Source organism: Ornithodoros turicata, chromosome 9, assembly GCF_037126465.1.
Source record: "Ornithodoros turicata isolate Travis chromosome 9, ASM3712646v1, whole genome shotgun sequence".
Classification (NCBI taxonomy): domain Eukaryota; kingdom Metazoa; phylum Arthropoda; class Arachnida; order Ixodida; family Argasidae; genus Ornithodoros; species Ornithodoros turicata.
This window is the reverse complement of record NC_088209.1, coordinates 44,572,745-44,644,833: the sequence shown is the minus strand read 5'-3', so window position 1 is coordinate 44,644,833 and position 72,089 is coordinate 44,572,745. Positions and strand designations below refer to the sequence as shown.

Here is a 72,089-nt window from a genome sequence, read left to right as displayed (position 1 = left end):
CCTCATTATAAAATATTTCCTCGTTCCCTTTCCACTGCCATCGAATGGAGCGCCGTTTTGACATATCCAAAACAAGTTTTCCCCTGATAGACTTCCATAATCAACGTTGCCTAAATCTCCTTTTACAAGAGAGAAACTGATGTTCTGAGGCTGGCATAGAAGGGACAGATTGAATTGATCTTTCATCGTTGACTCCTTTTACAGGCGACTCAATTTTCTTTTTTCTCTCGCGGTAGTCAGGCCATCCACAGACCATAAGAAACGAGGCCTTCCACTGTTCTTAGTCCCTATAGGGAACAACTCCCATACACAAACCAGGTGACATTAAGATTTCCCACTTTCTATTTCAATAAGTTATAAGGCTACGCAAATAAGCTCCATCCATCACTGCTGTATTGAAACAATAACAGGTGACTATTTGTACTAAGTGTACAACTGTATTTGTATTTTGTGCGGGGACTGAAACCGAAACGAATATCGGTTCAGTTTCAGTACAGTGTCACAACTCTGAAAGCGGTTTCGGGATTCGCCATTTTAATGTTTACGGTTCGCAGTAACCAAACTGTTGAATCGTTCTTTCTCTCTTTCCTAGGATGTATCTGCAAGGATGAGTGGCTGACGCGAAATGAGCTACAAAGTGCATAGGGGTCAAAATGCGCATATTTATCTGTTGCGCTCCGAAACGATGGTGCAGTGCCATCTGCCAAGTTGAAGAAGGAGCATCGCTGTCTGAGAAAGAGTACTGATGTTTTCTTAGACGCCCCCAACTTAGCCCCTTGACGGTTCATTTTTCATTCATTTCATTTATTCATACTACTGGCTTACAAGTAAGCCTAAGTAGGGTGGGATACATAACACTTAAGGTAAATACATAAGGTAAACAAAAAGTTATAACAGAAGACAAAAATTCTCAACCGTAGGACTATTCATTATCGCCTGTGGTAGCTCATTCCATTCCAGGACAGTCCGCGGGAAGAAAGAAAATTTAAAACAATCATTTTTCGCGCTGAAGGGTTTGAAACGTAAACTGCGTAACTGCTTAGTTTCTCGGCCAGAGAAAGGCTGCAGGTAAAGTGCGCTGTCGATTTTTAACTTGTTGTGAATCATATGGTAAAGGAACCTGAGCCGCTGCATTTTCCTGCGGGAACTAAGCAACTCAAGCCCTGCCCCATCGTAAAGCTTAAAGACTGAATCCAGCTTTCTGTATTTGTTAAAAATGAAGCGCAAGGTTAGCGACATTCCCCGTTAAATAATTTGTTGCGATGTCTATTATCTGCGTGCGTTTAACGGTTGAGCAAATACATGTGGAAACAAACAGCGTGTCTTAATTTCTTAAATGATCACAATAATACAGTTCATAACTCACGGACGGACGCAATAAATGTCATACGATGTGTATATTGTGGGTCCAAGCGCATAAGATGGAATGTTTGTTGTCTACACAACTTCTGAATGAAAAAGACACGACGAAGATATCTAATTTAACAAAAACACGTACTACACCACTAAATAGAGTTGTAAAGCGACACAAATATCGCATCCAAAGCTGTTCGCGGTCACGCTTGAACCGATTCATATGAATCACAGTTTTAGAGTCAAAAGGAGCTCCAAGGAACAAGCTCCTAGTCAGATTTGGCAAAGTTGAGCCATTCATTCAATCCAATGACGGAACATATTTATACAAGTAATTGACGACGCAATATAACCAATAAAATGACAACAGTTGAGTAATACGGCTGGTTAGCATTTGTTCGCCCTCGGAACCTTTGGGAGGATTAGCAAATGTCTGGGATGCCGATGTCGTCCAGCCGTTTCTCGGCGATAAAAGGCTATCTGTAGTTCCGTAGACGAGCTTCTAATAATTAGTCTGTTCAACAGTGAAATAATATATGCACGTGAATGTGGGTGATATACCGAACCAAAAGACTGTATGGTCCTTTGTTCTTTTTCGTGTCTATTCGTATGACTACATATGAAGCAATTCCGCAGCAGTAGACACAGGCCTTGCCAGGCCTAACGGGCTTACAAGTCTTGTGAAAGGCAGAGAAGCGTTTGATTATATTATATTAGGTACATTAGGTTAGGTTGGCGAATCTCAGTAAGTTTATGGGGAGATTACTCTCTGTGTCCTGCGTAAACACGGCGAAGAAACCGGCTATAAAATTTAAATCTACACGGTTCACAAGACATTCGGCGTATATTCTTGTTTAATCGTATTTTCTCTTCTTTCTGTTTGTCAGAAAAAAGCTCGTTCGGCTCCAGAGTGTGGTAGCGAGGATTTCGCCAGGCATTGCCCTCAAACAGACAGGTCGATCAGAACACGGACACGGGTGATTCTACTCTTGTAGAACATGCTAGAAAACGTGCCAAACTCTAGCCGAACTGAGCAGATTGAGCACATTACATTCCATTGTTATATCCCACGACAACAAAAAGTCTATTCAGGTTTTGTTGATTGTAACCATGCCGTTGTCATGCTCACGTGACTTGGTTGCACAGTGTTTACGGGTTTCCGAATGCCACTGTCGAGAAAATTGATTCAACTAATTTTCACGGTAATTACATATTGACCACACTCCAAAACTCAGAAAGCAATTCGCTGTTACAAATATGTTATTTGAAATATGGAATGTTATGAAGCGACGGAACTTTAGCAGAACAAGGGGATCACACTACCTGTGGTCACCACATTAGGAAATGCGTGACAAATGGTATATATCATTCGACTGTGTTGGGATTTGAATGTGCAACTTGATATTTCATGTTGGACACAGACTAAAATGCTGCCACTCGCATATTCAGGCATGATTTTGCCGCGCGTTTCTCTTTCTGTAGTTCTTTAGTGCAATGATTTTCTGCAATACAAGAAATACCGAGGTCCTTCCAACTCATCCTATGAAAAGCTTATTTGTTGGACTTAATCCGTTTGTGTTGGTCAATGTTACGCCCTCGTTTTGCTTTGTTTCATTACTTTGGTTTATTCGTGATAACCTTTTATTGTCGTAAATAAGCGCATGCAGTTATGCGCTCCATTCCATATTGCAAAAGCTACGGGAAAACAATGACTGGACGATTGAAAGCAGCAAAATTCAATAAGAAAAGAAGGCACAACTAAAACAAATACGCTTCATTCTACACCTTCAATGAGAGCAACCTATTTTTGGTGGCTTCATTGCCATTATGTAGCCAGTTGGTAGCACAAAAAAAAAAAAAAGAAAATCACGTGCAGGCCCTGAACGCGATTCTGAATACAAATGTGGCAACGAAGGCGTTCTTCCAAATCACACTTTTATGATCCGTTGTTACTGCATTGTCGATCGGGAAACAGGGATACGTATGTAAGGCAAGTCGGCAAATACGGGGACCTACAACTTGGCTACAACTATTTAGCTACAGGGAGATAATGCACATATGTGTGCATTTCGGCGAAAGTATTTTGTTCTTTTGTGTGTGTGAGTAATGTTGAACCTGCCTGAGACTAAAACCCATTCGGTGTCTGTCTTCTATGGTGTTATGAACGCCTCACTCTGTGTTCCGTCCGTCCAGTGAGACAAAGTCCACAATGTAGTTGAGACCTTCCTTAGAACTGGCTCCACCAAAAGGCACCGGCGAAGCACGAGCATGCTTCGATGATCACATAGTAAAAGATTTAACCCACAGTAGGAGAGGGGCTTGTTATACACTTTCCTCTGACTTGAATTCACCGAAGCAAGATGCTCATATGGTGCATAATACCAAGTCTCAAAACTTATTAAACGGTTCAGCTAGTTGCACTTAAATACTGCAAATACTAAGAAAAATATTGAGAGCGCCGACTTGAACGACAGCGAAGCTCAACGCATGCTGTTCTGAGACAAAACAGATTCTGCCCTTTGGACGTAAGAAGAATGGCTCACCAGCAACGAGTACCAAGAATGATATTAGCAGAATCCACGTTGAAGCCATGTGTTGAACGAAAGTGTCACACGCAGTCATTCAACGGCATCCCGAGAAGCGTTAATCCAAGGCGGCTTCGAGCGGACCACGGGCCCAAGCCCCCTCGTAGGGCGAACAGACGACATCTGGCGGCGCACAAAGAGCGACACCTCGCGGCGAGAAGTTAAAGGGTTTCTGCCGGGAGCGTCTTTTGAAAACCCACCTTGGGATTTTTCCTTGAGTTGAGTTGGCTCTTGAGGAATTTTGGGTTAACGATGGGCAAGAAAAACATTAGCGTACATTTATATAAGAAACAATGCGGAAGAAAAGAACCCGTAAGCTTTCTCCGAAATATATCACGTGGACCAAAGGAGAGAAATAGAGATGTGTATAAAAACTACAAAATGCAACAAGTAGTGTGCGGCGGACTAAATCACATTATGCAAAATTACACAAGATGCAATTGGTGTAAGAAAGAGGAACCGTGTGTAAAGCGTGTGACGTCACAATGCCAGTGTGGGCAAAAGAAATTATCACAGAGTACGGGACAATGAGAATAATGTGACACAGTTTGCCAGATATTACCATTCGACAGCACCTAAAGCAATCTGCAATTACATACGCCAATCGCGCGTTCGTGTGGTTGCCCACACAATAATGGCGTTTTTTTGTTTGTAAACGGAAAGAGGCCTTAGCGGTATTTGAAAGCTTATTCAGAAAGAAACTCACACTGCAAATTTTATGTGCGACAGCTAGAAAACTCTAAATATTTTTTAATCACAACTGAAGTTGCAGTCAAAAGACGACGCTTGAGGTGGCATTCAATGTATCGTTACATATACATATACATGTACATTACATATTGTTACAGAAAGCAATGCATTCTGGACAGGTCCTGGTCACAGCAACATTAAAGATGGCCCCGCCCGTGATCGGTGACAAACTCATTTGTAAACAAAGCGTTTCTGTGTACCGTTTCGGGCATCTTTCGACCTCACTAATTATTTAATCCGATAATCTAGCATTAAACGCGCAATTTTGTACATGAGGCCTCGTACTGTTGACCACTTCCAAAGATGCGATGACGACTCTGCACTATGACACACGAGCACTAAACAGCTCGACGAACATTCTCCAATTATTATGCTCATTGAAAGCAGGGCTCGGAACCGTTAGTTTTTGGGGTTCGGTTCAAGTTCCGATTCAAGGTTATCGGTTCGGTTTGGGTTCAGCGCAACCAAAATAACGGTCTTAACCGATATTAATCGATTCGAACCGGTTTACGTGTGTCAGCGTACCACATGTGGGAGGTTTGACGATGGCTCCTTCCTTCCTCTTACTCCCTCGCCTCTACACTTGATAGGTACAAAGAACCATCCTGAAGCGAAAAGTGCTAGGAAATGGCATAACTCCATTGCAAAAGGCTATCGCCAATTTCTAAAGGAAAAAAGAGAAAGAAAGCGGCACTGTGCTCCCCGTTGAAAAGAAGGGGAGAGGCCGTTTTCTTACTCCATGCTCTGGACCATACGCCAACGTCTGTCCCGTGGTCGGTCTGCGTTGCTTGTGGATGTCACTGTCAACTATTAAAATTTACGTCGCCTTCACAATGCGACGCTGAATGAAAGGAAGCAGCCGAGGGCGCAAAGTCATCTTTTTTTCTTTCTTTCTTTTTTACACCTCGTAGGTGTGAACCTCTCGAACCTTCACAGATGTCGTGAACCTTTTGTAGGTGAGGCTGTAGGAGATGCATGGACTCACCACTTTTTGGTTTATTAATTTGTCCGCTCTGTGAATTCGGCAAGATTCCTAGCGATGCACGGAGCTGATACGCGGCAGTCAAGTGGGAAGGTATAGGCGTTTTTACCGTCTGGCGAACCGGTTACCGCATCATATTTTTGCGGTTCAGTTCCGGTTCGTTCAAGGGGAAAGGAAAAATGTTTACGGTTCGGTTCAGGTTCGGTTCGGCAGAAAATAACGGTTTTTTGCGGTTTTCGGTTACGGTTCAGTTCCGGTTTCGACCCCTGATTGAAAGGTGCTCACGTGAAATGGGACAGTGTGGCCTTTTGGTAACGTTTCATCTGGCTACCTTGGGATTTACAAGTGGGAACATGTTTAGGATTGACGTCACTTCCTGATATTGCAACAAAATCAATGTATAACCGTCTCGCATTTTGAATGGTTGATGGTGCGCGACGCCAAAATCGCAGAAAGATAAGTATAAAGTATGAAGGCGTGACCGCGAAAGAATATTTCGTCCGTTTACAGTGATTATTTACTTTTTTACGACAACAACTTTTGGAAAACATTTACTGGAGGCAACGAATCACAGTGCATTAGCAAAAAATGCACCTTGTATACCTGTTTATCGCCCCTTTAAATTGAGGAGAAATGGGCGTCGTGGAAGAAGCGCAATATAGTTTACGCTGGAGTACATCTCTTGGCTTTATGTCGGCGGTTTATCTCTGCAAGCGCTAGCACGACATGTATACACAGTCATAACGTGCTGGCTTGCTGAGCTCAAGATCGCGGGTTCGATCCCGGCCGAGGTAAACATTGCTTCCAGCATCGCGTGTGGCGGAGAAAAGAACCCCACGTGGTCCAAATTATCCGCAGTCCCCACGTGCACCACATGCGCAGGCAAACCACATTACTATTATACAGTCACGTGACTTGAGAATAACATTTCCTATGACGTGTGACCAGAACAACCTGGCAGTTTTGCGAAAAGCACCCTCTTGAGGATAGTTATAAAAATGGCGTCCCTGCCCCCCACTGACCTCGAAGTATAAAGGCTGGATCGCGGATCATATAGGAGAGGTAACCGGCCGCCATGTTAGAGGGCCCTATGGAGACGCCGCCACGCAGCCCGGCAATTTTTGCTCGCCGCCGCTGTCGGTGAACGAAATTTTAATCTTTTTTTTTTTTCCTACAGATTTAACAGGGTGAAAACATGAGTGCCTGGGAATAATACTACGACAGTCTCATAGACCGTCCAGTTATATATTTAGAACTGGAGCTTCAGTTCTCAGCAGCAGTGAAATAATAATGGTACTGGCACCGCCAGCAAAACATGATTGAAACTTCGAGGAGTGCATTGACAAGCACGGAGTAAAACGTGGGAGAAAGAATAAAACCATGTCAGTGTCAAATCTCCCTCACAAATGCCCATAGCACGTTCGCGATTTCTGGTGGTAGTAGGATGGGTTGGGTAAGGTAATGTTAGCCAAACCAAATCTGAAGATGAGCTCACAGAGATTCCAACGTTGTCGGAAAAAAAAAAGAACGCACTTAACATCGAGAGGCAACTCTATCATACAATGAACATCGCTATCATCGTATTCGTACAAAAAGCTTCGCACCGTCTGAGGCCGTCACGGGGTGCAGAGAGAGAAACGTGAATTCCAGGAATATATCGCATTTCATAAGATGTTATAAGAAAATGTATTTTCAAATTTAGATAGCCTAATAAAAAGTACATATTTAAGAAGAGACAGTTCGCGGACGTGTGTCAGGAACAAGAACTTAAAACTACTATACAGAGAAATAACGCTACACCACGTTCATTTTATTTTTGAATTGGTTCATACACGAATCAGGCGTGGACCTAAGGAGGAGGAGGGCATGCTGTGGTCCCCCTCAATTTCTATCGACATATAGCGCTTCAATTGGCCTTAAGTAGCGTGCGTATAGCATGTTCAATGTCGGAGCCGATCTGAAGGGGCCCGGACCCCTCCTCAATTCCAGACTGGAACATAGGGTTCAGTGGACCAATCCTAGCATGCACGGACCCCCCTCGGGAAAATCCGAGAGACGCCCCTGCCTACCATACACGATACACGTAGAGGACAAACCAAGACAAAATATCGGTTCATTCACTCAATAAAGCGAACCCTGAATCGCACGGCGACGATAAGAATAGAGCCCGGCGCAGGTGTCAACGTACCGGTGTGTGTGGGAATGACGCTTCTTTTATGTTCACTCGCATATCTCCCATAACCTTCATCTTGACTAACAACAGAGTAGTTGGCGGGGGCTGACGATCACAATATCCCACACAGTCTACGCCTATGGGTTCGGTTATCTTTTGTGCAAGCGATTTACCCTCAATTTGAAACGTTTCGTGCCTCGGTAATAAACCCTGCTGTGTCAATCGGAAGAGAGGCGGATGGCGTGGATAGAGTGGAGAGGAGGACGAAGACAGCGTACGTATATCGAGGGTGTAATGAGAAAATGCCACTTCCTATTAAGATAACCTAATAAAGATTGTATATTTAAGAAGCAAATATTTAGCGGACTATTTCAGAGTTTGATTTTAACGATGGCGGTAGTGGTTAGACATTGACAGTTTTGCCTGCCCCCTTTTTTTTTAATCTGCCGGCTTTTCTACCGATCAGACATCATAATAACGCATTCCTGCGACTCCGTATTAGTATGTGACGGTGAAACCATACAATTAGCGGAACTACAGAACTCGATATAAAAGCGATTTAAATCTCATGACAAACAGCGCCATTTGCAACATGCATGAACCTGGAAAGCTCGAAAGAAATACATACACGGATACATGTATCATATATGAGGAAATCGAAGCTTTACTACAACATTGGCGCATTTCCTTAAAAAGATAGTCCTCTTTACTACAATGTTGTAACATACAGGGTGTCCCAGCTAACAGTGAACATATGTTTTGTAAATATATATATATTTTCCGAGATGAAATCAATTGCAATTAGCATATGCTGGAGGACACTCCTTAGGAGGGCATTAGCAGACTCCTAAGACAATGTCTTTCTTAGTAACTTTTTAATTATAAAAACTAGGAAGTTGTCCCAATGAGAACATCCGTTCCTTTCACCTGTATAAACGCTTGGACATCATTTTATTGGACTGCCTGTTGACTGCCTTTGTTGAAGACAAGACAGGACAGCGAGAGGGGATGGGCAGTTTACTGATGAAGAGAAAAGATGGGAATGAACGGAGAATATGAGATCGCGTGAGAGGCGACTGAAACATCGTCGTCTTCGTCAACGCGGAGCGTGGAAATGTTCAACAGCCTTCACTGTGTATTCACTGAACAATACTGCATTAACCCAGGACAAAAAACAAAACACAAAAAGAAGAAGAAAAATGCCGCTGAGTATACCTAACCTCAAAGAGAAGACGAATTCAACTCTCGAACGTGATAAATTTTGCTGAAAACGCAGGTATGTCTCATTTGTTGATCCTTGTCGGTAAACAGCATGCACTTTCAAAATTTTTCCAGAGCAAACACTTGGTGACATTTTGATATGTGACCATTTGCTTGACATCGTAGTAACTCTTTTCAAAAACCACCGACATTTTCTGACGAAAAAGAAACTCCGAGGAAAACGTGCTCCCAGTAACCATGCTGGCAATCAGCGGCTACGTTACATTTGTGGTAAGATTCTGTCAACAATTCGATACAATCTTAGCTCTCAATTATTTAAAACATATTTCACTGCAAAGTGTGCAAGCCTCCTTGTAAATTTTACAATTTGCTCGCAAAAGACCGTCCGCGAATCGGTAACATCCGTTGTGTATGACGTCACGGGCAGTTCGCCCCGTAGGCTGGTCATATGGCAGCCGCTGTGGGTAATATAGAATATTTTCAACTTGACAGGGTGAATGCTTTAGTACAGAGCGTTGGCTTGTCAAATATGTTCCCTTTAATAGGGAGACGATAAATTTATCCACGGGTCGACTCTCTATCAAACTTTTATTGTGTATGATCGCTCTACGTTCCCTGGCCTCATGGTTTCTCGTACTGAATTCTTCCACCCATGTTTTCTCGTCATTCTTTCGTTAAAAATGTCTGCGGTATTTTTGTAATTTGCTGATATACAATCAGAAAAAATATTTCTTGCAATGTAGGCTTTTATTTCGAGACACTTTGGTCTATTAATTTCTACGTGCTGCTTTTTAAATCAGATAACTTATTGCGGCTCCTATTGATCTACAAATACATGCAGAAGTCGTAAGCTCCGCGTCACAATCGTGAGAGGTCCTATCACGTTGTGGCTGGATGATTTCAAGAACTTCTCGTGAACACAACGTCCCACGAACAACAGAATCGGTGCGTTGGTTGATTGTGTGTTATTACAGAGCGTTCTGCCTGGCGGTGCGGCGTAAGGCATTGAGAGGACCGGACTTGATAGAGTACCTTACTTTTATCTGCAGAGGATCCAGGGAAAACAGTCAGTCAGCGCAGCCGGGTCACCTCCCAGTTTCAATGTGGAAGGCGAGGTTGTAAGTCGATGGTCCATCCTTCAATCCATTCGACGAGTTGGGAAGACACGCATCTAAGCAATCCACCAACTTGGAACATGAGGGGGCTTCCAGAAGACACTTGCTCCATATGCTCCTCAGATCTAGGGATATACCGTGTTCGTGGCCACTTGATCGCATTTTCGATATGTCAGCTCGAAGGCAACTATTTTTGCAATAATCATACGGTATGAACGAGGGCTGACCACTAAACTTGCACAATCGCAACACTCCCACTTGGCAATAATTCAGTTCCCATAGCAACACGTATTGGCAGCAATGCCCATGCTGGCCGCGATGGGTGGTGCTGGTGAAAAGGCTCGCCATGGCTCGCCATGGCCAGCCCACTGAGCCACGGGAGGTCGATGGCGGTTTCTGGCTGCTGCTGCGCCATCCAATAGATGTGCGCGGATTAGCCTACGCCGTGACCCATCATCGCTCCCCCCATCTAGCCGGAATGAAAGGCGAGGGTCGAAATGTGAGATTCCGCGCAGAGCGACTGATTTTCGGCTGTGTAATTTTAATTTAAATTTTGCATCATCTCCAGATACAATAACGCTAAAGAGATCTTGAAAGAATAAAATATATACGAGTTGTTACCTCGACTACTGCCATGGGCACGACAGTTGTGAAATGGTCGGTGCGTAAACACTACACTTTTTGGACAATGTAGAACTTGAGTGTGCGACTCGTGGGAGCATATCGGCTGCAGTCATTGGCGATGAAACACCTTCATGATTATCGGGAAATAAGTTGGTCGGTGCGTTTGACGGTCACGAAAAAGAGTGTAAATCATTTATACCCATTCAGTTTCATCGAAACTAGAACAAAATAAATAAAGTATTTTCGCTCATGTTGTACACACCTCATCCAAGGGCCGAACGCGCGTCATGAGTGTTATTCGCCATCGATGGTATTGGAAGCATAGAAATCACGAGAAATGAAACATCTGGTCCCTAGTGAAGAGTTCTTTCACGTGTTTGCACAGTTAGCGATGCAATAGTTCCAGTGTGTCAAAAAACGAAAAACCGCTCGCACTTGACATGTAAGCAATGCTGGCTACCCGGCGGCTATCACGCAATGTACTTTCTACGGACGGAGGTCGCATCGCGGCGCCACCAGTTTGTCGCACAGTCCCTATATGTTCGTGGGTGTGAAATCCTTATAGGATGTTACCCGTTCCAATGGGGAGCTATTCACTGAGGGTTAGTCAGGACCTTTCCGTGCGACACGTAAGTGCTCGCACGGTGTCGTATTAACTAGTCGTCTGCAAATAGGCATAAACTGGAACGAACATGATAAAGAAGATAATCGATAAAAGAGATAGGGCGCAGACTAACTGGTGCATGATGATGAAGGACCGAATAACCGAGAGACACGGGACACGAAGACAAGCACAAGAGTGTGTGCAAACTCTTGTGCTTGTCTTTGTGTCCCGTGTCTCTCGGTTATTCGTTCCTTCATCATAAAGATAATTGACTGTTAGCCAAAGTAGCCGAGCAATCATATAATTGTTGCAGTTAACTTTTACTATGTCTCTGTTGACAGCCACGTGGAGAGTAACTTCGAGGAAAGACTTTGCTGGGTGTGCCTCGAAATAAAGTGATCGAAATCCCCGTTGCAAAATAAACCACCATAAATAGATGTTATCTAACTATAAAATGCACAGCCGGAAAACTGCCGACAGCGAACTTAGACTAACCTGGACATGCAAATGCAAACACAAAGCTTGAATTAACCTAATAATAAAATAACCAACATGCTGTTCCATCCTTACACCCACGGGACCGTCACAGACTAAAATGTAGCCGCAAAAACAACTTTATTGCGGGATGATGGCTGGGGAGTTTCATCGCCGAGGGCGATACTCTACCTAATTTCTGGTGGTGATGCGGAGAATGAAATAATGGAGTCCCTTCACCATAAGGATCCAAGTCCTGCAAGAAAGCCCTGAGGGTAGGGCTTTGGTGTACTTGATGGGGCCAGGGACCAAGCAATGTTGCGAGAGAGAGGGGGGGCTGGAGTCTAGCTCCTTCAGGGATCCGAACCATGGAGTACAGTTCCGGAAGGTTGGTAGTGTGGACAATGGAGAAGAATGTGCTCTAGATCTTCAACAGCGCCGCAGTGGGGAGAGTCAACTTGTCTCAAGCGGTAGCACCACCGTGCTGTGAATGGCACCGTTACAGAACAAGTCAGAGGGAATCAAACTGAAGACTCTATCAACAGCTGGGGGAGTGATATCGGTTCTAGCCTTCGCTAATGATATCGTCATACTGGCTGAGAGCGAAGAAGGTCTGCAACATATGTGGAGGAGAGGTCCATAAAGACGGTTTCAAATTTAATAGCTCAATATCCCTATGGATGTTATTCAACGGAAACGCCGTCTTCTGAACTATAAGGGTAAAAAAATTGGCTATATACCAGCGAATATAAATACCTTGGGATAACACTCACCAACGACAACTATCTATCGAAACACGAGCCAAGCATTGTAAAAAAAATCGAACAAACTCAAGGGCTACGTGTGAAACTTGGCTAGGCATTCGTATAATCAGTACGCGGTCGGAAGGATCCTGTGGAAGACGAACGCAGTGCCCGCCCTAACATACGCCAATGACGCCATCGTACTCTCACCCACCACGATAACAGTCCTCGACCAACATCAACGTGAGCTGGGCAAATGGTCACTCGGAGGAAATATCGCAACTGCCAATACTGCCATCCAGGGCGGGCTTGACCACTTTTGCCAAACGAGACGCTAAATCAAAAACACACCATCTTGGAAGGCTAATTCACCAAAAAGAAACGTCGCTCGCGAAGCATCAGATTCTGTGGCCTGAAATCAGGCTTTGGTAAGAAAATTGTCCAGTATGACAAAGTACAGCACAGGAACGAAAAGGCAAACTGCGGCCAACGAAAGGAAATGGACAATAATGACATACTCACTTTATATAAGAGATAAACTGATGTTCTGAGGCTGGAACAACATAGAGGGGACAGTATCTTTCATCGTCACTTTATATGACCGTTTTTCCTGGGAACCGTTCCGCCGCCATGTAAATCCATCTCGTTAGTATGACAATCCGCTTACCCAACTATGACTGAAATTTTTGTCACAAGTAGGGTCAAATACAGGTATTATCTTCTCGTTATTATGTGAGTCTACATGAGGCTACACACATGCCTCAGGCAGAGGGTGACACGCGTTGAAGTAGGGAGGCAATGTTTGGGATGACTCTTGATGTTGTTGACCTCGGAATTACTCACTACACTTTTCGGACTGCCAAAGTACTGTAGTGCTTAAAACGGCAGTGACCACGAGACCAGGTCACACTATGCTGCTGCTGTTGTGCACCTAAGGTTGGCCGGAACAAAGCGGTCTCTGATGTCAGAAGATTGTGCGTTTCTCGTTAGTATGACAATTCGCTTTATGACCAAAATCTGCGGGAACGGTGGTGGTCATATTGACGAGGGTTCACTGTATAGCCGGTGTTCCACATCAAGTCTCCGTGGACTTCTTTTGCAATGTGCCGGCGTAGCGTCGAATCAGCAACCGTTGTCTGGGTGGCACACGATTCTCCCCGATTTAGACTCACACGGCACGAAACAACCGACACATCTCCGCCGAGTTTGCAGGAAGGAATGCACCTCCTCCCGATTGGATACCATACGTGACGTCATGCTCCAACCCCGATGAGCAAATCTGGCAAGCCACTCACACTCATTCCAATGCTGGGATCGTGGAAAGACCAACTATGTCAGAAGACAAGAGCTAGACGACGTCAACGACATACCGGCAAGTTATTTGCGGGACCATCAACGATACGAAGGCATATAGCAAATGTGTATAATATCAGCGCAGATGTCCGTCCCCCTTTCAAATGCAGCGACTGCTCGTCTGAGTTCACAAGTTGCACGTTCTCATGCCGCTCGAGTACAGGGTGGGGCAAGACGCGACATTTTTTGCTCGACGCCGCCTGTCTCAGAGACGCGTTGCTTCCGCTTGAAACTTTACTCATACAGGGTGCCCCCGACAAGATCTTCGGACACATTTCGAAAACTCCTTAAAAATCGTATGCATGTCTAATAACAACGAAATGTCACCACCTTAGTTTTGTGAGAAGTTTTCAGAAAGTGCAAACTTTAATTTATACGGCAACCGCGTTCCGAGAAACGAGTCGAAGAATATCGGAGACCGTGCATTCTGAATGCCGTATACCGCTGTCGCTAGGCTTAGCGCGGAAGCAGATCTCCGTTCCACGCCGTTCCAGGTGCTATGCGCAAAAACGAAACTTACCTTGGGCCACAGGCAGAGCGACGAACAAGCGAGCTGATGGTGAGGATAATCCCCTAGTGATACCCTGATATTGTGGGGAGCGGGAAAGTTAACAGAGCACAACACAATCTCACGCAGTCCACCACATGCACGTGGGTTAGATAGTTGTATTTCAACGATTTCAACACTGTACGAGCGTAGCGGTTACGCTGAAGGTGATGAGCTGACCACCACGCTGACCTCATGATGCTTCCCTCCAGTTTCATATTGCACAATACAATAATAATTATATGAGAAACAAGAAGAGCAGCTGGTCGGAAGCCCGATATATCAGAGCAGAAGAAGCGAGCCGACGAAGCAGACGACAGTGTCGTCTGCTTCGTAGGCTAGATTCATCTGCTCGAGCAACGAGGAGCGAACGATATCCGAAATTTTCGACAGTCTGCTTCATTGCGCTGGGGCCGTGATGATGCTTTTCATGTCACTTGACGACACCTGCAACTTCAGTTTCGTTTTCGGGCACAGCGCCAAAACACCCGGTACGGCATGGAACGGAGAGAACTGCTCCTGCGCTAAGCCTAGCGGCAGCAGTATATGGCATTCAAAATGCATGGGCTCCGGTATTCTTCCGCTCGTATCTCGGAACATGTTGGCTGCATAAATGAAAGCTTGAGTATTTTCAAAACTTCTGACAAACTACGATAGTTTACCAAATTTCGTTATTAGACACGCATACGATTTTTAACGCCTTTTCAAAATGTGTCCGAAGATATTACCGCACCCTGTAAGAGGCTCAATAGTGAGTGACAACGTCATACACTTGACCCCGCCCCCACACAAGAATCGCTCCGCGCGCGCGAATATAGTGCAGCGCCGCCAAGTGGGGACTGAGGGGAGAGAGCGCCGGCACAACATCGCAAAGCGGGGCTCGTACAAAGGCTGGTAGCCAATCGCAGGAGCTTTCCACGGATGAGTGGGCAGTCCCAATTGTAGTTGTCATTGACCATACATGTGCGCTTTCTTGCACGTGATAATTACACGTACTGGTGCATGCGATTAAGGGAGAGAGACAGGGAAAAAATCTGTTACTTGTATACCGACCGCTGTAAAAACCAGTAAAAAAAAGCTCGATTTGCTGTAGTCATTTTCTTGTAATCTGTGCAGTAGCGTTTCGCAGGCATTTTCTGTGAATGTAAGTTCACACCCAATTTCTTTATTCATTCATCTAGATATATGCAAAATATGGACCCTCTTGGTTATTCGGTGTTGAACAGAGCAATTAAAGTAGCACAGAAGTCAGTTTTAACCCCGTTTTCTTCCTATAAAACTGTTACGTATGCCAGTAAGGCACATTATGCAAAGTAATTCACACCACAGAGTCATAATTATCGCAGAAATTGTATGTAAAATACGCCGCAAAAAGCGACCGTGCACAACGGCGATGGAGAGCAGTACCACCCTGCGATCTGCCTGTGACCTTGCGCTGACGCTACAAGGACCACGCTCGCTGATTGGTTGCTGTCATTTGCTATTCGCTTTGCCCCTGGCTCGGTCATGATTCGGCCCCTCCTTCTATCCCTAGTTCTCTGGGAGAACTGGCAAAACTGGTTTACGGCGACAAAGGGACAGGGCGCTGACCCTCACTGACCGACGAACCAGAACGAGATCTCTCTGTAACGTTATCGATGACGTGGCATCATACCTCCTCCTTCTCCTCCTTGTCATTCCCAGAGTCCGAGCCATGATCTTTTTTTGGAAAACAAATTGCACGCCTCAAAACCTTTCGCACTATTCGGTAAAATGACACACACACTTTCACTGGATGTCTTCATCTGATTTTTTTCGCTCTGTACTCCTTTAAAGGGACGGTCTCGTACAGCCGGGGTGATTCCGAAACTTAGCCAAAGCTATCTTCACGAGTACTGTACACATACACCCGCCAAAGTTTCATTCAGAATGACCAAGTCGTTTGAGGAATTTGTTGAAATGTGCCGTAATAGCAGACGACGAAACCTGCGCTGCTTTCTAGCATACGTCACACAATGACATGTGCTAGAAAGAAGGAATGCATCGCCTGTGGGTACGTCGTCATTCTCATGGTAATTGTAACTTGTAGAAGTACGATGCATAATGTAAACCCAGAGACTAGGGAACACGAAGTCTCAAAAAGGGAAGAAGCACCTTGGGTTGAGTCATCCCCTTTGCTCTCGAAATGGGGACACTGAGGCAAATATCTCTGCCAGTGGAGATTGATTCTTTAATGATACGTATATCCTTTCTGAGGGTGAAATTCGACGACTCGTGGCATGCTCAGCAGGACTTAGAGACGCGGATGACTTTGGGGCGGCTGATCTGGGGGTAAACATCTGTCTTCTCTGTGTTTCTCAAGAGTAGAGTACAACTCATGTTTTCTCTGCACTTTCATTAGTCTTACTCGTCAAGAAACTGCAGAGTGCTACTCACTTACTTAGAGGATAAGTAGCGACGTACCGTGTCACGTTACAGAATCATTTGGGTAGACTTGACTCTACCTCGACTAAGAAAGCTCAAGAGAGAAACTGATGTTCTGAGGCTGGAACAACATAGAAGGGACAGATACAAACAAAGCCTCAAATTGCCTAAGAAATCATAAAAAAGCTCCCTCCACGTATTTCACAAGGTGTAATTGCTAAAATCCTCGTTTCTAAGCACTGGAAGTGCAAAGGAAAGAAAAAAAATGGCCTCCATATACATTTTGTTGATAATGGGAGAGGTCTATCGTGCCGGTCGGATATGGTGACACCAATATTCCCTTTGCAGTCATAGCACTTGCAACGCGATGGTGTGACTTCACTCACAGATGCTTATTTTCCCCATATTTCCCAGGTGGAATCACTTGCTTGCTTGGTTTATGGAAAAACAGCCAGGTTCCACTTCAGAAGCACACTTGGCCTGAAACTACTGTACACTACTGTAAACTGTACTGTACTGTACTGTAAACTGTACTGTACACTACTGTACCTGTAAACTACTGTACTAAAAACAACATTTCCCAGTGCATAAAGGAGATTACTGAGATTTGCAAATGAACAGCAAAATTATTTGTCATAAAATAACCGAATAAAGTATTTAAGTAAAATTTTTGTTCAACAGTCATCTTTGTGTACGGGAGCCACTTCAGACTTGAAATCCTGCAATGAAAGGTGGCAAAAATTAAAATCTCATTTAAGGGAACTGTCGCTATAAAAATGATCACTTTGATTGTCTTGCACGGTCTAAGTTGAAATAATCTGAAATCTGGAAAGCACAACAAGCAAGTGGCCACGTGAAAATAACATGATAAAATCATTTAATTGTAAGCGCGGGTATACCCCGGCTACAGTTTTGCGATTTGTGGGTAAAATGCAAGTTGCAATGGGTAAATCCGCACAATGTCCGCACCACCCTTTGCCACCCTAACGTGCTCATTATTTGACTTTTTAATTATTGACCTTACAGAGCACATTGGAATTGCAATATTATAGCCTGATCACCACAAGATCCACTCAAACAACTGATGAAGCACTAAAGTAGTTTCACCTCGGCCATCCACTGGAAATAGCGAACAACGCAAAAGAGCGACGGTGATGTCCATATCTCTGCCCCCACTTAACATCACAGAAAAATGTCATATGATCTCTGTTTTGTTTTTCTTTTTCTTTACTTTTGTTCCTTCATGCATTCGTAGTCGCTAGGTCTTGTGCTAATTAGGTCTGTGGCGCGCGCTGCGATTACTTTCGAGCTTCGTCAGTGGCATGAGCACATATTGAAAAGATCAGGCATTACTATTACAATTGCAATGTGCTCCCTAAAGTCAATATTTAAAAAGTTGATGAGTATCTCTATTTAGTACAGGTTGGGATAAAAGCTTACGGAACACGCGAGTGAAGTACTTTTTCGTCTGTGCTTCACCCTAGCAGCTGCCGGAAGTGAGTGAGTTGACTGTTTCGGAGGGATGGAAGGGTGCGCTGCTCACGGCCCCTCCGGGACAGTCAACTCACTCTCTTCCAGCATCCAGTAGGGTGTCGCATGTTCCATAAACTTTTGTCCCAACCTGTACATAACTGAGAATAAATACGGCTTCTTCGTAGCAGCCTCATTGAGTAATCCAATGGCGCAAGTAAAGGCATCCTAAGGCAACTCCCATTTTCATGAAAGAAACACTCTGTAGATTGTTGCATCAAAAAGGCTCAGCCAAGTGTTCTGGCCATGGCTCATGCGAAGACAGTAGATATGCTACACAATTTGTGATGCACACCAGCGAAGGATAAGAGTTTCCATTTCTAGCCTCGAATGTTTCCCTGCGTTGATCAAAAACAAGTCCATGTCCTTTGCTGGAGCGAAATGTGCATTTTCCTGGATCGTCTAAGCAAGGCAACTGAATGGCCTGTCGCTACTCTTCGCGCAGCAGGCCCGCACATACAGTATCCTAAAGGGTAGTTGTCTGTATATAGTACCAACTCAGGCATTCGTCCTCGCTCTGTGCGGCAACAGAGCTGAGTGCGAGACTGTCTCAGACAACATGTACAAATGAAAAATGACCCCCACCTTACCCCATTCGTACACAAAGGGACAAAAATTCACCTAGCCTTTGTAATTTGTCCATAAAGCAGTTCCATTCCTGCTGGGCCTGTTGTCTCTGTTCTTGTGACTCAAAGAGCCTAAGAACCCTCTCTTGCGCACGTAACTGCATCTGGCCAACAGTGTACCTGAAATGGAAACAGTTCCTCACTGTCGGCAGTGTTGAAGGAATTCTTTGGCACAAATAACGGCCCTTTGTTGTTGCACAATGAATTAAGCCTTGGCTGCCTATTTAAAGACGGAGGTGGCTTTCAGCACAGTGGCCAGAAGTGTATATCACCGTGTAGCTAAAATCTCACTCGCAGTTCTACTTGGTTCTCTATTGAACAGGAATTGGGTCAGGTAAAGGCGCGCAGCCAGCCAGGGCAACCTGTTTTGTCTGGGAATTTCATTATCTGAGATGTCGATGAAAGGTGTCGTGCGAAATGCAAAATGTCTGGAAGGGTCATCATTCTTCTTCATGAAAACGCCCAGCCTTCAATTTGGTGGTAGCAACCCTGGCAAATGTGCGGTTTTTCCCCATGATCCTTACAGCCCAGATTTAATCCCAAGTGCCAATTTGCGTGGGCCCCATATTAAAGAGCATTTTAGAGCACACAGATGTCCAGAAAGATGTCCTGCGGTGGCTACGACAGCAGGGGTGGATATTTTGAAAAACTGATGTAGTATGGTGCTTCTCCAATTTTCCATCATATTTAAAGGTCTCTGTTAACCTCGAACGTCCCTCGTGAAACTCAACATTTCTCGCACCATATCATTAGTTAGACCTCACCTTGAACCTCATCTGTGGTGTAGCATCCCCATCCTTCTACACTCACTAATGCGTGCAACACGTGTTGTTCTGAGTACAGCATTATTGTGCCACCAGGATTTTTTCCAAGAGGGGGGCAGGGCAGAATTTTTGCACCCACAACTACATCGTCTTGGTTCAGAAACCCTACGTTTCTGGAAGCGAGCTATCAGTTATGTGCATTATGTGCACACATAATCTGTTGGAGAGGTATACACCGACACGTGTTCATAAATCGGTTCCCATTTTTGGAGATTTTTTTGCAACCATTTATTTTTAATGGTAGATTTATGAGCGATGGTTTATGTTTTATAAGCGGGTGATTGGGTGTCTGTTATTTTTAAGCGAGTAATTAGCAAAAATTTATTCTAAAACGTATATTTTTTAAAACGATATTTTTAACTTGTTGTAAAAGTAACCCCCAGCAGTTCGTACGTTCGCCTCATGGCAGCTCTGCAGCCAACCCCAACTCTCTGATACCAGACGCATCACGGCTGCCCTGCCATACAAAGTTATGTCATAAATATGAGCCACTCATTCATGTTTCAAAATACACACCACAGGAAACATTGCGTTTACATTGGTCGTTTTAACCGCGATCCTATGAACATGAGATGTTATTCCTGAGCCGGGAATCCCGCCGACACAATTCGTGCAAACCTCAGCTGTCATCGACACCTGTTTGTTTGTAGTGTAGTCAGCAGAAAGGGTCTTGATTCCTTTAAAGCAGAGGCTTACTTGCATTAGATAGAACTAGGCCAGTTGGTATTGCATACAAGTTAAAAGTTCCAACACACAGCGATCTTTAACTCCCTACGCTACCCCCTACATGGTAATATGAGGCTTTGCTATTTCAGTTTCAGACACATGTCAGTAATGATACATGCTGTTGTGTGTAATAATGACCACCCTCAATTTTCTGCAGCAACACCCCCTTCCTTGCTCTTCTAGATAAACAGTCTATCAAGCATGTCCCAGATACGCGAGTGTGTAGTCGGCTGGGCAATCTCGTTCGATTCAACTGTTGTACCTGTGCACGTTGCACATGTACAAATTACTGACCATCTTCCCTCACTGAGATACATAGCTTTGACCCAAGCACCGTCAGTTCGAATTTAACAGATTTCAAATTAACGGTGATTGCACTTTATTGAGTACCTGGCACAGTTTTTTTTTTGCCCTTCAAGCTTCCGTTTCACTGCAGAAGCACAACCGACACTCTTTGGAAGCTCACAAACTGCACTTTGGTACATGACTTGAGTGGTCACATGACAAAGATTCAAGACATTTGAACACCTGCGCTTGTATAGCACCAGACATTGTTGGACCTCAACCTATCGGTCTGGTCTATCATAATGTTAAAAAGAAGCACATTTGACATTTGGAGTAATCCATTTTGAAAATCAATACGTTTTGGAAATGTGTTTAGAAGCAATGTACAAAACTGTTCTGCACTGCATCTGAAAATACTGCCAGGAAAAACCTGCCTGGCAACGTCTCCCTTTCATTGAATGGAATGGAATTTGCAACAATTTGCAGAATGAAGACAGTTCCCACACTTACGATGTGATTTCTTGCAAGTTACTTGTCTCAGCCCTCAGATACAGAATTTGTTGCTTTGAATGTGGCATGACGCATCATAGCAGAGGCACCATGGTGTGCAAAACACACCACCACATCAAAGTGACACATTTAAACTTTGTATTTATTGAAGAAATGTGCACTAGCACAGTAACATTATTGAGACTCTGAATAGTGTTACATGCCATGTAGGCAAGGTGGCCAAGAAAACTTGTTAGTAGAGGTACGTCCTTTTTGTGCTCCTTAATTACGATGGGTCTAATGCCTCTATAATATTGCCAGGAAAAGTAAGGAGAAACCACAATGCTTCAAAGTATTTTGTTATCATCATATAGCAATAATAGTAATTTGTGGTAAGAAACATCACCTGTGAGTTATCCTAAGAATGCTGACAGAATGATGCATACAGATGAAACCATTCCAAAAAGGTTCAAACCCAAAACCATAGCAAACTGTCCCATACTTTACAGATTGTGATATAGTACCTTCTCCACGCTCGCTGTATTCGAAGAGCAGCTACATCTCTGGTGTGTTCCACACACAGGGCTACGTGTTGTTCACTTATTGTTTGGCTTCCTGTCTCACGTCTGGCATCCTTCTTCCCTTCTGTCAGAAAGAGGTCCTTGTGCTTTGCACTATAGCAACATGCAAACACTGCTTAAAATGGATGCAATAAAAGTTGAAATTATACGAGACACATGTACAACTTATTAGGCAATTAAAATACTCAACTTTGAAACTGATTACTAATAAAACTAACATTCAAGAGCATGTTACATTTGCTTAAAAGTGCATGCACTTGGAATATTATTCTTTTTACCCCGTAATATGAACATACTACCTTTTCAGGAGCCATCACACAAAATATTTCCTTTGGGAATTTGCCACGTAAATTAGTTTACAATCATGCGATCCTACTGCGATGCTACTCCTGGTGTGTAGTAACATGAAGTCAGTAGTCACATTTTAGTGGCTGGTGAGAATCATCTGCTAGCAAGAACGATCGTAGAGACTGTGTCTCACTATTGCATGACCCATGAGATTTAAGACTGTGTGCCAATTTTTTAATAGAAAAGCTACACAGATGGGTTCAATGGCATCCCATCCGAGAGTATGTAACAACAAAATGACTAATTGCTATTTATGAAATACTATACCTCAAGTGCCCATAAAGGGACATATTTACACAAAATGCATTATGCGTACACATAATACACAAAAATACATTGAGATGATAAGTAGACGATTGTGATCTAGTAACAGAAAACAAGCAAGCTCATTACAAAACCTAATGACCAGCCGCAGACGAAGGCCATTCCATTCACTAATGGTCCACGGAAAGAATGATTGTGTGAAACCTAACATGTTCCAGTTTAAAGGAATGATGAAGCCAAGGCTTGAGCATATAATGCGCATGAAATGTGTTCTTAAAGACAGAGTATGACAAAAATGTGCAAAGAAGGATACTTTCCGCGTAGCCACAAGTTCGGAAACTCGAGAGACAGCGGTCGGATCTAAGTAACGTAAGAAGGGTTAGTGCACATGCTTAATATGAAACTAACAGCACAACTCTGGCATCACTCAAGTAGATTAATGTGCTAGTTTGATGATGGTCCCAAATGATGGTGGTGAAATGGAGCATGTATGAAAGTGAAGGAGGTATCCAAGTTTTTTTCATTAATCAAGGAGTTAATATCGTTAGAGCATAACAGATTACAAGAAAGGTTTTAACCACGGTACTTCTAGGTGTTAGACTAGCCCAAATTGTGACAATGAGTGTACGAATGTCTGAAGCACGAGAAAGAAACACGTGAGCATCCAGCTAGAACACCAAGTGTGGATAAAATCTTTTACTATGCTACCATTTAGAGAGCATCTCTGGCCAGAAATCTGAGCTTGTAGATTCGAATTCCACAGCTGGTGCATTTTCTCGAAGTACATATTTGGTTGTTGGGTGTTGTGTTTGTCTTTGGTGTCCTGCTCGTTGGTGCGAGACAAGGTCATGCTGAAGACTTGGACATGTTGGGTTCGAATCCCACTGCTGGCTTTCCCTGGGTTTTCCAAAGACTTTCCAGATGAATGTGGGCACAGTACCTCCTAATAATAACCTTTGTCCCCCATTCTTTCCTGCTGTTCTCTCTCCATCTGTCACACATCTGTATGCCGCGGCGCTAACGCGGAATAAAAAAAAAGTACAGAAAGTGCCAAATATTTTTTTATGACCCAAGTGCAAAGTTGCAAAGAGCTTATTCACAACCAGTGATGTTCAGTCCAGCGCTGTATGAAGGCCTATTATGCCTATTCCTTGTGCGTCATCACAAAGCTACGCATGATATTCGATGCATCATCGTCGTTAAGTGACATCTTGGACAATGGTCCCAACTTAAATAACACACTTGTACAGCTTTTCGTCGACTTTCGCCTGTACGAAGTTGCGCTCGTCGCCGACATGAAAAAGGCCTACCTTCAAAAAAGCGTACGCCCAGAAGATCGTGACTTCATTCAGTTCCTGTGGATAGCAGAACCGTTGTCTGATCAGGCTCCTAGGTTCAATGTTGAGGAATGGCGCATGACACGGGTACTGTTTGGAGTGTCCTATAGTTCATTAATCCTAGCAGCAACGTTACAACACTTTCATCGTTACAACGCTGTTTTACCTCGCTACATGAAGAATTTCGGAGCACTGTGCCGCTGCTATAGCGTGGATTCTACATAGATGTCCTTGTCACGAGGGCAAGGTCTGAGGAAGTGGTCATGCAAATCTATCGTCAAGCAAAGGAAGTGATTAAGCATGCAGGCACAGAACTGCCAAAATGGGCGTCCCATTCCTTGCTTCTTTGTGAAACGTTCAAATGGGATTTCGTAAGATGACGTAACAACAAAAGATACGTCAATCATAAATGAAGGGAATTGATATCTTGAACAGAGACTGGCTGGGTCATGATTCGGCTGTTCCTTCCATTCGCTGATTCTTTGGGGGCAAAGGGACAGGGCGCTGACCAGAACGAGTTGGCCCGGGAGCATTGTCCGTCAAGTAGGTGCCAGTGACCGCTACGATCAGACCGCATTTTTTTGCCCACAATCCCCCTAATTAACTAGTTTGTTAAGGAATTTTAGGTAGGTAGTCATCTTGTAGTTACATACACTCTTCGAGGAGATATCTGCCTGGTTATATAACTCAACTGCAGAAACGATATCTCTGTAGCTTTCGTAGTCTTTTTATTAAAAAATCTAACGAGCTTCTACGTAGTCTCAGTTTCTACTTCTCCCAATTTTTTTCTTTTTTTTTTTCAGCCTTCCATGCTGCTTTAAAGGGACCATGAAACGATACTTGACAAGCCCACAAACATTTTTAATTAGTTCCCCTGTAATAAAGCATTCACTCTGCGAAACATGAAGTTGAAAATCGTACAGATAGTGAAAATATTCTATATTTACCACAGGCGTGAACAGCGGCTGCTACGGCCCGCCTCCGAGGCGAACTGGCCGTGACATCATACACAGAACATGTTGCCGATTCGCGGACGGGCTTTTGCGAGCAAAGTGTAAAATTTTCAAACAAGCTTGCATACTTCATCATGAAATATGTTTTAATTTGACTTGAAGACAAGATTGTAACTAACCGTTTACACAGAATCCTACGAGAAATGTAATATAGCCGTTGACTGTCAGCATGGTTACCGGAGCACTTTTTCCCCTTTGAACTTTTTCGTCGTCGGAACATACCTTCGTGACATTTTACGAGGTGCTGCGTACCGAACGATCCATAGACGCTGTGTGTGTCGCATAACCTCTTCCTCCATTGCTGATAATTTGCCTTTCGTCATATTTTAAGTGATTTCGACGGGAGATATACAACGCCGTTGTTGTCCAAACCGAAACCATGCACACACGTGGTCCTGCGGGGTGTGTCTTCCTCGTCGTTCACAGTTGGCTGAGTGGATTGGATGGCGATGACGTAAGCCCACTTAGAAGGCATATATCCAGCGGTCACGCCCTGTTATTTTTGTCTGACAACTGCACCCCCGTTGTACTGAATACAGTTAAAAGTCGATGTGTGTACGATAGTGATGGATCATGCGAACGGTTTTCTGCAGAGCACTCGGAATTCTCTAAAATCATTTCATGGTCCCTTTAACCTGAAACGAAACGGATGGACATGAAATTATTACGTACCTCTTTGAGTTCGTGGACACAAAGGCAGCTTTGATGTGCCAAAAATGCTCCTTGAAGAACGACTGTCAATTGAAAACAACAAGTCTCACATTTTGAAGGTACAAATCTACTCCCAATTAGAATTAAAAGGAACAAATCTTACTTCCACAAGCAGCGACATTTTGCTCAGTCACATATGAGGTTGTTCACCAGAAACATCAAGAAGGTATATGGCAATTGATGTAAGCTCTGCACATTCATAGTATGGTTCTCACAGTTTCATTACAATTTCTTTTAGACACCCTTCTAACTGCCCTCTTCGTCTGATGTCCCCACTCAATCAGGAACATGGACAAATCCTGAATTTGCAACTGAGAGTTAAACACAGAATCAGTTCAGCTTGGATTTTTCAGCAACGTTTAACTATCTGGTTCTTTCTAAACTGGAACATCTTCTACCATTATTACACTTGTATATGCTCCCTCATCCATCTTTACATAGTGGACACAGCAAGTCTAGCTATTTACTCTAAAACCCTTAATGTCCATGCGCCCCTTTTTTCGCAAATTTTGCAAATGGAAAAATTACAAATCTAAAGGGCAGCTGAAAATTTCTGGCAACATTTTATATCTGAGCCATGCAGGCACGAAAAATGGCATTATAGTCCACTGGCATTCGGGTCACAAACTACATTATTTATGAAGCTCGTGCCACACGTAATTTCCTGACATTAAGCGCCATGACGTTAATGAGCCCAATTCACTAGGTAAGATACAAGTTATACCACTTTAAAAAATCAGACCTAGTTGCACATTTTGAAAATGTGTGTAACACATTCTGAAGTAGAATTACCAAGTGTGTCTTCTTCTAGAGCAGCTCTAATGTATTCGAATAACATGGTTAGTTAACGTATCTGCAAAGCGGTACCGAAACCATGACAAGCAATGTAGTAGCACTTGAAGTTCGTTCACTGTTGTTGATGAAAGATCTTAACAACCTGGGACTTGCTTAAAAAAAAAAGATGCCTGAGAAAGCTCTTATCACATTACATTGTACAGTAGAAAGTGGCTTCATGCAAACTAAAATTGCAACCAATGTGTGCTAACAATGGGAAATGACAGTTGATGGGTGAATGAGTTGTGCAAACTCAGTATGCAGGGAATGGCATTAAGGCATGAAAAACTGCAGGCGCGGCACCACGCAAATGACATTACAACTTAATGCACTAAGCATTTAATGTCATTTTCCGAGCCTGTGTAGCTGGGGTATAAAAAAAAACTATGCTAGAATTGCAATATTTACCTTCACAGTTGAATGTAAGCATCTGAACAACTTTATATGGGCTTTTTTTTATTGTTCTACAACCAGGCAGACGTCATCTGGAGTGTGTAACCGCAAAGTGACTAACCACCTAAAAATCATTAATTAACTCTCTAATTAGGAAACCTGAGGCAAAAGCACGATCGCAGTATGGGAGACAATCCTTGTTCAAAGCCATTCTGTGTTTCAAATATCCTGAAATGAGTGTGTGCCATGAAATATCAATTGTTGAATTTTACTATGAAAATATGCCGAAATCAAAACACTGCAACGTTTGCAGACAGAAGCTGATCTGAGCAGCAAGTACCTGGACCTACTCCAATCATCTTCAAATAACATGGATGTGCTCCCAGAAAATGCTGTTTAGGCTCATTTGCATCTCAAAATTTCGTGACGAATATTTCAATGGACATTTTAGGTTTAAAAAATGGAATGGCTTTCAACGAGGATTGTCTCGCAGTCTGCTATCGTGCTTTTGCCCAAAGTCCCCTAATTAAAAAGGTGATTGATGAATTTTACTTTAGGTCGTTACTTGTTAGTCATCTTTTGTTCCTCCCTACATTGATTGCATGGTCTTCCTTTGATACACTGAAATGTTTAAACTTGAAAGCAAAAATTGTCCCAATCATATATAATCAGAAAATAAGGTTGATTTAAAATTGTTGTTTTTCTTTGTGTTCACTTTCCATCATTTCAGGAAGGATAAATTAAAACCAGTAGGACACAAACAAAAACCTTGTTAAAGGAAGTACTTCAGGACACCGAATAGAAACTGTTCTCCTATTAAAAATACCTCATCCCAGGGCCATTTCCTCCACTCTTTTAGATTGATCAACTTGTACTTTGCCAAAAAAGTATGCGAGCAGTTGGATGGAGGTGAGCTACTGCTAATTGATCGAAACTAAATAAAACACTCTAGCAGACTCAATGGAATGCTAAGAAGGCAAAAACCTGCAAGACGCAAGCAGCTATTTCCCGAATCGCATTCGATGTGAACGTTCCCCTGCTGAGCAAAAACTGGATGATTTGAGAATGTCCTCCAGATATAGTGTAATCCAACGCAGTCAACCTGCAAAACACGTATTTCATCACCTCACCCGTTGTTAAGTAACATTATGTTCGTACCTATCCACATCCATACAGTTTACCTTTGCCTGATGACTGTACAACAGTTCCACCACATTCGAGTGACCAGCTTTACTTGCCAAATGCAATGCTGTTTTGCCCTGTATATAAACAACAAACCCTGATGACAAGAACTTGTGTTATGTTAAGGCAAGTGCTCTCTCCTTGCACTGACAATAACTTGCACATCTGTCATGTAGGCAAGAAATTATATGGTTTTACTGTGCTGTGACGCGTGAGACCATCGTTCCAGATGATGATACATATACCAGTGGAACCTCGTTAATACGTACCCGCTTAAGCCGTAATTCCGCTTAAGCAGGAGTTGCGCTGAATCCCCGTCGCGACTCCCATTGAGACCAATGTATTTGCTACCCGCTTAAGCCGTAGCTGCTCGCAGCCTCAATATCGGTTAATGCGTACTTTTCGTCCTGAAACAGTCCGTGCAGCACAAAAAACTAGCTCCTCCCGTACCAGAAACAAAGATTTCGAAGAACGTGGCTCCAGGGTTGCCAGATGCCGAACACGGCTCCCGCCAAAACCGATTCAGAAAATAGCCCAAACGGCCCAAACATAGCCAACGCACGCGAACGTTTAAAATAAAAAATAGCCAAAATAGCCAAAAGCTTTTTCATTACTCTGTTCACAGGACCGAGAGAATATGCAACTTGCACATGGGTTATGAGAAGCGCACAGGCATAAACTCTTATTTTATGGATACATTAGTTTGCTTGTAAACTTGTTCAGGATGGCATCGGATGGCACAAAGTATTTATTTTATTTTGTTTATTCGGTTTTAACGCCGCGAAGCAACTGTGGCTATTAGTGGCGACTAAGTCTTTACAGAAACGTCTATTTGTCCACAGAGCCAATTTCCCGTGAAGAATGTTCTCAAGCCTCATCTCATAGTCTCATAAAATAAAGTTGTTGCTGTTATTCTTATTCCTAAGGTCTTTTTTCATCAACGTGACTTGGCTGAATTAGAGTTCGACTGCCGCGTTAGACAATGGCACGCAAAGAAGGCTTCAACTGGGACCTGACAGTTTCGGAAACATCTACCGTGTTACTGAGGTGTGCACAGACCTATTAGTCTAATATTCCAACAGCATTCGTTTCGGGGCTTTTAATAATGGAACACCAGCGAGTCCAAGGCACTACATACTCTCACCAGTTCGTGTAAGTAATTCAAACTTAGCACTTTCAGAAGAACAATAAAGTTGCACGTGAATTGGTTCCTTTGACCTTGGAAATTCTGACTGTACACGAGCAAAAGTTGCGTTGCAGTATCACCACCGAATTCCGAAAAATGATTCCGACATATGTCTTCGTATGTGTTCATATCTATTGTGCTGCCCGTTAACACGTCCGACCTGGGAACGTAAGGATAATTACTTTTTTTTACTCTCGACAGACGGCAGTGCATTATGTGCTGGAACACAAATCCGTGCCTGCCAGGTGCTTATAAAACATAAAAGCTTTCATAGAGTGTAAGGAAGAGGGGTGACCGTGTTGGCAATCGTTGTGTGCTGCCGCCCGAGAGCACGTGGGCGTGAAACGCTGGAATAGCCCAAGAATAGCCAAATAGCCAACATGAAAAACACCCCGCCAAATGTCACAAAAAGTAGCCCAATTTGGCGGTTTATAGCCCAATCTGGCAACCCTGCATGGCTCCTCCGGAGCTCCTCAGGATCATCATCATCATCATCACATCAGACGTACACTGGGCATCATGCATAATGGCGGGTTAAGCGAAAGTGTTTGCGTGGTGAAGTGAAAGTGATCCATCCTACACAATTTCTGGTGTTGGCAGTGACTGGGATGTGTCTTATGTGGGGTTTGGAAGCAATTGTGGTATAGCTGTGGGGTAAAAGGATTCATCCAGGCGGATCGCCGTCGGGTAGTGACAGTGTGACGAAGTTCGGTATTGGCAGTATGAGAACCTATCCCCTGTGATTTATGTGGTGATCTGTAAGTAGTGATAAGTACAGCTGTGCGGTAGAGGGAACCACCCAGGCGGATCACCGTCAGATAGTGAAAGTGTGATCATCCGGTACAGTGTGTAGGCAAATAGAGGCAATGGGAAAGCAGACTACAGAGATGGACATGGTACAATGTGAGAAATGCAACCGGTGGGCCTACATGGGAGAAACCCCGTTTCAAAATATGTCCGAGGCGGAGGGAGCCACATACAAGTGCAAGCTCTGTGACCAGATCGAGGTGGCCGCCGAGGAAATGAAACGCCTCCTACAGGACGAACAAAATCGGAGAAAACGTCTCGAAGAGGACATGAGAATGATCAAGGAGCACCTGCGGGAGACTGAGAGGAACAGGGGAAGCGAAAACAACTTCAAGAAGAAGTGAACGAGCTCCAGACAAAGACATGCATGTGTGGGAGATGAAGCTCAAGATCACGATCAAGCTCTGAGAGGGAAGGAGGAGACATCCAGCCTGTGGAGAAGACGGAATCAGGGCGAGTAGAGCCACAAATAGGGGAAGGAAACTGAGCACAAAAGAGCCGGGACGCACTAGACATTGATCAGGCAACACCTGCGTGCACAGAGGGGGAGCAGACTACAAGAAGCCCAACCGAAGCGGAACTAGGAGAATACCTGGGCACGGGGGTACGGGAAGAAAGATGGTCAGATGAGGTATATCGAAGCACAAGGAGAAGAGTGTCACGACAAAAGGACCCTCAAATAGATACCCCAAAGACCATGGAGGCGACAGGATCACTGAAAAGTCCAGCTCAGGAACAGGCCGTCAATGCGGGCCACCTAACTCTTGGCCTCATACAAATGTTCGGAGTTGGTTGGCATTCCATTGATGCCGTGGCTGTGCTGACGAACGATGCATCAAGCGTACCATGGTTTTGAGTTGGGTGAACTTTCTTGAGTTGGGTGAACCTTCTTCGGGACAAAAGAGCTAGCTCTTTTGTCCCGAAGAAGGCGGAGCTTCCGCCGTAACGTAGACATCCTCCCTAACTTTTATGATTTTTAAGTTTTAATAAACCCCTTTTTTTGTTACTTCCCCTACTTTCGTCTTCTGTCTCCCATTTATTTCAACTATAATTACGTAGTCGTCCGATCCAACTTTTCAAGATATGTATATATATTGCCACAAATCATCTTCGAGAAACTTCCAGGGAAGGCACGAAACGGTACATCTCATCCCGGCGCGTGCTGAAGAAGAAGCAAGAAGATTCCAGACACATTGCCTGCTCTCTGGCAAACGCACGTGCAGTTTCTAGACTTTTCGGCGCGACGCTTAAATGCTTGTGCGCTCCAGGCTGGAGCATTCATTCTTTGGACTCAGTTGTGTTCAGAGAGCTATCACTCTTGTGTTTTGCTGCCAAGTAGTCCAATAAACCGTTCGCTGTTTATTCGACGACTCGTCGACCCATTTCGCTTCATGACACTTCTGGTGGAGGTGCGGGGCATCCCTTGTTCAAAGGCCTGGAAGACCAACTGCGACAAAGCAGAAGACAGCTTGGCCTGCCTGCAGAATTCAGTCCATTAGAACCCCCTAAACGCAAGAAGAAGATGACTGCGGAGACCAGCACCCAAGTGGCGCAACCTGCTGCCACGCCCATAGCCCCTGCACGGTCGCCAAAGACATTCAGCAGGGAGCATTACGACGACGTGGACGATTGGGTCGACCACGACGAGCGGATCGCCAAGTTCAACAACTGGAGTGACGACCAGAAGCTCGTCAACGTCTATTTCTCCCTGGAAGGCACCGCGAAGACATGGTTCGAGAACTGGGAGACTTCGCTCACGTCCTGGGACGTCTTCAAAAGCAAACTCCACGAGGTGTTCGCTTTTCAACAACGAGCTGAATGCGCTGAACATCTGCTCCAGGGATGGATCCAGCTGCCCAACGAAAGTGTTACTGGCTTCGTCGAAGATGTGTTGCGGCTCTTTCGGCGAGCTGACCCCAAAGCATCCGAGGAGAAGAAGGTTCAGCGACTCATGAGGGGCGTGAAAGAAGAAAGCCTTCGCGCCCTGTCCCAGAATCCATCCACCACGATCGACCCTTTTCTGGACAAAGCCGTCCGCATTGAGAGGACCCTGCTCTCTCGCGCTACCGTCGACCAACGACACCAAGGCTACGAGGCTTTCTCCACGACCACTGGCCTCGACGTCGGATCGCTCAGACAGCTGATTCGAGAGGTGGTATGCGAAGAAGTACGATCTCTCCTCTGTCCAGAGAAGGCCCCAGATCCTTTATCTTCGATCGGCGCGATCATCAAGGACGAGGTTCAGCAGGCAATCCAGAAGTCGTCAACCGCCAACCCCGACGCCGAAGCACCGAGACCAACCTACGCCGCCGCTCTCAGACAGGACAGGCACACGTTCGACGCCGTCGTGAAGTTGAACGAGCACCGCTCCGGGACCACCGTTGCTTGCGTCGGTGTGTATTTCTGTTTCGGCGTTTGGATCGGGGTGGGCAAGCGCGGGTGCAGTCTGTGGACGCGTCTTCAATTCATCAGGCGCCTGTTGCTGGGCTTCAATCCAGATGGACGTGGATCCTGTTGGTTGACGATGTTCAACCCAGCTGACACTAGGTTGGCTTCGTTTTTGCCTCTAAAGAGGGCGAAACAAACGGCTGACTGACCGAATGCGCGCACCTGCCCATTCGGCTTCAACCACTCGGTCCGCAGTCAGCGAACAGAACAGTAGGGTTCACTGGTCCTTGTCTAACAAGGGTTATGGGCCCAGAAGCGTAGCCATAGGTTATTGGACTTTCGTTTACTCCTTCGGCGCCGTCACGAGATACAACGGAAGAAGTTGTGAAGAGCAACCACATCGAGAAGCTTGAAGGGCGCAATTACCCTACGTGGAGATTCAATGTATCGCTCTACCTGAAAACGAAACAGTTGTGGACAGCCATCGAAGATGACCCACCCATGGCTACGGACGCGAGAACCTCATGGAATAGGAAGGACCAAGAGGCCCTCAACATAATCGTCCGGACGCTCTCGGCTAATCAAACTACCTACGTCATCAACCAAACGACCGCAAAAGGCGTTTGGAATCGCTTGGAACAAGTCAACCGAGGAAGGGTACTCGAGAAGAAGCTAGCCCTTCGACGTGAACTGAACTCCGTGAGGTGGGGCAAAGGAGAGACTGCTGTCCGGTATATGCAACAAGTCGAATCGCTTGGAGAGCAACTTCGAGTCCTTGGAGATGGGATTGAAGACTCTGAGATCGCTTAAATCGCTATACAGGGATTGCCCAAGTCCTACCACGGCGTGGCACGAACCATTGATGTTTGTTCGGCCTCTGACCTTACACCAGAGAAAGTAAGGTACGCCCTCCTACGCCCGGAACGAGATCGAGAGCAAGCAGTTCAGTTTGTCATTCATCCCAACGGACGTCATGATCGCAGACTCCCTCACTAAACCTGTACTGCGCGCCAAAAATGCCTTCTGCGCCCAAGGTTTCTGACTTTACCTCACATTAATATTTTCTCACAGACTCTTCCTTTTTTCTTCCATGCTTTTCGGTTTTTTCGGATATTACTAGTGTTTCTTGTAACGTCCTGTCAGCTGGTTTGAGGGGGAGTATGTTGGTTGACGATGTTCAACCCAGCTGACACTTGGTTGGTTTCGTTTTTGCCTCTAAAGGGTACGAAATAAACGGCTGACTGACCGAATGCGCGCGCCTGCCCATTCGGCTTCAACTACTCGGTCCGCAGTCAGTGAACAGAACAGTAGGGTTCATTGGTCCTTGTCTAACAGATCCGTCCTTCGTGACGGCATTCAGGGGTGACGCAATTCTTGGGAAGTTCCGAGTGAATCGTCGGTAGTGGGCGCGGAGGCCGGAGAAGCTTCGAACGTCTTTCACGTTGGAAGGAGCTGGGTGATTTGCGATGGCCGCCGTCTTCTCGGGGTCGGGGCGTGCACCGTCGCTGCTCGCGGGATGGCCGATTTGACGACGAGGCCTTAGCGAGAAGCTAATCAAGCGCTACTTCGGTCCCTACAAAGTACTTGGACGCATTGGAGACCTGGATTACGAAGTGGTACACGAGGGCAGCGCTCCCTCTCGACGACCCCTGAGGACTGAAATAGTTCACACCGTTCGACTCAAGCCGTACTACAGCAGGTAGACAACATGACGAAAAACAAAAAACAACACAAAGAACGGCATCGAGACGATGCCACATCTACGAAGGGGGCAATGCCACAAATAATCTTCGAGAAACTTCCAGGCAAGGCACGAAACGGTATATCTCATCCCGGTGCGTGCTGAAGAAGAAGCAAGAAGATTCCAGACACATCGCCTGCTCTCTGGCAAACGCACGTGCAGTTTCTAGACTTTTCGGCGCGACGCTTAAATGCTTGTGCGCTCCAGGTGAAGCATTCACGCTTTGGACTCAGTTGTGTTCAGAGAGCTATCACTCTTGTGTTTTTGCTACCAAGTAGTCCAATAAACCGTTCGCTGTTTATTCGACGACTCGTCGACCCATTTCGCTTCGTGACAATATATATATATTGTTAAAAAATCTATCCACATTTAGCTTGGACACCCTGTATATCTGGAGGCGATTGTAATAAAAAATGCAGGAAGACAGTTTGTTTAAGGGACAACGTTGAGGGATTCATAATGGAAGGGGGTCATGGTTTGAGTACTTGGCGATAGAAAGGCTTGATGGAAAGGCATGAAGAGGGGCTGCGGTGTGATTCAGGTGGGGTAATTGTCAACCAATAGAAGACGGGGATCCATGAAAGGGTCAGATACTTAACTTTGTATGCTTTCATTATGAAATAAATCTGGTTTGTTAGTCAGTGTTGTGTCATCAGTCTTTTCCTGTATTCCCTTTCGCACTGGGTTTTTAGCACTGGGTTATCAATATTACTACTACTTATCCCTATTCCCTGCTGTATTGTTGTAAAGTTGAAAACAAACTTGAGGGAAAATTAGTTGAATCCTATGCCTGTATCGTGGTACACAGTCGCAGGTTAGAAATATGTGCATACAAAACAACACCACGATATCTTTATGACTAAACGGAAACACACACCTGATGCTCCAATACGTTTGGATCTGCGCCGTTCTCAAGAAGGACCAACATGCAGCTTAGATGGCCCTCCAAACTGGCATAGTGTAATGGAGTCATACTGAAATTTTACACAAATGGTCAATTATTGCCATCCCAAAAATGCTGTCCACTTGACTTACCCATAATTATCTCGAATGTTTACGTGGTAGCCATGCTTGATCAACAGCTGACATATGCAGGCATGATTTTCTTTAGCTGCCCTGCAACCATCCAAAAGGCAAAATGGGTCTTATATGCTTATCTTTTGGGTGTAAAAAGTGCGTACAAAAGGTGCTGTTATTTTTAAAGAGGGAAAATTTCATTAACTGAACAAAGTCTACCGCACTGCAAAGCGTCAATAGTGGTCACACATGATTGGTACACTGAGTGGGTAATAAAAATGTAATGTAATGTAATGATGTGGGTAATGATAATAAAAAACTGAATGCAAATTTTTTTCTAAGGGAATTGTACCAAAATTAATCTAAGTGCATGCTTTGTGAATGCAAATGTTTTGTATGTGGGATTGAAATAAATGATGGTGGTGGCTATGGTTACAGCTACTGGGGTTTGATGTAGGACTACGGGCATGTCATCGGTGATGGTTCAAGTCATTTTGACTTGAACGGTGATGTTGCACGCACAATGCCTTTTCTTTCTCTGTCCACAGTATAAAAGTCCGGATGTTCTGCAGCATTAAGTGGTATCCTTTTACGTTCCTTTTGGTACATAGTCATGTCCTGGCAGCTTCCTTTTTCAGGTTCTTTTCATTGAAACGTGGCCATTTCCTAGCACGAGGAATCTGCTAGCTAGCACATTTTTTGCCCGGCCATGATACAGTCAGGCAACGGGATGTCCAACTGCGTATATCCGGTGTCGTCATCTGTTTTGTGAGGGGCTGCATGTCCAAGTTAAGATGACTTTGTGACTGACGATAAACTTTGACTCCGCCGAAATTGATAGCAGTTCAACAAAGTCCAGTAAGGAGTCTCACGATCATTTTTGGAATCAAAACTTGGGGGGGTCGAGCATGACCTTTGGGTCATTTGGCCAAGAATGACCTAGCTACTAGAGCACTGTATAGCCCCTTCCGGTGACCTAACTGGTACTGCCAACAAGGTTCCCAAATTGCTCAGCTGACAGCGTTACTAAGGTGGTTGCAATCTGATACTAGCGAAAGCTTGAATTGAGATGTCTCTTAATGACTGTTCGGCAGCAGATTGCAGGGAAGCGCGCAGCCGCCTGTTGATTAAATTCATTTTCTAATGATATCGACTGTGTCGAAACGAAATATTCGGTTCCGCTATTCAGATTGCATCTTCAGTTCAACTGCGTTTTTTGTCCTACCTTTAACCAGAAGTATATGTTTTGTCCTGTAAGTGAACTATTATTTAATTTATTGTTCATTAAACAAAAATAGCATGTTCTACTTGAAACAAATTTTCAGAATAAGTGCTTTTTAAAGCACATAAATAAGGTTCAATATTCGTAAGATTCTTGGATTCGTCCCATCTCTAAATAAAAGCAATAAAACCTCCGTACCAATATCACGGGGATCTATCGCTGTTAACCACGAAGAAGCAAACGCTTTGCACACGCCACTTTGGGGGCCACTTCGGCGCGCTACCACCACACCTCTCCAAGTGTTCCGTAACTATGCGTTAGAAACAGCCAAATTTCAAACCAATTTTAATGGTATGGTCATTAACCATAACAAAACCAAAGCTGTCCTATCTGGAAAAAGCTAAAATAAAATTTGTGATGCTGCTCATGCCAGATCTGAATAATAAAGGTATTATTCTGTCTAAATCTGTAAACATTTAGAGCCAACATCCTGTGGTGCCCCAACATGCACTTGTTATATTATACAGGCTGTTTCATTTAACTCGAACCCCACCTTAAAAAAATAACGGCTCATTGCACCACAACGAAACCAACTGCATAGTATTACAAGTAGCCTAAAGTGTTTCAGAGTATTTTTGTACCATAATAAATTAATTAGTGGAAATTAATTTTATGACTTTCTAGTTACGAGGATTACAATGAAGGTGTCAATTGTGCAGTTGTAGGCGCTGCCATGAGAAAACTAATCCAGTGTCTTGCAACACTCTAGTTCTAACAACTTGTTTTTCCCAGAGTCTGCAGAAATGTCCAGATACCATATACCTGCAGTCCAGATACCCATATTGTAATGTCACGGCACCCAAGGACAGACACATATACACATTCATTATTTGTACTGCAAATAAGAGAGCTGTTGCTAATGTCTCCAATCATGCTCATGCTGACGTACTTTTCACATAGTTTCACGTATCACAAATAAACCAGCTTCATCGTTGTACTAATCATATATAAATGCAGTTGAGTATAACAATAAATATTTTTAACTATTCGCTCGGCTAACAAATAGAGAACAGTATTGTTTTGGACTTGATGCAGTTCACAATCTCAGTCACTAATGCCTGAACCTCATCTGGTACTCACTGAGCATTTGTTCCTTGGACCAAGAACAACTTCTCAATTTAGGTTTACAACTAGGAGCCAGAACACATGGACAAGAGAACGGCACACCTTTCACTCCGCTCTCCTGTTCTGGCTCCTAGTTCCAAACCTAAATCATGTGCCAACTGGTCCATTTGTTATATAACTTTTCAATTATGACCAATGTAGTTCAAAAGTGACAGCACTCTAACATTTTGCGTAGAATAAAAAATAGCTGGTGTTTTGCTACAAGGAGTTGTAACCTTTGTCATTCGTTTGGGAACAAAGCTCAGCTCTCACATGGTATACGTGACATTCTTTACGAGACAACACAAGAAAAACACACACCAGTGAAGGGGTGTCCGGCCACAGATGTCGCTGTCTCGCAGTGAAGCACACGCATCCAGTAATAGGGGTAAGGTGTGGGCATTGCCCTCTTTACAAGCAAAAGCCAAAGGTGTCATACCCTCTCCATCGGGCACATTCACTTGACAACCCAGATCCAAGAGTAGCTCCACAACTCCATTATGTCCCTTTGCTGCTCCATGATGGAGTGCTGAAACATTAAAAACTGCTTGATGCTGTTCCTAATCAAGGACAATGTTCCTCATTTTGTTTCCGTTGTTAGTTGCGCAAAACACTGTACAAGTCGTTTTTTCCGTGTGGAAAATATTTTCACGTTTTCAAACGGAGCTGGTTTGAGGTGTGATTCGCGAGAACTTAAATTCGCGACACAGGTTTCTGGGAGTGCTTTGCTCTTGCATACCATGCCGCCATCAATACTGTATTTTCCAGTGTATAACGCGCACCCCTAAAAACGGGCCGAATTTGAAAAATGTTCGATGTACAACGTGCACCGCAATGGTGCTACATGATTCTGTACTGCCACCAGTATACACAATAAACCAAAGTGGTGTATCACATACGTATGCATATTCTATATCCGTTAAACTCAGATGCAACAGCGTCGCTGTCATAGTATACTTCAGTGTCCTCTCTGCTTTCCGTTTCGCGTCCCTTCTCAATCACGTCATTCTTCTGAAATGAATTCAAGATTATTGACTGTTTATGAAGTCCAGTGTCCTTTCGCCGGATCTGTCAACTGACCCTAAGAGATACGGGAGAAAACCACAGCACAACCTGGAAGTGGCTAGAATTTGTACGTCACTGACCTGAAAAGGAACTCTGCAGGAAAATATTTCCGTGTATAACGCGCACCGTTAGATAACGCGCAGGACCTCTTCAGAGCACTTTTTTATTGTATAACGCGCCTGTGATACACCGGAAAATACGGTACTTGGACATATTTCAGCACGTACTAAGACATCCGTTGTTCACGTAGATGACGGCATTCTAGGTAAATTCCTTTCTTCTCCTTGCAGACATGGGAGGAAAGGCCCTGTACAATTGCCATTTGGGACCCTGCAGGTGGCCATAGTACTGACCGTGTGCAACACAGCCAGTTCATTTTAGCAGTTCTCATTCATTATCACTCAGGGCACTGAACAGTTCGGTTGAGATGTGGTACTATCATACAAGCTGGTTTTGAGAATGCGGGGAAAGACATGTTGTGGCTTCGTGGTATACTGTATGTACAGTGCAACGAGTTTATAGGAATAACAAAAGAATGATCGATTTTCATTTCTTTACATCTTGCCTGATGGGATAAAACAATCTTCTGCAGCTCGCTTAAATCACCTACGCTGCATGGAGTAGAAAGGGTAAAGGTAGTCACGGTACAGCGTCGAACGCCGAACTTAAATTTGCGATTTTGGAGGAGTGTACAAAAAATAATTCCGTGCAAAGAAAAAAAAAAAAACACTTCTATAGTATGCACTTCTCATTCAGAGCACACCATTTGGTGACTACTCACACGAGCATTTATAAAAATTACAGCAATACCTATAGGTGACAAAGTTGGACCACATTCACCTAAACAAGCTTTCAAAGTGGCGAATAAATGAATGACCAGCAAAGCCACGCTGTAGTTGCCCACTTTACAATATTAATACTGCATTCTCCCGCATCAGCCACAAAAATAGAGGGAGTCCCGTTTGAGGGTTTCCAGAAGTTAGTGCTTAGTGACATGCCACAAATTTTGAGGCTGACAAAATTAAATGAGCCCTTGAGCATCCACACATATATAGAGCTTTATTTTCAGATGAGTTAAGTCCACTTTCTGTGACCCCAGAGAAGCTATCCTTTTCCAAATTGGCCAGAGAGTTGTTGCTCGCGGATTGCTGTGCAAGCTGGCTTCATCTTGATGGCCATACTTGACAAAAGACAGATCTTCAGGGTCCCACGCTTCTTTCACCTACAGTGCAACCATCAAGTACAGGGGGTGTCTCCCTGAGCCGAACCGAACAGATATACCTGAATCGGTTCAAGCTGATAATTACGGTTCAGCGGAGCTAAACCCAATCCGAACCTGACCGAAAAAAATACTGGTTCCGATCCCTGGTTGGCAGTGCTACTGCCGGTATGTCTTGATTGGTGCTTTGAGATCTGGTTTCTAGTGTTGTACCAGAAGAATCAAATCGCACACGACATCACGGGGGAAACGTCACTGAGCATTTCTTAGATGGCCGTGATAGGTGTAGCTGCTGTCTTACCTGTTGTTCCACAGATGGGAGCATAATCGAGAGTAACACCATGCATGTAGAGAGCACGAATTACATCAGTAGCTCCAGCATGAGCAGCCCATATGAGGGGAGGCACACCTTTCTGATCACTCATTTCCCCTGAGCAACCTCGTAACAGGAGGACCATTACTGTTGATATGTCATTTTGCTGAGCTGCATAATGAAGTGGTGTTGCACCCTTTCCATCTGCACACAATGGATCAGCTCTCCGGTCCAGCAGCAGCTCGGCCATTGCGGGCATCCCTGCATTTAAAGTTTTCCAGCAAGCATTGAAACACACATTCCATTCAGACTGTGCACCATACCGCGGCATCTAGCTTCATTAAATAGTGGTTACATCCACTTTTGTAGGTGGTAGAGGCTCGCTTGTATCCCTAATGTCTTTATTTCCACAAAGTGATGAATCTTTATTCATTCCAGTGAAATTAACACATCCATTCAAACCAAACAACTGTACATAATGTTTTAGTTGAGAGAGTAAACAAATCTGATGCTCCTGTACAGATGTTGTTTCACACACAACAAACTCACCAAGTGCAGCAGCCCAATGCAGAGGAGTTCGGAAGAGATTATCCACCAGGTTGAGGTCACACAGAGGCCTTGATGTCTACAAGCAAAGAGTTAACTTTGTGGGAGCATGCAGGGTCCAAGTATTTCTACTTTATATGATTACAGCTGCAGGGCACCCTCTCTCGTCAGCCCTGGGATACTTGAGCATCGCTCAATATATGCTAGGCAGAGCAAAATTTAGACTCTCTCAAATAATATGACATGCCACTCCAAACAATTTTAAAAGACAAACCATTGTTGTATTGTTTTACTAGTGGGCTAGCTTGCACGTCATGGCCACACAGGTCACTGTCAGAGTCTAAGAAATACGAGGCTTTCCAAAAATCAGGTACCGCATTTGTACTGAATAAAACGAGCATCTGTAGCCACAAGATGGAGGATGTGGTAGCCATTAAAAATTCCTTTGGGTTCTTTTTTGAGAAATCATGTGATGGCAAACTATACAGAAATCGACGGTAGAGAGGGAATTGAATTTAAATTTGTGGTGGTGATGACATCAAAATACTGGCTTTCATTCAACTCCAACACATATTCCTGTCCTTCCCTTTAGCAACTTGCTCCCTGGTATGTTCACACAAGCGAGGGAGTCAGCGGGAATGCATGTGTGTCTTCCTTTTGCATGCCATTTCAGTTTTTACAGCAACTTGCAACAAGAGAGACACTGAAAGGCCATTGTGGTCTCTACTAACCTACAGTTATGTCATCACTCTGGTGGATAAATTCTATGTGAGAGTCAGATATATTTCATTCTTACAAGACAAAACCCCCCTCATGAGCAATTTGTTTGTATTCCCTACATTCGGGGTTTGTCAGAATCTGTAAGCAGAATTCTAATACTGCTATGCATTAGCATAGCTTTCAGACCTAGACAGACACTTCATAACATACTCCCAAAGATTCTGTGCTCCCAATGCAACAGTCAAGTGTCGTCTACAGGATACAATGTAAAGAATGGAACGTTACCTATGTTGAAGAAATAGGAAGAAAGAAAGAGCACATCGAGCAGATCTCTAAGCCACCAAATCCAAACAGACACACACAACTCGTGGCACGTGTGTTTAAAACTGTCCATTCTTTCTACTTTGATAACGCGAAGAACTTGGCCCACAAAACAAAGACTCTTTGGAATCTAGGCATATCCATGGTGATAAGAACGCTTGCAACAACCACAAAGGACCTTTGCCTGATTGCTACAAGGGCTTAAAAGGGTTTCCACTTGAGAGTGTTTGTTCATTTCTTCTGTGTATCCAAGCTGATGAAGACGCCCATATATGTGCCGAAACGTTCTAGTATTTTTGCTTATTTTGTTAGGTAAGTCAGTGGAATATATTTGTTGCGAACAATATCCGTTCACAAAAAATTATTAATAGAAAACATCTGTGGTTTCGAAGCCACAGTTCTGACTCCGGAAAAGCGTAATTTGCAGAAGAAGCTCCATGTGGACAAAAATGGATGCAAAATCAACGGTTTATACAAACTGTAAAAAAAAAAAAAGACATTTCAGGTTTTCCAGACCTTGAAAATGGCATTTTCAAAGTCCAGGGTATTCAAGAGTTTTAGCGGCCAGTGGGAACCACGCGCTAATAGGAGCAATTAGAAAGTAAGTTTTTGATAATTACACATTGGATTATGCAACTAAAACCAGCTGAAATCAAGTAATGAATTATTAATGAGTCATAGAAGGTCAGATGGCCCAGCACTATGGCTCGACCAATCTGAGAAAAAAAAATCCTGCGTAAGTGATTAATTTTGCAGCCTTAATTATTTCACCAATTCTGAAAAAAGGCACCTTTGCGGAATACTTTGGAGGACCTTCTGGAGGATCATTCACCATGCAGTCATTAGGACTACTTAGTCAGCAGTTAGCAGTCACTTAAACCTGTAGCTGACGTGAGAAGCTAACACAATGACGCAACTGGGCAGAAATTCATTTCCTTTGCCTTGTCTTTAAGTCCTTACTCATGCCATTATTCTTGTCTCCGCAATGCGACAGTGAAGATGGTGGCGGCAACTCCTTCATGATGTGCGATTTGCTGTTGTCCTGTCCTTACTACAGAATTCCAAGCCAACCATCTTCATCCAACAATCACATACACAGATGCTGCGGGTATGTTGGAAACCTTGTTCTCGATATGCCAGTCTTTTTTCAGTGAAGGATTTGATTTTGTGAAGGAAAAGGAATATGGGATACCGAAGTGACATGCCGCGGCAATATGAAACCAAAAAACAATGATGCTCTTGTGGATAAAATTTAGCGTTAAGTAACTCAGAATGTCCCTGTAATTTGAAATAAGCTCACCAGAAAATCCACCATGTCCTCTAACCCCTGAGCAACTGCCAAGTGAAGTGCTGTCTGGCCTTCATAATCCTGCCAGTTGATGAGGCTTGGACATCTTTCCTGAGAACACAGTCACCATCCAATTTAAAATTGCCAAAAGATTTGTTCATGTGACAACATTCACAAGCAAGTGTGCAACATAACCTACCATTTTCTTTCACCTTTGCCAAGAAGAAAAAGAACAATTTTTGCCAAAAGAGACAGCTCAAAACTTAGATTACTACCTATACACAACAAAAATGAGAACACAAAATTGTATTTGACAATAGAGGGACTATATTAACACAACATGTGGTACCGCAATATCAATCCACATCAAACACAGCTGAAAAAGTACCATGCAGTAAGTTTTCAGCGACATACCAGAAGGACCCTGGCACATTCCAGTGCTCCTATATCATTCCTGGAAGCGCACATGTGCAGTGGCGTCTGGCCATTCTCATCCTGAATTAATGCATTGGCATCCTGCAAAAACAACATTGTTTAAAAAACTTATTGACGACAGAAATAGTGAGGAATTATGAAGAGATTGACAGGATTTTTGTATCACAATAATATTCTTATAAGTTGTGACAAATTGTCCACCTTGCGGTACACAAAAAAATGGTTTAAAATCAACTTGACGCCCCTAGTGATCTAGAAATTATATTTGCAAGCCTCCGGAGCTAGGAAGGTTAAGCGATAATTGTGTGTTAGTGCCGCAAAGCACGTGTAGCTATAAGTGGCATATAGACATGGACAGATGGAGTATGGGTATATTCTGTCCATCTTTTATTAATTTATACTTTATTTCCACTGCAGTGAAATTGTATTCTAAGCTGGTAATGTGGTCCTAGAGATGCTGCTCATCCCAGGTATGCCCACACACTTCACAAGTGGAGATCTGATTTCCTACAGTTTTGTGTGGGACAATTATAGTCAAGGACAAGAGGTAATAATGAGGACCACTGACCTGCTTTAGTAGCATTCGCACATTTTCAGGGATGCAGAAAGAGGCACTAAAATGCAATGCTGTCCTCTGAAAAGGTGTACCAACACCATTATATCGATATATGCAATTTAGAAAATTTCTAAAGTCGTACTAATTCAACTGAAATTCCCAATACTCATGTTTTACTGCAAACAGTTCAATATTCGTATATTTTTATTTATGATACCCTCAGGGCTTATTATTATTATTATTATTATTAGAGACGGGAGAGCAGTAACAGCAAGTACAAATATAAGTGCAATATGCATAATGTAGAAAAAATGTCTGCTACAAATATAATTGAAAGAAGCATTTTTTGCAACACAACCAAAACATGATCCATAGAAAAACTATACGGTATTCCCATGTCACCATTGTATCCTCTCAATGTTCACAGAGAGAAGACACAACTGGAAGTTGTCACAGCGTCAGCAGATACCTAGTTTTGCCACGCCGTGTCACACATTTGCATTTTCACTCATACGGGCATGTAGCCGCTGATGCTGTCACAACTTCCGGTTCTGCCTTTTGTTTGTGAACAGTGAAAGGGTGAATACCCAGGGCAGTCTTGAATGATCATTGATCCCTTGAGAACATGGCCACTGCCTTCAATTATCATTGAGGGGGGTTTCATTTTATCCTTTTCACAGGTACTTATTCCATGTGCACAATTTTCGATAAGGGACACAGGAGTTGTATTTTTTAAAGCCAGAAAACTGCATTCCTCCAACTGTGTGTCATCGTGACTAAAGCACCATTATTGGGTGTATTTATTGCATCAAAGCCTCTCTGGCAAATTCATGCACAACAATTCCCATAAAGTAATGTATTCAAGCAAAATATCATAACGTAGTGTGCACAAATATTGCACCCCATCATTTATTGCCCGATACATGTTCTTTAAACTGTTTGTTACAGGATTAAGTCGAATGCTTGCACTTGTTTCATGCATAAAGCACAAAATATAGCACACATCCCATTTGCCTTCGAGGAAAACTTCAATTTAGGAATGTTTTTCTTACACGATCAAACACATATTGTTTTCAGCTCTTTGGTGGCTCATTTTTTAAAAATGTAGCGGAATATAGGACTTTCATGATGTGCACATTTGTACAAGAGACATTTCAGTCATGCTATGTATTCAGCACCACAAATGCACAAAATCAAGTTTTTTTGTGTATATTTTTCCCGATCACTTTCTCTGCCAAGTTTCTGTAGGTGACATTACCTTGCAGGCATCCTGCAAATCCAACTGCCCTGGAGGTACAAAGTCCAATATGAGAGCGAGAGCCTTAGAATTTGGATTATGAGCAGCCAGATGCAGGGCTGTCACACCTCTTATGTCCTTCTGGTGCCACACAGCTCCTGCAGCCAGTAAAAACTTCATACATCCTTTTAAACCCTGCAAATACCATTTTTCATCACATGCAGCAATTTTAGACAAAACATAAAAAAACATCCATTTTTATGTCATATTATTTAATTCTGAAGCAGATTGTCAGCAATTGAACCTCTGTGTGCAATAAAGAATAAGTAGAAAAACCTCAAACCGAGAAAATGGGTCTAAACTGATTGTCCATCTCATGACACACATGCAGTTCCTGTTTCTTATCCTCCTGTAGCAGGCCAATAAATTGCTATACGGTTCTAAATTTTCGTTAGCAGGTATATACTGGTATGTAGATGTCATTTCAGCAAAAATAGTAAAAACGGGATAAGTCGACTTATTCCCTTATTGCCATGTACCGGGTGTTTCAGTTAAATCCCCGGGCTAAATAATTCGCGAACCGGTGCACCAATCGAATAACTTTCTTTTTTACAAGTATCTGTCCAATACCGCCTACAAGATGCGCACCGCGTGAATGAGCGGGAGGCGCTCATTATTTAAATAAAAATTCAAATGAGTTTCGTGAAAAAAGCTAACTTCTAAAGCAGGGCGCCGTCAGCATTAAAACGGGTACTACCCCTTCTGGGAACTTCAGTAGATACCTTTTTGAGAAAAATCTGCAACCGAAGCCGGTCACTTGTTGCAGTAATAAATTGGTTTCAGTTTACATATCTTTGTCGCAGCTGGTCGCAGTGAAGCGCAAAAGGACGCTCTTCCACTCCCTTATCCACCAATGAATTACGTCCTTTTGCACTTCGCCGCGACAAAAATACGTAAACCGAAACCAATTAATTACTGCAACAAATGACCCGCTTCGGTGGCAGATTTTTCTCTAAAAGGTGTCCACTGAAGGTCCCAAAAGGAGTAGTACCCATTTTAATGCTGACGGCACCCTGCTTTAGAAGTTAGCTTTTTTCACGAAACTCATTCGAGTTTTTATTTAAATAATGAGCACCTCCCGCTCATTCACGCGGTGCACATCTTGTAGGCGGTATTGGACAGATACTTGTAAAAAAGAGAGTTATTCGATTGGTGCACCGGTTCGTGAATTATTTAGCCCGGGGATTTAACTGAAACACCCGGTACAGGTTCAATTTCTTGCGTCCTCTTATGTCTACTTCAGCAGTGAGCTAAGACAGCAATAACAAAACAAACCATGTTCTGTTTCCCTTGCATCACCCTTTTCCCAACAGATTTGTAAACTACAGCTGTGGTTGCAACATACAAGGTGTCGTGTCTATCAAGTACAGATTTTTTAAAAATAAAAACCTGCCAGAGTAGCGCCCTCTTCGCAGGCATTCTGTAGGACAGTTTAACTACTGGAAAACTAACTAGCTAAAATTAATTCATTTATTAATTGTGTAGGACTTATTGTGAAGGGGCTTATTATTTCATTCCTCACATCACCACCAGCAATGGGGCACTGAATCACTCCATTCATGATCTCAAAAATAAAGTTGTTAGATGCCAGAGGGAAGCCTCACAGAGAATGGCAGGTTGTTTGTACAACACTCATTGGATCCCGGCATACGAATGAGTGTTTTTTTTTTCCCTTTTGTTAAAAGAGCTTTTTACGGCAGTGAGAGATGGGGGTGCTTCCCGTTTACCCTGCTCCAGGCACAAACTCGCCTTGTGGTGGCTCTGCCTTGAAGGAAACAAAGTGGCAGGGAACATACATTCAGTTTAGCTCATGACTAGGGTTCCGGGTTCTCGGATTTACCCCGAAAATCCGAAAAATGTACTCTGGTAAAATTTTAAGCAATTCGTATTAATCCGAAAAACTCCTCTTGGCTGACTTTTTCCCTGATAACCAGGTTATTGTTCTTGGCCTCCTTTTGTGTCCTGGCCCTGGTCCTTTTGTGTGTCTTCTGACCTAGGATATCAGCTCCACGGAAACATAATAATAGTTTCTGTGACCTAGCGTTTTCTTCCACAGTCATCTCGTCCACTTGAGGGGTCAAGGCAGTTTTCCCCAGTCTGTTTCCTGATTTTCTTGTCCTAAGCACTAAAATAAGCATCGAAGCAAGGTCGTACGGAGTGGTCTTTTTCAAAGGGCAACTACTGGAGTGCTGACAAGAAGAAGCAAAAGCTGCCTGCAACTATGTCAAGGAATACCCTGATTTCAAGGAGTTCACATCATCCCGCGATGGCGAGGCTGTCACATATAGACCGCCAAAGCTGCAGGCAATGTCAGCCTTGCCTGCGTCTTGTAGATTGAGTCACAACACTCTGAAAAAATATCACCATGTGATTGAACTAGCCTTGTGTGAAGCAAGATGCAAGGGTGTCTGGCCATCGTTGTCACCGTTATCCACTCGTGCCCCGGACTTGAGAAGAAGAGACAAACATTGTTCGTTGTTTCCCATGACACTATAGAAGAGTAGTGTTCTTCCAATGTGGTCTTTGGCTTCAAGTAGAGAGGGATTGCATAGCATCTTCCGGAGTTCTGCTTTATTCCCTTGCAGCGCGCAAATGTGAAATCTCGTCACGCTGTCATTCATGGTCTTCCTGAGAAAAAAATACTGGCTAGAAAGCGGTAGAAACATGGATAGAAAGGAGGCACTTACGTCTCTCTTACGAAGGACTGCGTTGGGCACTGCTTACTACTAGATGGCTCGTCTCCGATTTGGGTGTCCCGCCTTGCAACCACAGGGGTGTGGCACTCAATGCAAAGCGCAAAGCGTGCTGGCTGGGCGAACGCAAGGACAGGCAGGACAGGTCACGGCAAACGCAGCAAACGTCAAGGCACACGTGACCTTAAAGATGGCGGCGCCCGTGATCGGCGGCCAAACACATTCTGCAAGTCGGCTTCACCTAGCGCACGGGTGCATTAGGTGAAGCCCACTTTACAAAACTACTAGTATGGCAGACTGTACTTACGTACGTTTCCGCCAGAAATGGCGAAATGTCACATTTTGATGTCAGGTGAAGCCCACTTTACGGAGCAGCTAATGTTGCTCCGTGTCATTTTCTCCCCTTGGTATTCTTTGTAAAAAAATGTGCATTTTTGGCACACTTTACTTTTGGTAACTTTACTTGTGCATTTTTATCTTGCTTTTTGTGTACTATGCAAGTGAGCGAAAAAAAAAAAAAACGAACATTACGTACGGGACAACTGAACATGAAAGAACTGATGTTCTGAGGCTAGAACAACATAGAAGGGACAAATACATACAAAGCTTCAATTTGCGTCGAACCCGTCGTATGAATGTGTGTATGAGTGAGCAAAAATTTAAGAGTGAAAGGAGGATGAGTGCGAGAGAGTGGTTGGTTTGTCCCTTCTGATGACGCACCCTGGAAGTCACTGAGAAGGCGTGTTAGCTTAGCTCAATTGGTAGAGCCCTGGACCGGCAATCCAGAAGATGTAGGTTCGAGTCCTACAGCTGACTAACCTTTTCAGTGACTTTCATCTTTCATATGGGACAGTGACCGCAACGTTGCTTCTTTTCGCCTCTCCGTCTGTATCATGGGCGTCCGTGTGACTTTTTTTCAGCGTAGGGCAAAGTAATTCATTCACGGGGAGGGGGGTTAGAACGTACAACAGATAAATACAGGACATGTATGCACAAGACAAGCATGAGGACAATCGAATGCTCTGATAATGTTCAAACCATTTTGACGATATCTGAGTAAGCCCTCTCTAACGGCAGAGCGTCGCACCGGGCACGAAAGTAGCGACAGACGAATGACAAGACTGCAGGTGCATAAGCTACCTGCGCGGGGTCAACGGGACACACATGAATCTGCAGTACGCAACAGTTAACCACAACATGAAGTTTGTGTGTCCCGTGACGGGCACTAATACCCAGCGTATAAACGTACCCTAACGTCTAACCTAACCTAACCAACAGGACAGCACTACCGTGTATGGAGTTCTAGATTGAGCAGTGCGACAAATATAACAATGGAAGCCATTGACATGCTCATTAAAATGAGTCGTCCAAGTAATCCGATGAACGCTGGAGGTTGTAGCGCGGATAGGGAAGTCAATCTCGCGTTCTTGATTACCTTGAGGCAAAAAAGAAATTGACATTGGAGCACCAGAAACTGAAATACTTGTCGATGCTTTCAATAAATGCGGTAAGATAAATTTACAGAAGTAAGTGAGAGGTAGCGTGTTTCTTCATTTTTCTATTGTTGTTCTTGTCGAAAGTACAATTATTTCGTGATTTGTCAAAAGTATACAATGAGTTGCAAATTATCATTACAACTGCACCTTACAGGCTTTGTCGATTGTTCTAGCAATGACTCAGGCAAAATATCCAGGTATGCCTCACGAGTCATCAAACGTACCATCCAAGACCTCTATGGGTGTTTCACCTAAGGTGATAAAATATTCTAAATGGCTACGTACTCGCCAGAGGATTGTCGGACTTTCGGTAATTACCTTCTGGAAACTTTTGCGATGATTGAGGAAGGCTTTGGACAATTTTTAATTGCGGAAAATTTATTTTTTCAATTCAACTTTGAAAACTGCCAAGCGACCCTCACTTTTTTTTGACAGAAATATGAAGTCCTCCACTGATAACCACACACCCAACCGAAACTATGCACTGTATAGAAACAGAAATAGCCTAAAAAATTAGTAAAAATTCGGCTTTAGCCCCGCCTACTTGATTGTCGCAAAGAAAAGCGTACGGTATTTGCGGGGAAAGGAGGAAGTGTTAACGCCTCTTGTTTGACCTTTCTTTGCGCCGCGTTGACCTTGATGCTGGTGACAACCGACTTATCACACGCTCGCAGGTGGTCAAGAATTATACTTGGATATCGTCTAATAATTTGGACATTATCAGAGGACCGTCTGCATGTCAGAGTATTCGATTGTCCTCATGCTATTGTCTTGGGTCTATCGGTTGTACGTTTTTGCCTCCCTCCCTCCTCCCTTCGGGAATTCTTTGCCCTACGCCGAAAAAAAGTCACAGGGACGCCCATGGTACAGACGAAGAAATCGTGCCAAAAATGCACATAATTTTACAAAGAATACGAAGGGGAGACAACGACACGAAGCAACACAAGCTGCTCCGTAAGGTGTGTCGTGAGGCTGGAACATACATATACAGACGGAGAAACAGAACGACCAGCCCCGCGTGATCCAGTATCGCACCTGACCGGCAAACATGACGTACAGGCGCATGTCCCACTGTTGTTTGCTTTTCTTTTTTATTGTTGTGGTTAATCGCTGCGACCTTTCATGGAGCCGAACCCAGCGCTCACATGCTCCTTCCCTTGACGACATTCACAGCGTGATGTCACCGGTGGACAATAGCTGGTGGACGCTGACCCCACGGAGACGAGGTCGCGTTCACGAGGTAAATAAATACTTTCTTTGATAACCCACACCATATGCGCAAGTTCCACCACATTACACGCTATAAACTCATTACTGTCTAAGTTGAAAGTGCCACTCCGTTATGGGGTACACGACCCCACAACACAAACAAGGAAAAGCAAAGGACAGGTTAGTAAAATAAATGGGAGTACGGGGGAGTTCCGGCTCTTCACTCGCAGCTAGGTAGTCAAGAACTATACCCGGCTAACCTTTCCTTTTTCCCGGTTGAGCTAACCTTTTAGTCTTTTTTTTTTTCTTAATAAATATATCCCCCCCCCCCCCCCCCCAGTTATCATCATAATGATTTCAACCTCATCCGGACCGTCTGCATATCCGAGCTTTCGATTGCGCTCGATGCTAGTCTTTTGCCTATTAGTTGTAAGTTCCTCCGTCCCCGCTCCCCAGGGAATTCTTTGTGGTAGTACACACACACACACACACACACACAGAAAGGCAAAAAAAGAAGGTCCAAAACGAAAACGAAAAAGAGAAAGAAATCGTGGGAAATAAATATGCACATAATGTTACAAAGGATAAGGGGAGAAAACGACACGAAGCAACACAAGCGGCTCCGTAAAGTGGGCTTCACCTGATACCAAATTGCTACATTTCGCCATTCACGGCGGAAACTTACAATCTGGCCACAACGGTAGTTTTGTAAGGTGGGCTTCACCCTTCACCTAATGCACCCGTACGCTAAGGGAAGCCGACTTGGGGAATGGTGACGCGGTGACGCCACTGATCTCTATGTATAAAGGCTGGATCGCGCATGGGAGAGGGGCTCGTGGGGGAGAGGCGTGCCTTCGGGCCGCCATGTTGGTGTGCCCATAGAAAACAATGGGAGGCAACAGAGATTGTGAGTATTTATTGCGCTGCTAGCATTGATCGTTGTTTGTCATCACACAATTTTGTAAGGTGCCAGTATACTGATGTATCCTAACAGTGTTTCACAGGTGTCCTGCCGTTCGATTCTTAATTACGTTATGTTTTGCATTCCGAAACTAGACCGTCACTGCAGTGCAGCGCTGGGGATTGTACTACAGCACGTTTCCCAGCCAATATATTCCAGTACAAAATACGCACGATGCTGAGGTTCCAAAGACCCTTCCGTGTGACATGTCATATCCTACCGAACCGCTACGAAGACGCGCCTCGCCTGTTTGAAACGGCGGTTGGAGAATGTCGATGGCGATGAGGCAGACGTCGTTACGCTTCGGCTCGCGCTTGTTGGGAACTTCATTCTTGTTATATCACTCAACATACCTGACCGATCATTATAATTCCCGTGGAAAAGGTAAAATATGTTTTTTTTTCTCTTTCTCTTTTGTTTATTGACTATGGTGCGATACGTGATGAGTCGTTACAAATATGGTTAGAAAACGTATGGATATGATGGCATAAAATCAATATTATTATTATGAGGAAAGAGTGAGATAAGTACCACATCAAACAGGCCTTCCTCTACATGCGAACGGCACGTGAACAAATTGGGTGCGCAGTATGTTGAGTAAAGACGCAACGACTTTTCCGTTCGTGATAAAAGTTGACAATATGTCGAAGGTACAATATAGAACCCACGCAAATATTTGCTGCGCAAATCTTTCGTTGAGTGGCTCTTAAAAATCAACGTTGTTCTTTATGTTCACAATCCACCATTGACCAGGTACAGTTGAAATAGCGTTGATTCAGCACTATCTATCTATACATACAACATTGCTCAACATTAGTCAACATTAGACAACGTGCATTCTACGTTACACCAATAGTCGGTGTTGAACAGCAGCTTATTCTGTGAGAGCTTTTTATTTGTTCAGTTGTACATGTCTGAAGTGAGACGTGATTTATTTAAGGATAGTTTATAACCTTTTTATGCAAAAAATGAAATTGCCACGTCTGAGAATGCTGGAAATGGCTGTTATCGACACAATACATCCTTGTAAGGTAAAGAAATGTCATTGTTGTGATATTCGTAGTATATCCACAGAATATTCACTGGGGGATATTTGTGACGTCTCATGGTGGATATACAGCGGACGTTGTGAAGATACGTGTGACATCTGTGACGTGTGAGACCAATTTGGGAGGTCTGTGGGATATTGATGGTTTGCTGGGACTATTTTGGCTGATAATCAACAACAAAGCCTGGCTTCATGCAGAAAACTTCATCCATTCATCTGATTCTGAACGGTCTTGTTCTCCACTATATTTTGGAGGAAGGCCCGTTGCAAAAGATTTTGGCATGTGGAGGGCGATTTCGTTGAAAGCTGCGGTAATCGCGCGCGTCATCTAGGGTCCGGTATCGAAATCGAAACTACCGCTCGCTGCAGCAGACGGAGCAGACGACAGGGGGTGGCGCTCCTAGTCGCAATCGCATTCCTGGTACGATCTGAATTTAAAAGTTCACTTACATACTATGTTTAGTACGTGCTAGTATTCGTTTTTTTCACTGTTATGGACATGTGTTGACATACAAACACATGTTTCGCTTTGTTCCAGCTGTACAATCGTATCACGTGATTGTCGTCTGCCGGTTTTCACTCTCTTTGCAGACGACACCGAAAGTCGTTTCTCTGATTGTCATGTACGAATTTCCTCAGTGTTTTTAGTTATATTCTTGCTCAAATCAGTGCATACCTTCTTGCTTTACATCTCTGAAGAGTTTTTCGTCACCACATCTGCAAGACGTTGACGTAAGCTGTTATTCCTTCATTTGGTTTGCCGTTCCTATAACGAAGCGCAAATCCTTCCGTGTATTGTGGTAAGCTGTGTAGCTTATGTCAGATTATAGTTGTGCTTGGAAAAATATGTTTGGAACTACAAATGGGGCACGATACACCTGATCGTATAGCGATATGTTCAGTTGTGAAGTTGTGAATATCACGCGCGAGAATACGCTGGCTCTATCTATATATTCTTCTACGTGATAGAGTGAGCCATGAGTCGTGCCAGTCCACAGATTCTATTACATCGTATTTGTGTTCTTCAGCCACATTATACGGCTTTTGTGTTGCGCTATTTGGTCAATTCCGCACCGTGCAACACGATTGGGAAACCGAATGCCGTCTGCGTGGGGAAACCAAGTTAATCCTTCTTTACATACAGCTTATTCTACTAAAATACATCTCAAGTTGTTAAGCGTATTTTTTTCTGTTTGTATTGGTCATTTCCACATCACAGAAGAGTTATTTTCTTGTTCTGTACTTTTGCCCACCCCAGTGTAATTTTCTTGCAGTCAGCTTTTGCTTTTTTACTATGCAACGTATATATGCACAAAAAAAAAAAGAAAAGAAAAGGACGCGGAAATATATTGATATATATAAATTCTTTATCAAACGAAAAGCATAAACAGAACTGCAAATGTGTGTTCTGACCAGCGCAAGCCGTAGCAGACGACAAGGCTTGGCCAAGCCTTGTCGTCTGCCACGGCTTTCGCTTTCGAAAGGGATGAGCTTAGCGTGCAGACGCTAAGCACATCTCTTTCGAAAGCTGTAGTTGACTTGGGAGAAAATGCTAGTGGTTTCATTTTTATTAACACGTGTAACATTTTACTGAAACTTTACTGAAGTTTTCAGAAGATATTTTTGCTCGTGACGCAGCATAGTTACGTCACGTGACTGTCGTCTGCTAGCATTTGTTTCTCATCGCAGACGACATGAAAGGAAGAGCAAAATACGAATGTCTTCGTCGCATTTGCGCTATGTTTCGCTAAAATCAGTGCACACTTCGTGATTTTGTGTTTCCGAAGACGATTTCATCACTGCGTGCGGAGATGATACAATGTAAGCTGAATGGCGGTAATTCATTATTTGCTTCCGGACTTCCTTCTTGCAGAGCGACTTTTACGCCTTTACTTTTGCCGTGCGCGGAATTTCTAACTGCTAATTTTCTTGGATACGTTTGCTAGTATTTTTTTTTTACGCGCTTTGGGTACACTCATTCCAAAATCCGCAGTGGTCTGTGTCTGATCGACAAGGGCAAGACAGAATAGATGTAGTTGTTGTAGGCAGGTTGAAATAACTGCCCTAGAGTGACTATAGAGACTGTTGTATGTGTGTCTCGCAATTTTCATTCGATTTCTACACTGAAATCTCGAGCGAAACAATATGGGACTGAAAAAAATACACGGAAATATATCGACAGATATAAATAATTTATCCAACGAAAAGCATAAACAGAACTGCAAATGCCCGTTCCGTAGCAGACGACAAGGCTTGGCTGCTCCAAGCTGCTATAGCACACGCTAAGCACATCTCCTTCGAAATTGTAGTTGACTTGGAAGAAAATGCTAGTGGTTTCATTTTTATTAACATGCGTAACGTTTTACTAAAACTTTACTGACGTTTTCAGGAAGATATTTTTGCTCGTGACGCAGCATAGTTACGTCACGTGACTGTCGTCTGCTAGCATTTGTTTCTCATCGCAGACGACATGAAAGGAAAGCAAAATACGAATGTCTTCGTCGCATTTGCGCTATGTTTCGCTAAAATCAGTGCACACTTCGTGATTTTGTGTTTCCGAAGACTATTTCATCACTGCGTGCGGAGATGATACATGCATGTAAGCTGAATGGCGGTAATTCATTATTTGCTTCCGGATTTCCTTCTTGCAGAGCGACTTCTTACTTTTACTTTTGCTGTGCGCGGAATTTCTAACTGCTAATTTTCTTGGATACATTTACTAGTATTTTTGGTACACGTTTTGGGTACGCTCATTCCAAAACACGCAGTGATCAGCGTCTGTCTGACAAGGGCAAGACAAAATAGATGTAGTTGCTATAGGCAGGTTGAAATAACTGCCCTAGAATGACTATAGAGACTGTTGTATGTGTGTCTCGCAAATTTTTATTCGATTTCTACACTGAAATCTCGAATGAAACAAAATGGGATAGAAAACAATTTCTGCGCCGTGGTGAAAAATATATGCGTTCGCACTGCGGACCATCCTATGAAGTGGTCCGCAATGGCATAAAGGTTTAATTTGCGGGCGACCTCTTTGTGGCGAGCGCTACATGCTTCAGTCGGGCTTTGGACATTGTTGATCTCAAATATGTTTTGATGCGACGGAGGCAGGAGAACGATCTTTATGACGGCACGACGTCAGTGGAATGGTTAGTTTGATTTTAAGAGTTCTGTCAATTCCGATATAAGGTCTCTCTTATATGGCTGTCGACATCCCCCCGAGAAGTGTCCTATAACATATCACAGCAATGTTTTCAAGGGCACGACGCAACGCTGCGTAGCAATATATCGATCGCCATGTCCCGGTGTAACTCAAGACGTCCAGCATCAAAATATGCACAGTAGAATTTAGAGATGAAAGTGATGGTGATTGTCATCCAAACACTCGATAGTACAATCGATGGTTCAGATGACTACTCATTTAAGTATCGGCTCGTTACATCACTCTCAAAAATGACCTTCACCGCATACCACACTCCTAGCCAATCATCACCTCGAATAATATCGTTATCTGCCCTGATTTGTTGAGAACGGGAGGCGTACGCCTTTTTTGTGACAATTATGAACAGCATAAGTGTCACAAGAAATGCGTACGCATCCCGTTTTTAACAAACCAGGGCAGATAACGGTATCATTCGAGATTATGGTTGGCTAGAAGCGTGCTACGCGGTGAAGTTCATTTCTAACAGTACAGCTCAAACGTCCGAGGTCGGTGGCTGGGCCATCAGGCATTTCGACGAAATTGTTTTGTGGCGTTCCACTTCACGCGCACAACGCAATTGCAAAATATTTCGGTCCGAAAGATAACCGCTTCTCCGCTAGGTGTCTCAAAAAACTTCCGCGCAGTGCGCGAAACCTCACTCTATGTGCGCGGCTCTTGCGTGCCAATCCTTCAACGGATCGGGAACATTTTAGAGGGATGTGCTTGGAGAAGTGTGTGTCTATTTGCGAGCGGGTTTCTAGCGATTTTGAACATAAAACAGCAGAGAAGAACGACTGCCAATGTTGCACAAAACCTGCAATATTGATTATTTTTTAATGACACGTTAGGTATTACGTATCGAATTTTTTTTTTCATTCAATCCCCACAATGTGTACATTACCTAAACAAAATGTCAAGCCCCTAGGTATAGCCATTTTTTAAATGGAAAATCCGAAGTCCGAAGTTTCAGTTTTTTTCGCAAAAATGCATAAGTAGAGACGACAAAAAAAAAGCAAACTGCAGGACGGTCTACACTCTTTAAAATGAACATCACCGCATAGCACGCTCCTAGCCAACCATAAATGATATCGTTATCTGCCCTGATTTGTTGAAAACTGTAGGCGTACGCCTTTTTTGTGACAATTATGAACAGCATAAGTGTCACAAAAAAGGCGTACGCCTCCCGTTTTCAACAAATCAGGGCAGATAACGATATCATTCGAGATTATGGTTGGCTAGGAGCGTGCTATGCGGCGAAGTTCATTTTTAAGAGTGTAGTGCCTCTAGTTTGCAGAAATAAAATATATCGAGGGTGTTTTTCCTTGTTAGGAACATACAATTTTTTGAAGTAGAGCGGTGTAGTATCTATGCCGCACGTGAGGTTTCTGGGTCCCGGGCCGCCTACGCCCCCAGCATACTACCCGACCTACGGCGCCTTCACCCCTGTGTTCCGTGTTAGAGCACCGCACGGGCCCGGGCTTACCCGAAAGCCCGATCCGGCCCACGGGCCGGGCCGGGCTAGAGTTTTAGTCACCGGGTCCGAGCCGGGTACGGGATTGAACACGCTGGCCGGTCGGGCTTGTATGCGAGCAAATTCAACGGGACTGGACAGCTGAATTTTGATGTCACTTTCTTTTTCCATTGGTTATGGGATATCATGGTATTCTCATCTAGAACTATCACCTTTTTATACAGGGTGCGTCACGTAACGAGCCATTTGTCCTTGTAAAAAAAGAAAAAAAGAAAAGGCTCAACAGAAAAATATGGGGTAAGCGGTTGCCTTCCACCACCACTCAATTTGACACCTACTAAAAATAATTTCGACGACTAATAATTGAAATGAATCGAATTTTTTAATTGAACTCGGAAATTTCCCTAGTCAATGTAACGTTTTTCTTGCTCAGTCCGATAGACCGTGGTTGAATTAGCCAAACTCACCGCAAAATACGATTCGTAGTACGGTGGTTATGTCCAGAAAAGTTGTCCGAAAATTGAGGTTTAGTTGCGCATCTTTCAGCTGGCAAAGGCGCAAATAAAAACCTCAGTTTTCGGACGACTTTCCCGCATATAACAGCCGTACAGTACGTAACGTATTTTGCAGTGGGATTGGTTAATTCAACCACGGTCTATCTCATTTAGCAGGAAAAACGTTACATTGGCTAGACAAATTTCCGAGTTCAGTTCAAAAAAGTCCATTCATTTATATTAGAGGTCGTTGAAAGTAATTTTAGTAGGTGGAAAATTCAATGGCCGGAAGGTAGCCGCTTGCCCCATATTTTTCTGTTGAGCCGTTTTCTTACAAGGGTCAAATCACACGTTGCGTGACCAACCCTGTATGTGATCATGATTATTTCGTGTAATGAGTCTGCTAGATTTCGCACGTGCACTCACACACATTTGGGGACAATTGGTGTGGCGGGCGTTCTGAGTGTCCGGCACGAGGGTCAGTTAGGTTAGGTGTTCTGACATATTTCGTTCGCGGGAGAGTACGAGAAAGGGGAACTAGCACCGGTGCGTGCGCAATAGAGCGGAGATGAGTCTCTCTTGAACCGCAAGGTACAAACATATCGCCCACGCGCCGTTCCGCGCTGCCTTCCCAAGCAAAAGCAAGCAAGCAAGCACCAAGCACAGAGCGACTTGCCGGCAGAGAAACACAGCCGTTCCGTTCGAGTGTACCTCATCACTCTCCCTACCAGTTAGCTGCGTCCTTTTCCTCCCTGGGCTTTGCTCTTTAGTAAATGTAAATAGAAACACGCGTCTCCGGGCCTCGAGAACACATAGAGCAGAGGCGGGCAGGGACGGGGCCTCAGCATGGAAACAGTTGGGTTCAGGCTGGGCCGGTGGAGTCGGGTATGGGCCGGGAAAGGCCTGGAAATCTAGACGATGTCGGGCCCGGACCGGGTGCGGGCCGTAACAGCACGGCCTGGGCCCTGCACGGGCCTGAAAATTAGGCCCGTGCAGTTCTCTATTCCATGTTAAGCTGGGTTACAGTAACACGGCGCTGTGCAGAGCTTGCCACATCCTAGCTACAATCCTTCATATCATCGAAGACTGTGAGCAGTACACGTGTGAACGCTGGGTGTTACGATGCCAACTTGAGCTCCTTTCCATTTCTTTATAAGAATATTTCCCCCAAAGTACTTGACCCATGGAGTTCCCCTCTGCATCAGTGTCGGGCTGTTCGCTCCATTTTTGCTTTCATGCAAGCCACTGGACGTCTGGATGTGCTCTAAACAGAACTCCGACCTGTCGTCGCTTCGCGTTCATCATAATTCATCCTCTCATGTTAACCGCTGTGAAGTGGGGTAGGGTCCTGTTGCTACCCTGGGGTAACATCCCATGCATGTCATCATAACTTCTTCCTCATTTATTGTTGTTGTTGTTCTTCTTCTCATACTACGATTTCTTTCAAGGAATAGTTGCTGCCCCGGACCAATGGACAAGACAAGGTGGAAATAAGGGTCTCACCTCCACCACAGAGACAGCCGGGAGCTTCACCCACAGCACAACGGAATACCTACACCAAAGCGAACTACTGGCGGAGCTGCGCCACTGGTGTCATTGGTGTATTTGTTGTTAGGACTGTAGATTACTTTTAGAAAGCCAGCCAGCCAGCCAGCCATGTGCATACATGCGACTGTTACTTTGTTGCATGATTTTCTGCGTTGCTTGGTTTCCCACTGATTGCTTGTAAGTTTCTTTCAAGGAATAGTTGCTGCCCCGGACCAATGGACAAGACAAGGTGGAAATAAGGGTCTCACCTCCACCACAGAGACAGCCGGGAGCTTCACCCACAGCACAACGGAATACCTACACCAAAGCGAACTACTGGCGGAGCTGCGCCACTGGTGTCATTGGTGTATTTGTTGTTAGGACTGTAGATTACTTTTAGAAAGCCAGCCAGCCAGCCAGCCATGTGCATACATGTGACTGTTACTTTGTTGCATGATTTTCTGCGTTGCTCGGTTTCCCACTGATTGCTTGTAAGTTTCTTTCAAGGAATAGTTGCTGCCCCGGACCAATGGACAAGACAAGGTGGAAATAAGGGTCTCACCTCCACCACAGAGACAGCCGGGAGCTTCACCCACAGCACAACGGAATACCTACACCAAAGCGAACTACTGGCGGAGCTGCGCCACTGGTGTCATTGGTGTATTTGTTGTTAGGACTGTAGATTACTTTTAGAAAGCCAGCCAGCCAGCCAGCCATGTGCATACATGTGACTGTTACTTTGTTGCATGATTTTCTGCGTTGCTCGGTTTCCCACTGATTGCTTGTAAGTTTCTTTCAAGGAATAGTTGCTGCCCCGGACCAATGGACAAGACAAGGTGGAAATAAGGGTCTCACCTCCACCACAGAGACAGCCGGGAGCTTCACCCACAGCACAACGGAATACCTACACCAAAGCGAACTACTGGCGGAGCTGCGCCACTGGTGTCATTGGTGTATTTGTTGTTAGGACTGTAGATTACTTTTAGAAAGCCAGCCAGCCAGCCAGCCATGTGCATACATGTGACTGTTACTTTGTTGCATGATTTTCTGCGTTGCTCGGTTTCCCACTGATTGCTTGTAAGTTTCTTTCAAGGAATAGTTGCTGCCCCGGACCAATGGACAAGACAAGGTGGAAATAAGGGTCTCACCTCCACCACAGAGACAGCCGGGAGCTTCACCCACAGCACAACGGAATACCTACACCAAAGCGAACTACTGGCGGAGCTGCGCCACTGGTGTCATTGGTGTATTTGTTGTTAGGACTGTAGATTACTTTTAGAAAGCCAGCCAGCCAGCCAGCCATGTGCATACATGTGACTGTTACTTTGTTGCATGATTTTCTGCGTTGCTCGGTTTCCCACTGATTGCTTGTAAGTTTCTTTCAAGGAATAGTTGCTGCCCCGGACCAATGGACAAGACAAGGTGGAAATAAGGGTCTCACCTCCACCACAGAGACAGCCGGGAGCTTCACCCACAGCACAACGGAATACCTACACCAAAGCGAACTACTGGCGGAGCTGCGCCACTGGTGTCATTGGTGTATTTGTTGTTAGGACTGTAGATTACTTTTAGAAAGCCAGCCAGCCAGCCAGCCATGTGCATACATGTGACTGTTACTTTGTTGCATGATTTTCTGCGTTGCTCGGTTTCCCACTGATTGCTTGTAAGTTTCTTTCAAGGAATAGTTGCTGCCCCGGACCAATGGACAAGACAAGGTGGAAATAAGGGTCTCACCTCCACCACAGAGACAGCCGGGAGCTTCACCCACAGCACAACGGAATACCTACACCAAAGCGAACTACTGGCGGAGCTGCGCCACTGGTGTCATTGGTGTATTTGTTGTTAGGACTGTAGATTACTTTTAGAAAGCCAGCCAGCCAGCCAGCCATGTGCATACATGTGACTGTTACTTTGTTGCATGATTTTCTGCGTTGCTCGGTTTCCCACTGATTGCTTGTAAGTTTCTTTCAAGGAATAGTTGCTGCCCCGGACCAATGGACAAGACAAGGTGGAAATAAGGGTCTCACCTCCACCACAGAGACAGCCGGGAGCTTCACCCACAGCACAACGGAATACCTACACCAAAGCGAACTACTGGCGGAGCTGCGCCACTGGTGTCATTGGTGTATTTGTTGTTAGGACTGTAGATTACTTTTAGAAAGCCAGCCAGCCAGCCAGCCATGTGCATACATGTGACTGTTACTTTGTTGCATGATTTTCTGCGTTGCTCGGTTTCCCACTGATTGCTTGTAAGTTTCTTTCAAGGAATAGTTGCTGCCCCGGACCAATGGACAAGACAAGGTGGAAATAAGGGTCTCACCTCCACCACAGAGACAGCCGGGAGCTTCACCCACAGCACAACGGAATACCTACACCAAAGCGAACTACTGGCGGAGCTGCGCCACTGGTGTCATTGGTGTATTTGTTGTTAGGACTGTAGATTACTTTTAGAAAGCAGCCAGCCAGCCAGCATGTGCATACATGTGACTGTTACTTTGTTGCATGATTTTCTGCGTTGCTTGGTTTCCCACTGATTGCTTGTAAGTTTCTTTCAAGGAATAGTTGCTGCCCCGGACCAATGGACAAGACAAGGTGGAAATAAGGGTCTCACCTCCACCACAGAGACAGCCGGGAGCTTCACCCACAGCACAACGGAATACCTACACCAAAGCGAACTACTGGCGGAGCTGCGCCACTGGTGTCATTGGTGTATTTGTTGTTAGGACTGTAGATTACTTTTAGAAAGCCAGCCAGCCAGCCAGCCATGTGCATACATGTGACTGTTACTTTGTTGCATGATTTTCTGCGTTGCTTGGTTTCCCACTGATTGCTTGTAAGTTTCTTTCAAGGAATAGTTGCTGCCCCGGACCAATGGACAAGACAAGGTGGAAATAAGGGTCTCACCTCCACCACAGAGACAGCCGGGAGCTTCACCCACAGCACAACGGAATACCTACACCAAAGCGAACTACTGGCGGAGCTGCGCCACTGGTGTCATTGGTGTATTTGTTGTTAGGACTGTAGATTACTTTTAGAAAGCAGCCAGCCAGCCAGCCATGTGCATACATGTGACTGTTACTTTGTTGCATGATTTTCTGCGTTGCTCGGTTTCCCACTGATTGCTTGTAAGTTTCTTTCAAGGAATAGTTGCTGCCCCGACCAATGGACAAGACAAGGTGGAAATAAGGGTCTCACCTCCACCACAGAGACAGCCGGGAGCTTCACCCACAGCACAACGGAATACCTACACCAAAGCGAACTACTGGCGGAGCTGCGCCACTGGTGTCATTGGTGTATTTGTTGTTAGGACTGTAGATTACTTTTAGAAAGCCAGCCAGCAGCCAGCCAGCCATGTGCATACATGTGACTGTTACTTTGTTGCATGATTTTCTGCGTTGCTTGGTTTCCCACTGATTGCTTGTAAGTTTCTTTCAAGGAATAGTTGCTGCCCCGGACCAATGGACAAGACAAGGTGGAAATAAGGGTCTCACCTCCACCACAGAGACAGCCGGGAGCTTCACCCACAGCACAACGGAATACCTACACCAAAGCGAACTACTGGCGGAGCTGCGCCACTGGTGTCATTGGTGTATTTGTTGTTAGGACTGTAGATTACTTTTAGAAAGCCAGCCAGCCAGCCAGCCATGTGCATACATGTGACTGTTACTTTGTTGCATGATTTTCTGCGTTGCTCGGTTTCCCACTGATTGCTTGTAAGTTTCTTTCAAGGAATAGTTGCTGCCCCGGACCAATGGACAAGACAAGGTGGAAATAAGGGTCTCACCTCCACCACAGAGACAGCCGGGAGCTTCACCCACAGCACAACGGAATACCTACACCAAAGCGAACTACTGGCGGAGCTGCGCCACTGGTGTCATTGGTGTATTTGTTGTTAGGACTGTAGATTACTTTTAGAAAGCCAGCCAGCCATGTGCATACATGTGACCCCAGGCGAAAATCTGGGCTGGTCCCAGAATGGTCTGGTTCCAGTTGAATCGGACTGGTCAGTTGATGGTCCCGGAATGGTTCCAGTTGAATGTGGATGGTCCCAGCTGGATTCCCAAGTGGGGTGGCTGGTTCCAGTTTGGTGACATCAGTGGTACCACTCTGGTCTCAGATGGTTCCAGAAGTTCCAGCTGGAGCCTCACAGGTACCATTTTGTTCCCAGAATGGTCGCTGAGACTCCAAGTTGGGCAGCTTCCCCCTTTAAGATTTCATCGTGTCCACACTTGCCATGTTTTGTTTGATCTATTACTCTGATCTATTTTAGCACAGGCATGGTCTCTTTTTATTGCTGTTTATCCAGGTGCGCGCGTCTGCGAATGCTGTAACTCCAATTCGTGCACATTCTCCCCAGGCAAAAATCTGGAGTGGGACCACTTCGAAGTGGTTTATTGGACAGGTCCCACTTTGAGTGTGGGACCACTTAGTGACTGGGACCAGTTGAAAGTGGAACCAGCTTCACGATGGTCCCACTTGAAGTGGAACCAGTGGAATTGATCCAGTGGTCCCCTCTGCTAAGTGGTCCGGGATCCGGCCACTTAGCAGCTGGGACCACTGAATGCATGACCGAAAATAATGAGTAGAAATGCACATATTGTGGGGATGCCAGGGCTGGAGAGGCATGAGGCAGGGCTTGGGGAGAACAATGAGGGCAGCGAACTACCCGTTTAATGGCGAAAGCGATACAGACAACTAGCAACAGAACCGTCAAGTAAGCATGGCGAGCGACGACTACTGACTAGTGGCAAGGGAGTCTCTGGTCATTCAGACGCGGCGAGCGCATGCCACAGCTTTTGCGTAAGCAAGGGGGCGACCTCTGTTGGAGTCCAGGGGAAGTGTGGCATGAGTGAGGAGGAGGGGGAAGGAAAACCCTCACATCCCACCCCTTCCTGAAGACCAAAGTCCCATTTGAAGAAGTTAAACATTGACAACAATATGTCACAATACAAACTAAAATAAGCTATAAGCAACATGACAGTGCACAAACAAGAAAAAAATGTTACTTAGTGGACCAAAAACGTTTCACAGTTCGAGTTCATAGTCACTTAGATAGGACGGCGGTTTGCGCTGTCTATTTGGACGTTGAGGAGGCTGTTCTGTTGTTGGTTGAGACGCTGAATTTACTTGCGTCACTGGCAGTGATGCGGAGTAGTCCGAAGTGTCGGTCAGGTCACTGGCAGGCTGCGATGACAAACGGTCTTCGTCGATTTGCGCTGAAAGAGGGGGCACGTATTTCTTTAACTGGGAGACATGCACCGTGCGTGGTTGTTTGGTTTGTCTTATGGACTGTCCCGTAACTGGCATAGCCTGAAACGTCGATGGAGTGAGTTGTTCCGTTAGGCGGTAAACGCCTTTAAAGCGAGGGGAGAGTTTCTCGAGGCCTTGCAGAACTGGCTGTTGGCGGCGAATCCAAACGAAGTCACCCACTTGGAAGGAGTGTTGACGATGGGTTCGATCATATAGCTTTTTTCTACGATGCTGAGCAGTTTCAGAGTTTGTGAGAGCCTCTACGCGTGCAGTTTGAACATCTAGTAGCCGTTCTGCGAGCGACGAAGCACTTGGGGGGCGATGTCGTTCTTCGGGGAGTTTTGGCAAGTATCCGAAGAGAAGTTCAAACGGGCTGAAGCCAGTGCTGGCGTTATACGCTGTATTTACGGCGAATGCAGCTTCTGCTAACTTGGAATCCCAGGGTGGTTGGTTTTGTGGACTGATTTTCCATAGGACTGTGACGAGTGAGCCGTTGCTGCGCTCTATCATTCCGTTTCCTTCCGCTCGGTAGGCAGTGGAGTAGTGTACTTGCACTCCGTGAAGGCGCATGAAACGCACAAACTGGGCAGACTCGAAAGCTGCTCCGTGGTCGGAGAGACAATGGTCTGGGGCACCAAAACGGTAGAATATTGAATGCAGATGGGCTATTACGTCCGCGGTGTTTGTAGAACGTACTGCGGCAGGGATGATGAAGCGTGTTGTGAAGTCAATCACGTTAAAGATGTAGCGGGCACTCCCTGTTGGTGGCATCATTATGTGGTCAAATGCGATGATTGAAAATGGGATTTCAGAGACTGGCATGTGTCCCATAAAGCCAACATTCTTTGAGGTAGGACGATTGTAGAGCTGGCAGGTTTGGCACGATGTAACATAGTTCTGTACTGATGCCGTTAGTCCGGGCCACCAGTAACGGTCGTGAAGCTTGCGTAGTGTGCGTTCTGAACCCATGTGGCCTGCACAATCATGCATAGTATGGAGGACGGCTGATCGCATTTCTGCGGGGACGACCAAGGTTGGGTGCCCAGAGTCCGACTGTTTGTAGAGAATTCCATCGATGTCCAAGAAGTCGCTGCACGATGGGTTGTCTTGCATTGTTAGCCGGGCGGCTGCGCACTGGGGATCCTCTCGTTGCAGTTCAGCGAGTGAACTGTTATGTGCTGTGATGGCAAGTGACAGGCGAGAAAGGTGATCGGCGACAACATTTTGGCGACCTGGGCGATGTTCCACGCTAAAGTCAAATTCAATTAAGTCCATAAGCATGCCTGTGAAGCGACGTGACGGGCGAACGTTGGTGGTAAGGCAAACAACAGTCCAATTGTCGGTAATGAGAGGAAACTTTCGGCCTAAAAGGTAGTGGCGGAACCTTAACGTAATGGCCCAATGGACGGCGATACATTCCCAAACATTACTGTGCAGTTTTTGTTCGTCAGGCGTAAGCTTGCGGCTAGCATACTCGATGACTGTGTCATGGCCATTCTGAAGTTGAGTAAGCACTGCACCGACAGCTGATGCGGATGCATCTGTAGTTACAGTAGTTGGAACTTCCTCAAGAAAATGTCCCAGAAGTGGCGCTTCAGTAAGGGCTTTGCGTACAGTCTGAAAAGCTTGTTCACACGTAGTGTTCCAATACCACTCGGGGGCTTTGACGAGGGCATACAGTGGGGTGGCAATCCTTGAGAAGTTTTTGATAAAGCGGCGGTAGAAATTTGCAGTTTGTACCCAGGAGAGAACTTGCTTCCGTGTTGTTGGTCTTGGGATGTTTAACATGGCGGTCACTTTGGTTGGATCGGGGAGTTTCCCGTCGCTGCAGAGGATGAATCCTAGAAAACGGATTCGAGATAGCCCGTAACGACACTTATCAAGTGAAACTTTCAGTCCATGGTGTTCCAAGCGGTGGAGCACCAATTGGAGCACTTCGACGAAGTCAGGAAAAGATGATGCGAAAACCAGAATGTCATCTAAATAGATACGAATTCCTGACTTTTGTGGGGCTTTGAAGTTGCTGAACACAAGTTGCATGGCACGTTGAAAGGTAGATGGTACATTCTTGAGGCCAAAAGGCATACGTGTCCACATGTAAGTGCCACTGTGTGTGATAAAGGCAGTCTTAGCATAGTCCTCTGGTCGAAGGCTGACTTGCCAGTAGGCAAACTTTAAATCGAGACAGGCAAAGTAGGATGCTCCTGCTACATCGTGAATGATGTCGTCTGCATGCGGCAGTGGGTGCACGGCTGTGATTGTAAGTTTGTTTAAGGGTATGTAGTTGACGCAAAGTCGTTTCTTTTGTCCTCTGGTGACGACGATAGCCGGGAAAGCCCATGGCCCTGTAGCTGGAAGGAGGATGCCTTGCTTTAGAAGTTTATCCGTTTGCTCATCCAAAAACCGACGGTCATCTGGGGAGTATCGATATGGACTCCTGCTGTATGGCACTGCGTTTGGTAGTAATTCGATGTGATGCTCAAGTCCTTTTAGATGACCGATGTCATCTTCATTGCGAGCAAAAACACTGTGGTGAGTTGACAAGACTGAGGCGAGCTCCGACTGTTGTGCCTGCGACAGTTCCTTGCCCACAGCTGCTGGTGGCAAGTCGTCGTGAACAGGTATTGTAACGGTTTCATCAGGTGCAGAACGAGTGCAGTGTGATGGTGCCGTGCTTTTGCAAAGGGGCTCCCATGGAGGTTTTGTATCTGGTAGCGACGACTCCTGAAGACCCAGAGTAGGTTGGGCTTCTGGTGCTGTGCCTTGCGCTAGGGACGACTGGTGAAGAACAACTGCGCAAGATGAACGAGGATAGAGTTTGAGATGTGCTTGTACTACTGAACCTGAAGCAGGGTGGTGTACTTCTGCTGGGTTAGGTGGCTCAAAGACAAGGCGGGTGCCTGTTACGCGGAACCAGTCCTCACCCAAAATCAAGGGCAACACGTTATTGTGGAGGACAACAGCCTCTACGACTCCAGAAATAGGTCCAATTGTAATCTTCAGACAGATCGTTCCTTCTGGTAGAACGGTCGATCCACCGACTACTCCCAGTGGTGGCTGGGTCCAAGGAAGTAGCTGTGTGCTGGTCACGAGGGACTGGTGAATAATGGTCATTTTTGACCCAGAGTCAGGAAATGCGTCGCATGGTCCGATACTGGCGATAGTAGCTCTAAAAAATGAGCACTCCAGTTGAGACCCGTCAAAAGTTTCTGATGTGGTGGTATGTAGAGCGTGAGGCACTGGCGGTGCTGGTATGGCAGTAGTCTGTGTTGCAGTCTTTGATGATGAGGAACCGTGATTTTGTCGGCCTTGCTTTGTAGGGCACTTGGAGGAGAGGTGGCCTTTCTCACGACACGAGAAGCAGACAGCTTCGCTTAGTGGGTCACCAGGGCGGAATGCTGGTGCACCGTAGCGCTGAGACAGAGCTTCGTACCGGACTTCTTTTTGTTCCGGGGCTAAGTCCGCAATTCGAACACACTGTTGTAGAGCATGGGGGCGCGGAGGACCTTCTGGATAAGACTTGAGATTTGCAGTATTGGGACTTGCAAGTTGGTGTTTAGGTGGTCCAGTGTTGGGGGGTCCCAACGATGCACTTGGACGACTTTGATGGCGTTTGTATTCCTCCTGACTGTGACGTGGGGGCACAGAGGTTGGCTGTTGCAAATGCTGGAGTGTGCGATCTATGTCATTGCACATCTCAAGAAACACTGACGCTGGACGCTGTGCGGCGATGCTTGTAGCAGTGGACTGGGTTGATATACCCTGCAGTAGGTACTCCACTTTTTGAGCATCTGTGGGGGGAGCAGGGCATTTGTTGATAGCACGGAGCTTTCCGTAGGCGTAGTCACGCAGGGACTGGGAGCTGTGTTGCACGGTAGCCATAACCTGCTGCTGCCACTGGATCAGTGACGTTTCCTGTGCGAATGTGTCGAGGAAGGCAGTCTTCCATGAGTCCCACGTGGGGTACTCACGACCCGAAGTCAGATGCCAGTTCTTGGCTGTGCCGCGCAGTTTACTGGCCGCGATTAAGCGTGTAGTGTCTGGTGACCATGATGCCCGTTGTTGCGTTCGTTGAAGATCCTCAATCCATAGACGTGCTTTTTGTTTCTTGCCGTCCTCAAAGGCAGGTATGCTAGACGAAATGTCGGGCATGGTGGTGACGTTTATTTGAGGAACGTACAGGAGGCAAAGCAGACTGAGGTGCGGTTTGGGGATGGGGCAGTTGTGATGGAATGGCGCTGACTCCGTGGTCCGCTGTCGACGCTTGGGATGTGTTGCTTGAGTGGAGCATGGTTTAACACAATGGAGGAGACATAGGAAGAGTTGACGTAGCTATCTCTGAAGGCACACTCATAGTCATTGGTAGAGATTGCGGGGGTTGTTGGGCTTGTTGCAGGATATGTGTCAGTGTGTTGATGGATGCTGTAAGCTGTTGTAAAATTCGAGGGTCAAAAGGCACAGGAGCTTGAGGGATATCTTGGAGCGTTTCCCGTGTTGTGGATGCTGTGGAACGTTCTGCGTCAAGGCAGGCTTGGAGACGCTGGACGAGTTCTGCGTCCGAGCCGGTTGTGTCAAGATCGCGACGTGAGAGTTCATCCCGAATTAGAAGTGGGCTGAGGCCTGCCATCGTAGCGGCGTCCAATTCCCGCCAATTGATACCCGGCATGGTGGAATCAGCGAGCGAAAGCCGCGTGACAATATGGCGGCTCAAGGCCAAGACGGCGAAGCCGAGGAAGAAGGCAAAGATGGCGCGGCCTGGGAGAAGGTCCGAGAACCGGGGTGACAAGCGAACAAAGCGAGGCTGGGCGGCATTGTGGTACGAGCGGGGTAGGCAATGGGTTGATGTCGACTGCGCCAAATGTGGGGATGCCAGGGCTGGAGAGGCATGAGGCAGGGCTTGGGGAGAACAATGAGGGCAGCGAACTACCCGTTTAATGGCGAAAGCGATACAGACAACTAGCAACAGAACCGTCAAGTAAGCATGGCGAGCGACGACTACTGACTAGTGGCAAGGGAGTCTCTGGTCATTCAGACGCGGCGAGCGCATGCCACAGCTTTTGCGTAAGCAAGGGGGCGACCTCTGTTGGAGTCCAGGGGAAGTGCGGCATGAGTGAGGAGGAGGGGGAAGGAAAACCCTCACAATATAGCTCAAGTAATTACCGTTTATTCTGCTAAAAGCATACACTGAGCAGAAAGAAATAATCAATACATCTCTACATTTACATCCCACGCAGTATAAGTCTGATCACTCACTGTGTCCAGACAAAGCATATGCCTGACTGTGCGATGCACTCACGGACCACAGGGAGCTTTCGTTCGTTGGCCACCTCACATCTTGTATTTTCTTAGAGAAGATGACACGACACTCCTGTTTTCTATGCAGGTCGCGACATACACCCCATTCCTCTTCACCGTACGTTCGGAATCTTCTTATCCTGTTTCTCTTCAAGTTCCTCCGAAGTTTCTAAAATGAAACATCTAATTAATAGTAATCAAAACATCACGGTCATCACTCATACCTGCAAACATTCGCGACGTGCAGTCCGATTGGCGTTTCACAGTGCGGTCTTGCCTCTACGCCGTTTACGTCTTCTTGGCGTCAAAACGCTTCCGGGAAATCGACAATGTGTTGCACAGGAACCATTGTCATCGCATTGTCTTACAAAGCGCACTGAAACACACGTAAATACTGCACAGGAGATACACCATCACCATCCTTGCGACGGTTACTGAAGAGAAAACCAACTTGCTGCGACGCGCAGGGTTGCCAGATGGCGAAGGCCTTGTATAGCCCGTTTTCCGGCCACCTGTAGCCAAAATATAGCCAGTACGCCAGTACCTTCTAGCCAAAAAAATAGCCAAAAGCGCACGACGTGTTTGTGCATGCTACACATGCTGCGGGAGGCGCTCCTTGTCCTTCCTTGTTATCCGTTTCGGTTTGACTGCTGACGCAGAAACGACAGCCGTGCATTGAATGAATGACAGGCATTTATTATTCGTGAAATGACGCGATTAGAACGAAGGAAAATATGAAAAATTCAAGCTCCAGTCAATTGTAGACTGCTAAGGACATTCGTCGGAGTTGTTTCCCGGGTCTTCAGGATCCTCGTCCGCAGTTTCTTCCCATTGACTTTCTCCATAAAGCACGTCGCTCGTGAACTTCTTTAGGAGGTTGTCTGACGGCTTGAAATCGGCACAGCCACAGGAGGGTCTCGAGGGTGGTCAAAGACAAACGGTTCCTCAGGTCTGTTTTCATAACAGTAACCTGACTAAATACTCTTTCTACGACAGCATTGGAGATCGGGACGCTGAGCAGGCCGATAGCGAACCCCGACAGATTCGGGAACATCTTTTTCCCAATGCTGTTTTCCATGCGTCGCAGTTTTATCCAGAACTTGGGCGTGTTCTCATCCCGTGCGTCCTTTATAACAATCTGCAGCAGCGAGAACTCAGATTCGATATCAGAGACTGAGTCGCCAGGAATCAGGTTGCGAAACGATCCGCGAAATGCGGAAAATTATAATTTTCCGCATATAGATAGATATAGGATAGAAAATATGTTTTCTCAAGATTGTTGCATTGTAGCAGCTGTAGAGATTCCAGTACTTCTAAGTTCAATCGAAGTTGTCTCAACACAATTTTGACACAGGCGACAAGGTGGATCTTTCCATCACACCCAGTTTTTCCTCATCCTGCAGGTGGGAGCATTGCATCAGCATTCAGCAAAGCGAAACTTTGTCGCATAAACGCGAGCTTTCAAGGTCAAGGGGAACGCACTGACGCAGCCGTGGATTCAAGGAACGTATGAAACAATGGATTTTTCTCTTGTTTCACATTTTCATCGTTTCTAAACGGAATTACGGTCAAAATTCAGAAAATAGCCCAAAACTAGTCAAATAGCCAAACCCGATTTTTACCCGCCAAATGCGAGCAATATTAGCCAAATTTGGCTATTTCTAGCCAAATCTGGCAACCCTGGCGACGCGTCGAAGTTCTAACTTCCAACTGCCACACCTGCCACTCTCGCTTCTCGCTCCGTCGCTCGCTCTCTCCTCTCCCTCTCGCCGTTTGAATTGCCGTGGCGTCTTCACATTGCATCAGCCTCTGCAATTACATTTTCTTTTTTTGTTGTCGTCTTCTAGTATTTAGCTTATTTTTTGTTGTTGTTGAGATGTATTTTTTTACATTACCCTGGTACTTGACCCTGGTAAGCTGACGATACAGCTCAGACACAAAGGCGTTATTCAAGTCGTGCTACACGCCGTTACGTAGGATTCTTTGTCACAAATCAAACCAAGGCACAAAACAATACCAATACATGAAAAATTGTGACAATCTTGGTCTCATTATGACGTAATACCGAAATTGTGCGCAAAGGTAATT

The 72,089-nt window shown here is 44.9% G+C and overlaps 2 protein-coding genes, 2 long non-coding RNA genes and 1 other non-coding gene across 11 annotated transcripts in view; 2 read left to right on the top strand and 3 right to left on the bottom strand.

Moving 5' to 3' along the window:
* Positions 1-4,040, bottom strand: part of LOC135369087 (sushi, von Willebrand factor type A, EGF and pentraxin domain-containing protein 1-like) — a 189,071-nt gene extending 185,031 nt beyond the window's left edge. For all 4 annotated transcript variants that reach the window (XM_064602745.1, XM_064602746.1, XM_064602747.1 and 1 more), the window contains exon 1: positions 3,897-4,040. In XM_064602745.1, the coding sequence (XP_064458815.1) occupies positions 3,897-3,975 (79 nt within the window). In that variant the 5' untranslated portion in view covers positions 3,976-4,040. The remainder of the gene's footprint in view (positions 1-3,896) is intronic.
* A 5,245-nt stretch (positions 4,041-9,285) lies between these two features.
* Positions 9,286-11,043, top strand: LOC135368044 (uncharacterized). The gene is made up of 3 exons (XR_010414643.1): positions 9,286-9,334; positions 9,906-10,009; positions 10,114-11,043. It is a non-coding gene; the product is annotated as an uncharacterized LOC135368044 (long non-coding RNA).
* A 5,668-nt stretch (positions 11,044-16,711) lies between these two features.
* LOC135369085 (inversin-like) lies at positions 16,712-48,253 on the bottom strand. 4 transcript variants are annotated; one of them, XM_064602742.1, is made up of 17 exons: positions 48,043-48,253; positions 47,737-47,983; positions 45,317-45,490; positions 44,071-44,136; positions 43,482-43,583; positions 43,080-43,178; positions 40,742-40,817; positions 40,289-40,453; positions 37,917-38,124; positions 35,228-35,308; positions 35,070-35,166; positions 28,047-28,147; positions 27,873-27,990; positions 25,623-25,684; positions 21,932-22,081; positions 19,079-19,203; positions 16,712-17,646 (listed from the first exon to the last, which is right to left on the bottom strand). In XM_064602742.1, exons 2-17 carry the CDS (start codon positions 47,974-47,976, stop codon positions 17,633-17,635), a joined length of 1,878 nt encoding a protein of 625 aa, XP_064458812.1. In that variant the 5' UTR covers positions 47,977-47,983; positions 48,043-48,253; the 3' UTR covers positions 16,712-17,632. The 4 variants fall into 4 exon arrangements, 3 of the variants coding, with proteins under 3 accessions (XP_064458812.1, XP_064458811.1, XP_064458813.1); XM_064602741.1 differs by having other exon boundaries at positions 40,181-40,453; positions 48,043-48,252; XM_064602743.1 differs by lacking the exon at positions 48,043-48,253 and having other exon boundaries at positions 40,181-40,453; positions 45,317-45,453; positions 47,737-47,825.
* On the bottom strand, positions 23,644-25,607 carry LOC135369086 (uncharacterized). Its single transcript, XR_010414932.1, has 2 exons — positions 24,104-25,607; positions 23,644-24,041 (listed from the first exon to the last, which is right to left on the bottom strand). It is a non-coding gene; the product is annotated as an uncharacterized LOC135369086 (long non-coding RNA).
* A 538-nt stretch (positions 48,254-48,791) lies between the features above and the next one.
* Trnaa-ggc (transfer RNA alanine (anticodon GGC)) lies at positions 48,792-48,864 on the top strand. Its single transcript has one exon. It is a non-coding gene; the product is annotated as a tRNA-Ala (tRNA).
* Positions 48,865-72,089: the final 23,225 nt, after the last annotated feature.

Excerpts from the sequence above, each read along its gene's own strand:
- LOC135369085 (XM_064602741.1), bottom strand. The coding sequence starts at position 47,976 with ATGAATGACAGCGTGACGAGATTTCACATTTGCGCGCTGCAAGGGAAT. Across the intron at positions 35,309-37,916 it reads GGCCGGACACCCCTTCACTG|GGCAGCTAAAGAAAATCATG; the intron begins GTGTGTGTTTTT and ends GGATGGTTGCAG. Across the intron at positions 35,167-35,227 it reads AACATTCGAGATAATTATGG|TATGACTCCATTACACTATG; the intron begins GTAAGTCAAGTG and ends GTAAAATTTCAG.